This window comes from Heterodontus francisci, chromosome 32 (assembly GCF_036365525.1).
Source record: "Heterodontus francisci isolate sHetFra1 chromosome 32, sHetFra1.hap1, whole genome shotgun sequence".
Classification (NCBI taxonomy): Eukaryota; Metazoa; Chordata; class Chondrichthyes; order Heterodontiformes; family Heterodontidae; genus Heterodontus; species Heterodontus francisci.
In genome coordinates, this window is record NC_090402.1 from 322432 (window position 1) to 394520 (window position 72089).

General features: G+C 47.1%; 1 long non-coding RNA gene across 1 annotated transcript; it reads left to right on the forward strand.

Annotated features, from left to right (window-relative positions):
• The first annotated feature begins 12606 nt into the window (after positions 1-12606).
• LOC137347396 (uncharacterized) lies at positions 12607-42960 on the forward strand. The gene is made up of 3 exons (XR_010968953.1): positions 12607-12674; positions 14154-14237; positions 42436-42960. It is a non-coding gene; the product is annotated as an uncharacterized lncRNA (long non-coding RNA).
• The last annotated feature ends 29129 nt before the right edge of the window (positions 42961-72089 follow it).

Sequence of the window (72089 nt, forward strand, 5' to 3'; positions counted from 1 at the left end):
GCACAGTGTGAACTGGAATGTATGAACTGGAATGTGTGAACTGGCACAGTGTGAACTGGAATGAATGAACTGGCACAGTGTGAACTGGAATGTATGAACTGGAATGTGTGAACTGGCACAGTGTGAACTGGAATGTATGAACTGGAATGTGTGAACTGGCACAGTGTGAACTGTAATGTATGAACTGGAATGTGTGAACTGGCACAGTGTGAACTGGAATGTATGAACTGACACAGTGTGAACTGGAATGTATGAACTGGAATGTGCGAACTGGCACAGTGTGAACTGGAATGTATGAACTGGCACAGTGTGAACTGGAATGTATGAACTGGAATGTGTGAACTGGCACAGTGTGAACTGGAATGTATGAACTGGCACAGTGTGAACTGGCACAGTGTGAACTGGAATGTATGAACTGGCACAGTGTGAACTGGAATGTATGAACTGGAATGTATGAACTGGCATAGTGTGAACTGGAATGTGTGAACTGGCACAGTGTGAACTGGAATGTATGAACTGGAATGTGTGAACTGGCACAGTGTGAACTGGAATGTATGAACTGGCACAGTGTGAACTGGAATGTATGAACTGGCACAGTGTGAACTGGAATGTGTGAACTGGAATGTATGAACTGGAATGTGTGAACTGGCACAATGTGAACTGGAATGTATTAACTGGAATGTGTGAACTGGCACAGTGTGAACTGGAATGTATGCACTGGCACAGTGTGAACTGTATTGTATGAACAGGCACAGTGTGAACTGGAATGTATGAACTGGCACAGTGTGAACTGGATTGTATGAATTGGAATGTGTGAGCTGGCACAGTGTGAACTGGATTGTATGAACAGGCACAGTGTGAACTGGAATGTATGAACTGGAATGTGTGAACGGGCACAGTGTGAACTGGATTGTATGAACAGGCACAGTGTGAACTGGAATGTATGAACTGGCACAGTGTGAACTGGAATGTATGAACTGGAATGTGTGAACTGGCACAGTGTGAACTGGAATGTGTGAACTGGCACAGTGTGAACGGGAATGTATGAACTGGAATGTATGAACTGGCACAGTGTGAACTGGATTGTATGAACAGGCACAGTGTGAACTGGAATGTATGAACTGGCACAGTGTGAACTGGAATGTATGAACTGGAATGTGTGAGCTGGCACAGTGTGAACTGGATTGTATGAACAGGCACAGTGTGAACTGGAATGTATGAACTGGAATTTGTGAACTGGCACAGTATGAACTGGATTGTATGAACAGGCACAGTGTGAACTGGAATGTATGAACTGGAAGGTGTGAACTGGCACAGTGTGAACTGGAATGTATGAACTGGCACAGTGTGAACTGGAATGTATGAACTGGCACAGTGTGAACTGGAATGTATGAACTGGAATGTGTGAACTGGCACAGTGTGAACTGGATTGTATGAACAGGCACAGTGTGAACTGGAATGTATGAACTGGAATGTGTGAGCTGGCACAGTGTGAACTGGAATGTATGAACTGAATTGTGTGAACTGGCACAGTGTGAACTGGATTGTATGAACAGGCACAGTGTGAACTGGAATGTATGAACTGGAATGTGTGAGCTGGCACAGTGTGAACTGGATTGCATGAACAGGCACAGTGTGAACTGCAATGTGTGAACTGGCACAGTGTGAACTGGAATGTATGAACTGGAATGTGTGAACTGGCACAGTATGAACTGGATTGTATGAACAGGCACAGTGTGAACTGGAATGTATGAACTGGCACAGTGTGAACTGGAATGTATGAACTGGAATGTGTGAACTGGCAAAGTGTGAACTGGAATGTATGAACTGGCACAGTGTGAACTGGCACAGTGTGAACTGGAATGTATGAACTGGCACAGTGTGAACTGGAATGTATCAACTGGAATGTATGAACTGGCATAGTGTGAACTGGAATGTGTGAACTGGCACAGTGTGAACTGGAATGTATGAACTGGAATGTGTGAACTGGCACAGTGTGAACTGGAATGTATGAACTGGAACAGTGTGAACTGGAATGTATGAACTGGCACAGTGTGAACTGGAATGTGTGAACTGGAATGTATGAACTGGAATGTGTGAACTGGCACAATGTGAACTGGAATGTATTAACTGGAATGTGTGAACTGGCACAGTGTGAACTGGAATGTATGAACTGGCACAGTGTGAACTGGAATGTATGAACTGGAATGTGTGAACTGGCACAGTGTGAACTGGAATGTATGAACTGGAACAGTGTGAACTGGAATGTATGAACTGGCACAGTGTGAACTGGATTGTATGAACTGGAATGTATGAACTGGAATGTATGAACTGGCACAGTGTGAACTGGAATGTGTGAACTGGAATGTATGAACTGGCACAGTGTGAACTGGATCGTATGAACTGGAATGTGTGAACTGGAATGTATGAACTGGCAAAGTGTGAACTGGAATGTATGAACTGGAATGTGTGAACTGGCACAGTGTGAACTGGAATGTATGAACTGGCACAGTGTGAATTGGAATGTATGAACTGGAATGTGTGAACTGGAATGTATGAACTGGCAAAGTGTGAACTGGAATGTGTGAACTGGCACAGTGTGAACTGGATTGTATGAACTGGCACAGTGTGAACTGGAATGTATGAACTGGCACAGTGTGAACTGGAATGTATGAACTGGAATGTGTGAACTGGCACAGTGTGAACTGGAATGTATGAACTGGCACAGTGTGAACTGGAATGTATGAACTGGAATGTGTGAACTGGACTGTGTGAACTGGAATGTATGAATTGGAATGTATGAACTGGAATGTGTGAACTGGCACAGTGTGAACTGGATTGTATGAACTGGCACAGTGTGAACTGGAATGTATGAACTGGCACAGTGTGAACTGGAATGTATGAACTGGAATGTGTGAACTGGCACAGTGTGAACTGGAATGTATGAACTGGCACAGTGTGAACTGGAATGTATGAACTGGAATGTGTGAACTGGACTGTGTGAACTGGAATGTATGAATTGGAATGTATGAACTGGAATGTGTGAACTGGCACAGTGTGAACTGGATTGTATGAACTGGCACAGTGTGAACTGGAATGTATGAACTGGCACAGTGTGAACTGAAATGTATGAACTGCAATGTGTGAACTGGCACAGTGTGAATTGGAATGTATGAACTGGATTGTATGAACTGGCACAGTGTGAACTGGAATGTATAAACTGGCACAGTGTGAACTGGAATGTATGAACTGGATTGTATGAACTGGCACAGTGTGAACTGGAATGTATAAACTGGCACAGTGTGAACTGGAATGTATGAACTGGAATGTGTGAACTGGCACAGTGTGAACTGGAATGTATGAACTGGCACAGTGTGAACTGGAATGTATGAACTGGAATGTGTGAACTGGCACAGTGTGAACTGGAATGTGTGAGCTGGCACAGTGTTAACTGGAATGTATGAACTGGCACAGTGTGAACTGGAATGTATGAACTGGAATGTGTGAATGGGCACAGTGTGAACTGGATTGTATGAACAGGCACAGTGTGAACTGCAATGTGTGAACTGGCACAGTGTGAACTGGAATGTATAAACAGGCACAGTGTGAACTGGAATGTATGAACTGGAATGTGTGAACTGGCACAGTGTGAACTGGAATGTATGAACTGGAATGTGTGAGCTGGCCCAGTGTGAACTGGATTGTATGAACAGGCACAGTGTGAACTGGAATGTATGAACTGGCACAGTGTGAACTGGAATGTATGAACTGGAATGTGTGAACTGGCACAGTGTGAACTGGAATGTATGCACTGGCACAGTGTGAACTGGATTGTATGAACAGGCACAGTGTGAACTGGAATGTATGAACTGGCACAGTGTGAACTGGAATGTCGGAACTGGAATGTGTGAGCTGGCACAGTGTGAACTGGATTGTATGAACAGGCACAGTGTGAACTGGAATGTATGAACTGGCACAGTGTGAACTGGAATGTATGAACTGGAATGTGTGAGCTGGCACAGTGTGAACTGGATTGTATGAACAGGCACAGTGTGAACTGGAATGTATTAACTGGAATGTGTGAACTGGCACAGTGTGAACTGGATTGTATGAACAGGCACAGTGTGAACTGGAATGTATGAACTGGCACAGTGTGAACTGGAATGTATGAACTGGAATGTGTGAACTGGCACAGTGTGAACTGGAATGTATGCACTGGCACAGTGTGAACTGTATTGTATGAACAGGCACAGTGTGAACTGGAATGTATGAACTGGCACAGTGTGAACTGGATTGTATGAATTGGAATGTGTGAGCTGGCACAGTGTGAACTGGATTGTATGAACAGGCACAGTGTGAACTGGAATGTATGAACTGACACAGTGTGAACTGGAATGTATGAACTGGAATGTGCGAACTGGCACAGTGTGAACTGGAATATATGAACTGGCACAGTGTGAACTGGAATGTATGAACTGGAATGTGTGAACTGGCACAGTGTGAACTGGAATGTATGAACTGGCACAGTGTGAACTGGCACAGTGTGAACTGCAATGTATGAACTGGCACAGTGTGAACTGGAATGTATGAACTGGAATGTATGAACTGGCATAGTGTGAACTGGAATGTATGAACTGGCACAATGTGAACTGGAATGTATGAACTGGCACAGTGTGAACTGGAATGTATGAACTGGAATGTGTGAACTGGCACAGTGTGAACTGGAATGTATGAACTGGCACAGTGTGAACTGGCACAGTGTGAACTGGAATGTATGAACTGGCACAGTGTGAACTGGAATGTATGAACTGGAATGTATGAACTGGCATAGTGTGAACTGGAATGTATGAACTGGCACAATGTGAACTGGAATGTATGAACTGGAATGTGTGAACTGGCACAGTGTGAACTGGAATGAATGAACTGGCACAGTGTGAACTGGAATGTATGAACTGGAATGTGTGAACTGGCACAGTGTGAACTGGAATGTATGAACTGGAATGTGTGAACTGGCACAGTGTGAACTGTAATGTATGAACTGGAATGTGTGAACTGGCACAGTGTGAACTGGAATGTATGAACTGACACAGTGTGAACTGGAATGTATGAACTGGAATGTGCGAACTGGCACAGTGTGAACTGGAATGTATGAACTGGCACAGTGTGAACTGGAATGTATGAACTGGAATGTGTGAACTGGCACAGTGTGAACTGGAATGTATGAACTGGCACAGTGTGAACTGGCACAGTGTGAACTGGAATGTATGAACTGGCACAGTGTGAACTGGAATGTATGAACTGGAATGTATGAACTGGCATAGTGTGAACTGGAATGTATGAACTGGCACAATGTGAACTGGAATGAATGAACTGGCACAGTGTGAACTGGAATGTATGAACTGGAATGTGTGAACTGGCACAGTGTGAACTGGAATGTATGAACTGGAATGTGTGAACTGGCACAGTGTGAACTGGAATGAATGAACTGGCACAGTGTGAACTGGAATGTATGAACTGGAATGTGTGAACTGGCACAGTGTGAACTGGAATGTATGAACTGGAATGTGTGAACTGGCACAGTGTGAACTGTAATGTATGAACTGGAATGTGTGAACTGGCACAGTGTGAACTGGAATGTATGAACTGACACAGTGTGAACTGGAATGTATGAACTGGAATGTGCGAACTGGCACAGTGTGAACTGGAATGTATGAACTGGCACAGTGTGAACTGGAATGTATGAACTGGAATGTGTGAACTGGCACAGTGTGAACTGGAATGTATGAACTGGCACAGTGTGAACTGGCACAGTGTGAACTGGAATGTATGAACTGGCACAGTGTGAACTGGAATGTATGAACTGGAATGTATGAACTGGCATAGTGTGAACTGGAATGTGTGAACTGGCACAGTGTGAACTGGAATGTATGAACTGGAATGTGTGAACTGGCACAGTGTGAACTGGAATGTATGAACTGGCACAGTGTGAACTGGAATGTATGAACTGGCACAGTGTGAACTGGAATGTGTGAACTGGAATGTATGAACTGGAATGTGTGAACTGGCACAATGTGAACTGGAATGTATTAACTGGAATGTGTGAACTGGCACAGTGTGAACTGGAATGTATGCACTGGCACAGTGTGAACTGTATTGTATGAACAGGCACAGTGTGAACTGGAATGTATGAACTGGCACAGTGTGAACTGGATTGTATGAATTGGAATGTGTGAGCTGGCACAGTGTGAACTGGATTGTATGAACAGGCACAGTGTGAACTGGAATGTATGAACTGGAATGTGTGAACGGGCACAGTGTGAACTGGATTGTATGAACAGGCACAGTGTGAACTGGAATGTATGAACTGGCACAGTGTGAACTGGAATGTATGAACTGGAATGTGTGAACTGGCACAGTGTGAACTGGAATGTGTGAACTGGCACAGTGTGAACTGGAATGTATGAACTGGAATGTATGAACTGGCACAGTGTGAACTGGATTGTATGAACAGGCACAGTGTGAACTGGAATGTATGAACTGGCACAGTGTGAACTGGAATGTATGAACTGGAATGTGTGAGCTGGCACAGTGTGAACTGGATTGTATGAACAGGCACAGTGTGAACTGGAATGTATGAACTGGAATTTGTGAACTGGCACAGTATGAACTGGATTGTATGAACAGGCACAGTGTGAACTGGAATGTATGAACTGGAAGGTGTGAACTGGCACAGTGTGAACTGGAATGTATGAACTGGCACAGTGTGAACTGGAATGTATGAACTGGAATGTGTGAACTGGCACAGTGTGAACTGGATTGTATGAACAGGCACAGTGTGAACTGGAATGTATGAACTGGAATGTGTGAGCTGGCACAGTGTGAACTGGAATGTATGAACTGGAATGTGTGAACTGGCACAGTGTGAACTGGATTGTATGAACAGGCACAGTGTGAACTGGAATGTATGAACTGGAATGTGTGAGCTGGCACAGTGTGAACTGGATTGCATGAACAGGCACAGTGTGAACTGCAATGTGTGAACTGGCACAGTGTGAACTGGAATGTATGAACTGGAATGTGTGAACTGGCACAGTATGAACTGGATTGTATGAACAGGCACAGTGTGAACTGGAATGTATGAACTGGCACAGTGTGAACTGGAATGTATGAACTGGAATGTGTGAACTGGCACAGTGTGAACTGGATTGTATGAACAGGCACAGTGTGAACTGGAATGTATGAACTGGAATGTGTGAGCTGGCACAGTGTGAACTGGGTTGCATGAACAGGCACAGTGTGAACTGGAATGTGTGAACTGGCACAGTGTGAACTGGAATGTATGAACTGGAATGTGTGAACTGGCACAGTATGAACTGGATTGTATGAACAGGCACAGTGTGAACTGGAATGTATGAACTGGAATGTGTGAGCTGGCACAGTGTGAACTGGATTGTATGAACAGGTACAGTGTGAACTGGAATGTATGAACTGGCACAGTGTGAACTGGAATGTATGAACTGGAATGTATGAACTGGCACAGTGTGAACTGGAATGTATGAACTGGAATGTATGAACTGGCACAGTGTGAACTGGAATGTATGAACTGGAATGTATGAACTGGCACAGTGTGAACTGGAATGTATGAACTGGAATGTGTGAACTGGCACAGTGTGAAGTGGATTGTATGAACAGGCACAGTGTGAACTGGAATGTATGAACTGGAATGTGTGAACGGGCACAGTGTGAACTGGATTGTATGAACAGGCACAGTGTGAACTGGAATGTATGAACTGGCACAGTGTGAACTGGAATGTATGAACTGGAATGTGTGAACTGGCACAGTGTGAACTGGAATGTATGAACTGGAATGTATGAACTGGCACAGTGTGAACTGGATTGTATGAACAGGCACAGTGTGATCCGGAATGTATGAACTGGCACAGTGTGAACTGGAATGTCGGAACTGGAATGTGTGAGCTGGCACAGTGTGAACTGGATTGTATGAACAGGCACAGTGTGATCCGGAATGTATGAACTGGCACAGTGTGAACTGGAATGTATGAACTGGAATGTGTGAGCTGGCACAGTGTGAACTGGATTGTATGAACAGGCACAGTGTGAACTGGAATGTATTAACTGGAATGTGTGAACTGGCACAGTGTGAACTGGATTGTATGAACAGGCACAGTGTGAACTGGAATGTATGAACTGGCACAGTGTGATCTGGAATGTATGAACTGGAATGTGTGAACTGGCACAGTGTGAACTGGAATGTATGAACTGGCACAGTGTGAACTGTATTGTATGAACAGGCAGAGTGTGAACTGGAATGTATGAACTGGCACAGTGTGAACTGGAATGTATGAATTGGAATGTGTGAGCTGGCACAGTGTGAACTGGAATGTATGAACAGGCACAGTGTGAACTGGAATGTATGAACTGGAATGTGTGAACTGGCACAGTGTGAACTGGATTGTATGAACAGGCACAGTGTGAACTGGAATGTATGAACTGGCACAGTGTGAACTGGAATGTATGAACTGGCACAGTGTGAACTGGAATGTATGAACTGGAATGTGTGAACTGGCACAGTGTGAACTGGAATGTATGAACTGGAATGTGTGAACTGGCACAGTGTGAACTGGATTGTATGAACAGGCACAGTGTGAACTGGAATGTATGAACTGGAATGTGTGAACTGGCACAGTGTGAACTGGATTGTATGAACAGGCACAGTGTGAACTGGAATGTATGAACTGGCACAGTGTGAACTGGAATGTATGAACTGGAATGTGTGAACTGGCACAGTGTGAACTGGAATGTATGAACTGGAATGTGTGAACTGGCACAGTGTGAACTGGAATGTATGAACTGGAATGTATGAACTGGCACAGTGTGAACTGGATTGTATGAACAGGCACAGTGTGAACTGGAATGTATGAACTGGCACAGTGTGAACTGGAATGTATGAACTGGAATGTGTGAGCTGGCACAGTGTGAACTGGATTGTATGAACAGGCACAGTGTGAACTGGAATGTATGAACTGGAATGTGTGAACTGGCACAGTGTGAACTGGAATGTATGAACTGGCACAGTGTGAACTGGAATGTATGAACTGGAATGTGTGAACTGGCACAGTATGAACTGGATTGTATGAACAGGCACAGTGTGAACTGGAATGTATGAACTGGAATGTGTGAACTGGCACAGTGTGAACTGGAATGTATGAACTGGCACAGTGTGAACTGGAATGTATGAACTGGAATGTATGAACTGGCACAGTGTGAACTGGAATGTATGAACTGGAATGTATGAACTGGCACAGTGTGAACTGGAATGTATGAACTGGAATGTGTGAACTGGCACAGTATGAACTGGATTGTATGAACAGGCACAGTGTGAACTGGAATGTATGAACTGGAATGTGTGAACTGGCACAGTGTGAACTGGAATGTATGAACTGGCACAGTGTGAACTGGAATGTATGAACTGGAATGTATGAACTGGCACAGTGTGAACTGGAATGTATGAACTGGAATGTATGAACTGGCACAGTGTGAACTGGAATGTATGAACTGGAATGTGTGAACTGGCACAGTGTGAACTGGATTGTATGAACAGGCACAGTGTGAACTGGAATGTATGAACTGGAATGTGTGAGCTGGCACAGTGTGATCTGGATTGTATGAACAGGCACAGTGTGAACTGGAATGTGTGAACTGGCACAGTGTGAACTGGAATGTATGAACTGGCACAGTGTGAACTGGAATGTATGAACTGGAATGTGTGAACTGGCACAGTGTGAACTGGATTGTATGAACAGGCACAGTGTGAACTGGATTTGATAAGGTTCCCCATGGCAGGCTGATGGAGAAAGTGAAGGCGCCTAGGGTCCAAGGTGTACTAGCTAGATGGATAAAGAACTGGCTGGGCAACTGGAATGTGTGAACTGGAATGTATGAACTGGCACAGTGTGAACTGGAATGTATGAACAGGCACAGTGTGAACTGGAATGTATGAACTGGAATGTGTGAGCTGGCACAGTGTGAACTGGATTGTATGAACAGGCACAGTGTGAACTGGAATGTATGAACTGGCACAGTGTGAACTGGAATGTATGAACTGGAATGTGTGAACTGGCACATTGTGAACTGGAATGTGTGCACAGGCACAGTGTGAACTGGAATGTGTGAACTGGATTGTATGAACTGGCACAGTGTGAACTGGAATGTTTGAACTGGATTGTATGAACTGGCACAGTGTGAACTGGAATATGTGAGCTGGAATGTGTGAACTGTCACTGTGTGAACTGGAACTGATTCAACGATTCACTCCATGTGTGTCCCTGACCCCCACCCCATGCAGAGCACACAGCACTGTAGCCTAACAATGGCCTCCACTCCCCTCTCTTCCCCTATGCAGTGCTGGTCATTGCTGCCTACCCATCGCGGCACTGAAGCCTTACCGTGGTGCCCCAGTTTTCAATATTCGGAGATCCAATGTCACATGAGGGACACCCATTGTCGACTTACTCCCAAGCCCCCCACTGTATCACGATGAATTCAATGCTTATATATTAAAAGAAATGTTCTACAATTTATATTACACTTCTTTTATGTTGGGGCGCCTGCGCCATCTTGGTGTTTTCCCGCCATTGACTAAATCTGGAACCGACATCACAACACCAGATTTCCAGGTGGACACTTCTAACGCCAGGTAATTACCGGCCAATGAGTCTAACATCAGTGGTTGGAAAACTATTGGAAAAAATTCTGAGGGACAAGATTAATCTCCACTTGGAGAGGCAGGGATTAATCAGGGATAGTCAGCATGGCTTTGTCAGGGGGAGATCGTGTCTAACTAACTTGATTGAATTTTTCGAGGAGGTGACTAGATGTGTGGATGAGGGTAAAGCAGTAGATGTAGTATACATGAATTTCAGTAAGGCTTCTGATAAGGTCCCACATGGGAGATTGGTCAAGAAGGTAAGAGCCCATGGGATCCAGGGCAATTTGACAAATTGGATCCAAAATTGGCTTAGTGGCAGGAGGCAGAGGGTAATGGTCGAGGGTTGTTTTTGCGAGTGGAAGCCTGTGACCAGTGGTGTACCACAGGGATCGGTGCTGGGACCCTTGCTGTTTGTCATGTACATTAATGATTTAGATGTGAATATAGGAGGTATGATAAGTAAGTTTTCAGATGACATGAAAATTGGTGGTTTTGTAAATAGTGAGGAGGAAAGCCTTAGATTACAGGACGATATAGATGGGCTGGTAAGATGGGCAGGGCAGTGGCAAATGGAATTTAATCCTGAGAAGTGTGAGGTAATGCATTTTGGGAGGACTAACAAGGCAAGGGAATATACAATGGATGGTAGGACCATAGGAAGTACAGAGGGTCAGAGGGACCTTGGTGTACTTGTCCATAGATCACTGAAGGCAGCAGCACAGGTAGATAAGGTGGTTAGGAAGGCATATGGGGTACTTTCCTTTATTAGCCAAGGCATAGATTATAAGAGCAGGGAGGTTATGATGGAGCTGTATAAAATGCTAGTTAGGCCACAGCTGGAGTACTGTGTACAGTTCTGGTCACCACACTATAGGAAGGATGTGATTGCACTGGAGAGGGTGCAGAGGAGATTCACCAGGATGTTGCCTGGGCTGGAGCATTTCAGCTATGAAGAGACTGGATAGGCTAGGGTTGTTTTCCTTGGAGCAGAGAAGGCTGAGGGGGGGACATGATTGAGGTGTACAAGATTATGAGGGGCATTGATAGGTTAGATAGGAAGAAACTTTTTTCCCTTCGCGGAGGGGTCAATAACCAGGGGGCATAGCTTTAGGGTAAGGGGTAGGAGGTTTAGAGGGGATTTGAGGAAAAAAATTTCACCCAGCTGGTGGTTGGAATCTGGAACGCACTGTCTGAAGGGGTGGTAGAGGCAGGAACCCTCACAACATTTAAGAAGTATTTAGATGAGCACTTGAAACACCATAGCATACAAGGCTACGGGCCAAGTGCAGGAATATAGGATTTGAATAGTTGGGTGCTGGATGGCCAGCACAGACACGATGGGCTGAAGGGCCTGTTTCTGTGCTGTAAACTCTATGACTCTATGACCATTCTCCATCCCACACACCTCCATTCCCACTCCAAGGGGCCACACTAAATTCAGCCCCATGTGTGTATTTGACTGTATGTGAGAGAGTGTGTGAGTGGGTGTTTGTATGAATGGGTCTGATTGTGAGTGTGTGTGAACATGTATGAATGAGAGTGTGTGCATATTTTTGAGAATTTAATTAAAACAGGTTAACAAATTACCAGTAAACAGGGGAAGTAAAGGGTAAAGTTTATTAAAGAAAATTATGTGGATTGAAAATTGTCCCATGAAAAGAAATTGTTCCACAGCGGAAAGGCGCTGCGGTGAAAGTGTTGAATATAAATATACCAGCTCGATGTTTGCTGTGAGACACAGATTAGCAGCGGCAGGATGACTGTTTGTTACAAGAACTCTTTATCAAACCCAACAGGTAACGGAATTCCGGCTCGGATTGTCGGCCAGTTCTGATTTATAAACCCATTGTCACCGGATGAAAAGCATAAAAATCAGCGGCTGGAACTAGTGGGAGCAGAGCCGAACTCCGAGAACAGCACAGGTCCCGAATCTAACTGGTCACCCGTGAGTATGGAAACATTTTCAACTTTGTCTCTTAATTGGCGTACTTTTTGGCCGCAATAAATATTTAATATGATAAAACTCAAATCCTCGGAATTCCCAGCATGAGTCCAATTGGTCCCTCCGATCCCACCTAATATCTAGAATGGTTACAGCACAGAAAGAGGCCATTCAGCCCGTCGTGTCTGTGCCAGTTCTCTGAAGGAGCAATTTGCCCAGTGCCATTCCCCTGCCTTCCCCCCTTGCCCTGCATATTCTTCCGTTTCAGATAATAATCCTTTTTGAATGCCTCACTGAACCTGCCTCTACCACACCCTCAGGCAGTGCATTCCAGATCCTAACCACTCACTGTGTGAAAAGGCTTTTGCTGGTGTCTCCATTGTTTCTTTTGCCAATTACCTTAAATCTGTGCCCTTTCATTCTCCATCCTTTCAGAAGTGGGAACAGTTTCTCTCTCTCTACTCTGTCCAGTCCCCTCATGATTTTGAATACCTCTATCAAATCTCCTCTCAACCTTCTCTTCTCCAAGGAAAACAGTCCCAATTTCTTCAATCTATCTACGTAACTGAAGTTCCTCATCCCTGGAACTATTCTCCTGAATCTTTTCTGCAGCCTCTCTAATACCTTCACATCTTTCCTAAAAATGTATTGTCCAGAACTGGACACAATACTCCAGTTGAGGCTGAACTAGTGTCTTATACAAGTTCAACATAACTTCCTTTCTCTTGTACTCTATGCCCCTATTAATAAAGCCCAGGATACAGTTTGCTTTATTAACTGCGCACTCAACCTGTCCTGCTACCTTCAATGATTTATACACATATACACCCAGGTCCGTCTGCTCCTGCACCTCCTTTAGAATTGTACCCTTTATTTTATATTGTCTCTCCATGTTCTTTCTACCAAAATTAATCATTTCATACTTCTCTGCATTAAATTTCATCAACCACTCGTCCACCCATTCCACCAACCTGTCTACGTCCTTTTGAAGTTCTACACTATCCTCTTCACAACTCACAGTACTTCCAAGTTTGTATCGTTCGCAAATTTTGAATTGTGCTCTGCACACCAAGGTCCAGGTCATTAACATACAACAGGAAGAGCAAGAATCTCCCCACCAACCCCTAGGGAACTCCACTATAAACCTTCCTCCAGTCCGAAAAACAACCATTAACCACTACTCTCTGTTTCCCGTCACTCAGCTAATTTTGTATCCATGTTGCTACTGTCCATTTTATTGTTTGAATTTGTACAGACTGGGGACTTGTTGCATAAATAATAGATTTCTTTAAATCGGATTCACAAGCTGGAACTTAATTTATAAATACAGAGTAAAAATGTTTCCTGTTTGAAATCTAGTGGTGGAGGTGATGTAGAAAAGATTCAATAGTTTTCGAGGGACTGTAACGTGGGGCGGTGACTGTTGTTAAACAGCTCCGGGTACAGCCCAAATTCCACTCATCAACCTTTGCTTTTTTGCAGAGTGGGGATGGAAGGAACGAATGGAGATGGTTTAGTGAGCGGAATTCACACGTGGAGCCAAAGAGGCCGAGATGGACCTGGCAGGTAATCATGTGAATTGCGTGTGGAACATGACATGTTTTATCAGACTTTTATGTTTTATCAGAGTTCGGGAACATTGAGGTCGGTTCCTGGGGCTCGGGGATAAGTCTGGAACTTTTAATACAAGTTGAAGGAGCCTTAAATTCCTGTTTAGTTAAGGAATAGGGCAGAAACAGTGCATTTAGCATTCATCTTAAAAATTTAAATTTCAGCAAGTTAATAAGTAGCGGCGTCATTGCGCCGATCGATCTAACTATGGCGGAGTGGAGAGTTTAATGTGCGGGCTAATTAATCCGGATCAACAACAGGATATGAGAAATAAGATATCCATTTAGAAATAAAGAAGAATCTGAATGTATAGTTTCTGCACACGCTGCAGTGTTTAGAAGTGGCCAGGACGATATTGTGGCTTTTTCTGACAGAATGTCCACGCATCAGCATTTTCTCGGGTCGTTTTGAATCCGCTTTTGTTGGATCCGGACTTTGTTGAAAAATCTGAGAAGAAATTAAAATCTCAGAGTCACAGACAAACAGAGAAAGAGAGAGAGACCCGCATTACGAGCGGAGCTGCAAGCTAGAGCAAAATCTGTGCGAATTTTCACAGCAGGTAAGAGACAGAGGCTAAATTCCTCAGTTAGTGGAGAAAAATGTGGGAGAATGAAGTTAAAACATTTCCGAAATCGCACAGGACACTTTCCCTTAATTCCGTTAGTGGCGAACAACTGTTTTTTTTATTGAAAGAAGGATTTCTCCTATCGGGTGATTTTATTCTTGTGGGTTTAGTTCTGGATTTTTTAGAGACTGTCCATTTCGGATCTCACACGGGATGTGTGAAACAAATTTCTTCCCGATCAGTTCTCCAGGTCAAATTTAATTCAAAATTGGAATTGCTTCAACTACAAAAATGATTACTTCCATTAATCTAACAATTGAAGTGAAGCCGATGAACATAAAAATCAATTCAGTCAAAACTTTTAAAGCACAAAACAACTTATACTTATATAGCGTCTTTAACGTAATGAAACGTCCCAAGGCACTTTACAGGAGAATTATAAAACAAAGAATGGCACTGAGCCACAAAAGGAGATATTTGGTCAAAGAGGTAGATCTTAAAGAATGTCTCAAAGAAGGGAAGCGATGTGGAGAGGTGTAGGGAGGGAATTCCAGAAGGGAAGCGATGTGGAGAGGTGTAGGGAGGGAATTCCAGAAGGGAAGCGCTGTGGAGAGGTGTAGGGAGGGAATTCCAGAAGGGAAGCGCTGTGGAGAGGTGTAGGGATTGAATTCCAGAAGGGAAGCGATGTGGAGAGGTGTAGGGAGGGAATTCCAGAAGGGAAGCAATGTGGAGAGGTGTAGGGAGGGAATTCCAGAAGGGAAGCAATGTGGAGAGGTGTAGGGAGGGAATTCCAGAAGGGAAGCAATGTGGAGAGGTGTAGGGAGGGAATTCCAGAAGGGAAGCAATGTGGAGAGGTGTAGGGAGGGAATTCCAGAAGGGAAGCGATGTGGAGAGGTGTAGGGAGGGAATTCCAGAACTTGAAGAAGGGAAGCGATGTGGAGAAGTGTAGGGAGGGAATTCCAGAAGGGAAGCGATGTGGAGAGGTGTAGGGAGGGAATTCCAGAAACTGAAGAAGGGAAGCGATGTGGAGAAGTGTAGGGAGGGAATTCCAGAAGGGAAGCGATGTGGAGAGGTGTCGGGAGGGAATTCCAGAAACTGAAGAAGGGAAGCGATGTGGAGAAGTGTAGGGAGGGAATTCCAGAAGGGAAGCGATGTGGAGAGGTGTAGGGAGGGAATTCCAGAAGGGAAGCAATGTGGAGAGGTGTAGGGAGGGAATTCCAGAAGGGAAGCGATGTGGAGAGGTGTAGGGAGGGAATTCCAGAAGGGAAGCGATGTGGAAAAGTGTAGGGAGGGAATTCCAGAAGGGAAGCGATGTGGAGAGGTGTAGGGAGGGAATTCCAGAAGGGAAGCGATGTGGAGAGGTGTAGGGAGGGAATTCCAGAACTTGAAGAAGGGAAGCGATGTGGAGAGGTGTAGGGAGGGAATTCCAGAAGGGAAGCAATGTGGAGAGGTGTAGGGAGGGAATTCCAGAAGGGAAGCGATGTGGAGAGGTGTAGGGAGGGAATTCCAGAAGGGAACCGATGTGGAGAGGTGTAGGGAGGGAATTCCAGAAGGGAAGCGATGTGGAGAGATGTAGGGAGGGAATTCCAGAACTTGAAGAAGGGAAGCGATGTGGAGAGGTGTAGGGAGGGAATTCTAGAAGGGAAGCGATGTGGAGAGGTGTAGGGAGGGAATTCCAGAAGGGAAGCAATGTGGAGAGGTGTAGGGAGGGAATTCCAGAAGGGAAGCGGTGTGGAGAGCTGTAGGGAGGGAATTCCAGAAGGGAAGCGGTGTGGAGAGGTGTAGGGAGGGAATTCCAGAACTTGGGGCAGAGGCAACTGAAGACATGGTCACCAATGGAGTGATTAAAATCGGGGATGCATTAACGGCCAGAATTAGAGGAGTGCAGATATCTTGGAGGGTTATGGCGCTCGAGGAGATTACAGAGATAGGGAGGGATGAGACCATGGATGGATTTGAAAAGAAAGATGAGAATTTTAAAATCAAGACATTGTAGGTCAGCGAGCATAGGGGTGATAGGGGAATGGGACTTGGTGCGAGTTAAGACACTGGCAGCAGAGTTTTGGATGACCTCAAGTTTACGAAGAGTGGAATATGGGAGGCCAGCCAGGAGTGCGTTGGAAAAGTCTAGAGGTAACGAAGGCATGAATGAGGGTAACAGCAGCGGATGAACTGAGACAGGAATGAAGTCAGGCGACGTTATGTAGGTGGAAATAGACAATCTTAGTGATGGCACGAATATGAGTTTAGAAGCTCATCTCGGGGTCAAATGTGATACCAAGGTTGCGAAAAGACTGGCTTAATCTCATTGCTGTTGCCAGGGAGAGGGATGGAGTTGGTAGCTAGGGAACAGAGTTTGGAGCATGGACTGAAAACAATGGCTCAGTCTTCCCAATATTTAATTGGAGGACATTTATGCTCATGTACTAGATGTTGGATAAGCAGTCTGATAATTTAGCAACAGTGGAGGAGTTGAGAGAGGTTCTAGTGAGATAGAACTGAATACAGTTCATCAGTATACATGTGAAAACTAACACTGTGCGTTTGGATGATGTCACCAAGGGGGCAGCATGTAGATAAGAAATAGGAGGGGCCAAGGATAAATCCTTGGTGGCCACCAGAGATAACAGTGCAGGAGCAGGAAGAGAAGCCATTGCAGGTGATTCTCTGGCTCCGATTAGTTAGATAAGAATGGACTCAGGTGAGTGCAGTCCCACCCAGCTGGACAACAGTGGAGAGGTGATGGAGGAGGATGGTGTGGTCAACCGTGTCAAAGGCTGCAGACAGGTCGAGAAGGATGAGGAGGAAAGTTTACCTTTGTCACACACATGGGATGTCACTTGTGACTTTAATAAGAGCTGTTTTGGTCCTGTGGCAGGGATGGAAACCTGATTGGAGGGATTCAAACAAGGAGTTCCGGAAAAGTTGGGAACAGATTTGGCAGGTGACAGGACTCTGGAGAGGAAGGTACTTGCTGATCATGTGAGACGCTCTATCCACAATCAGTTGCAATATTCTGGGGAGTATTTAGGGTTCGCGCCCAATTGATGGGCTGTCATTGGTCCAATTGTGGAATTGGCTATAAAGTAATTCAAGACAAGTTGGTTTGGAAACAGTCATGAAATAAATAAATTGAATACATTTTGTGGAGTGTTTAAACACCCTGAGCAGGGAGGTTAGAGGCTGATGGGCTAACAATAGGAATACTTGGAGGGTTGTTTGTGAAATCAGCATCTATTAGTTCCATAATAATAAAAGCAAAATACTGCGGATGCTGGAAATCTGAAATAAAAACAAGAAATGCTGGAACCACTCAGCAGGTCTGGCAGCATCTGTGGAAAGAGAAGCAGAGTTAACGTTTCGGGTCAGTGACCCTTCTTCAGAACTGACAAATATTAAAAATGTCACAGTTTATAAGCAAGTGAGGTGGGGGTGAGGCAAGAGATAACAAAGGAGAAGGTGTAGATTGGACAAGGCCACATAGCTGACTAAAAGGTCATGGAGCAAAGGCAAACAATGTGTTAATGGTGTGTTGAAAGACAAAGCATTAGTACAGAAGAGGTGTTAATGGACTGAATATTGAACAGCAGCAAGTGCAAACATGAAAAAAAAACAGTGGGTAAGCAAACTGAACAAACTAAGATGAAATGAAATAAATGCAAAAAAAAGGTTGTAAAAAATGTAAAAAAGAAAAAAAGAAGAAAAAACAACTAAAAATGAAAGTAAAATGGGGGCTGTCATGCTCTGAAATTATTGAACTCAATGTTCAGTCCGGCAGGCTGTAGTGTGCCTAATCGGTAGATGAGATGTTGTTCCTCGAGCTTGCGTTGATGTTCACTGGAACACTGCAGCAATCCCAGGACAGAGATGTGAGCATGAGAGAAGGGGGGAGTGTTGAAATGGCCAGCAACCGGAAGCTTGGGATCCTGCTTGCGGACCGAGCGCATTCTATTAGTTCCATATTCATTTGAAAAAATTAAGACTAAATGTAATCAAGCTAAGCAGTTGTTTCTTTATTCTGAGGTTGCAAATACTAGAAGTCAAATGGGAACTGACTTCTCTGATTAAGGTAATATTAGTATGAAGCTGAACCATACAGAAATATCCCAGCTCTGATTCAAAATTCTGTTCTGAGTTGTTCACAATAGGACACCAGTAGGAGACTACAATTAGCTCCTGGCTGGAGAGAAAAATGTCTTGAGTTCTGCTTCTGATCACTAGCCAATAGCCTCTGCTAGAAAATATTTGCTTAGGATATTGGGTGAGGACAGGTCCTTACTCTGCTATATCATTCCCCAATAATTAAATAGATGTGTTACCATTCACTGTCTGACCTGGCAGGACCCCAGTGAGGAGTTGAGGTGTCCAGGAGAGGAGAATAACTGGCCATTTTTTTTTTGAAAAGGCTTTACAAATGAACTTTGCTCCATATTATCACAATGATTAAAATATGAAGCTTATTCCAAATAAATTATTAAGCTCTTTACAACACAGCAACATTTTACAGAAATCAATCATGATTGAACCAAAGTCCTGACAATGACTCCCTACATTGTACATCAAATCCATTTTGTACCAATAGTTTAGTAATGTATTTACACAGTTAACGTTGTGTGGTAGTTTTACAATCAAGATGAAGATTAGCCAAAAAAAACTTGCTTTTGTTAGAAATAAAAGAGAGAATGCTGGAAACAGCAGACAGAACACATATACACATAACTCCCTCCTATCCTATACCCTTCCCTACCTGTGTAACTTCCTCCCGCCCCACAACATCTCCATATCTGTGCAGCCTCCTCCTGCCCTACACCCCTCCCTATCTATGTAACCTCCTTCCATCCTCCAACATCTCCCCACCAGTGTAACCTCCTCCCATCCTACACCCCTCCCTATCTGTGTAACCTCCTCCTGCCCAACAACCCCCCCATCTGTAATTTCCTCCAGCCCTATGACCCTCTAAAAACTCTGCGTTGCTCCAACTTTGACCTCTTGCTCTTCCCTGATTTCCTTCATTCCACCATTGGTGGGCATGCCTTCAACTGCTGAGGCTCTAAGCTCTGTAATACCCTCCCTACACCTCTCCTCCTTAAAACCTACCTCACCTGTCCTAATATACTCTCTATGGCTTAGTGTCAAAACTTGTTTGATAATGCTCCTGTGAAGTGCCTTGATATGTTTTACTACATAAAAGGCACTATATACATATTTTTTATTCTTTCATGGGATGTGGGCAACACTGACAGGTCAGCATTTGTTGCCCACCCCTTTTTGCCCTGGAACTGAGTGGCTTCCTAGGCCATTTCAGAGGGCAATTGAGAGTCAACCACATTCCTATGGGACTGGAGTCACATGTGGGCCAGACCAGGTAAGGACGGCTGATTTCCTTCCCTAAAAGACAAATGATGATAGTTTCATGGCTCCATTACTGAGACTAGCTTTCAATTCCAGATTTTTTAATTAGTTGATTTTTAAAATTAATTAATTGAATTTAAATTCCGTCAGCTGCTATGGAGAAATTTAAACCCATGTCCCCAGGACATTAGCCTGGGGCTGTAGATGACTAGTCCCATGATATTGCCACTACACCATCGTCTCACCAAATACATATACAAGCTGTTGTTGTTGGCATTTGCACCATGTAGCCTAGAATCAGGGGTGGTGTAGTGGTAATGTCACTAGACTAGGAACCCAGAGCTATAGGCTAATGCTCTGGGGGCATGGGGTTGAATCCCACCATGGCAGCTGGTGAAATCTGAATTCAATTAATAAATCTGGAATTAAAATCTAGTTTAATGATAACCATGAAACTATGGTCAATTGTTGTAAAATCTGCTGTCCTTACCTGGTCTGGCCTATATGTGACTCCAAACCCACAGCAATGTGGTTGACTCTTAAATGTCCTAGGAAGGACAATTAGGGGTGGGTAATAAATGCTGGCCTAACCAGTGAGGCCCATGTCGCACAAATCAATAAAAGACAAAGATCAGGGTTAGACTGGTTTGGGTTAGAGCCAGAACAAAAAAACTGGGCAATCTCTTCAAACAAAGGATGACATTTAGTTTTGAGGATGTGATGAAAGAAATGTTTTATTTAAGTAGAGAAGAACAAAGAACAAAGAACAAAGAAAATTACAGCACAGGAAACAGGCCCTTCGGCCCTCCAAGCCTGCGCCGATCCAGATCCTCTATCCACACATGACGCCTATTTTCTAAGGGTCTGTATCTCTACTTCCTGCCCATTCATGTATCTGTCTAGATACATCTTAAAAGACGCTATCGTACCCGCGTCTACCACCTCCGCTGGCAACGCGTTCCAGGCACCCACCATCCTCTGCGTAAAGAACTTTCCACGCATATTCCCCCTAAACTTTTCCCCTTTCACTTTGAACTCATGACCCCTAGTAATTGAATCCCCCACTCTGGGAAAAAGCTTCTTGCTATCCAACCTGTCTATACCTCTCATGATTTTGTACACCTCAATCAGGTCCCCCCTCAACCTCCGTCTTTCTAATGAAAATAATCCTAATCTACTCAACCTCTCTTCATAGCTAGCGCCCTCCATACCAGGCAACATCCTGGTGAAACTCCTCTGCATCCTCTCCAAAGCATCCACATCCTTTTAGTAATGTGGCGACCAGAACTGCACGCAGTATTCCAAATGTGGCCGAACCAAAGTCCTATACAACTGTAACATGACCTGCCAACTCTTGTACTCAATACCCCGTCCGATGAAGGAAAGCATGCTGTATGCCTTCTTGACCACTCTATTGACCTGCGTTGCCACCGTCAGGGAACAATGGACCTGAACACCCAAATCTCTCTGTACATCAATTGTCCCCAGAGATTGTCCTGTGTAGATTTGGTCAGTAGGACAAAACTCACTTTTTCACGGCATTGTGCTGATCCTGATCTGGTCCTTAATTAGATGTCCAAACATTTACAGGTTCAATGGATGGTAATTTTGGGAATAAACTTGGGCTCTGGTTTTCCCAGCTCAGCCTATTTGATCAGATGCAAATCTGGGGCCTTCCTGGTTTGTAAAGTTCTGAGTTGTACCACAGTTTTTCACTGAGCCACTCAGAGCACCTTAACTAGGGGTTATCACCTGATAAAGTTACCTTCATTGGCAGTCGATAACCCTTCAATGTGGATAGTTATGTTACACAGAGCAAACCCACCAGCTCTACAATGTGTACTAAAAAAGGTTATTAATTTGTAGGAATTCACAGTGAAAATAAGGATTCCATTGATAGCTATAAAACCCATCGTTATCGTAACCCTCAAATTATATTCCCATTTTAAAATCTCTCGAAAGAGTTCTGTATTTAAACTCTCTCAATCTTTTGAACAGAAATCCAGCCTTTATCATTCCCAGATATCTATTGCATATATAAACCGCCTGGACCTTTAGATTAAATAACAGGGCTGTCATTTATTATGCTGAACAGTGTTGTAGACATCATTCTTTAGTGTTTTAAATCAAATGACTGTTTGTTTGACATTTGACTCATTGGGTATTATATTCCAAACTTGGATTTTGTGCAGTTAATTAGGAATATTTATTAGTACTACACTTGTAGAAAGCAGTAGCTTAATTAAAATAATGAATATGAGGCAGGCGAGGATCTTCTGTGAGAGATGTGAGGAAATGTTAGAGTGATGGGCTCAGTGAAGGATAAGTTAACAATAAGTTAAGGATAACAGGTGAATTCTCATGAATCAGGAAATGGCAAATGTGTTTCAGCTTGGCTTGGCTTATAAATCATTAACATTTCCAGAGATCATTAAACATGCATTGTGAAGAAATAGAACATAAATTTAATAATAGAGACTCTAGTGTAATGGAAACCTCATTCAAGTTACAACATGAGGTATAGCAATTCCTAGGAACTCATGGGCTGCGATTTACTGGACAATTTCCCCATCTTGTGGACTTATGCTGTAATTACTACTTCTTCACTCATTACAGTTTATAGAGCTGGTGAAATAAATTCTTGATGGGGACTGTAATGTTGACTCTTACAATTCGTTTTCTTTTTAAAATGAGGGATTTTTTATTGCTGGTTAATGGATCCCTTTCAATTTTAGCCACCTGAAAGATCTGCACTCAGCACTTGGAGTAGGAGTAAGCCATTCAGCCCCTCGAGCCTGCTTCACCATTCAAGAAGATTATGGCTGTACTTCTACCTCAGCTGCACATTCCCTATCCTCATATCCTTTGATTCCTTTAGTGTAAAAAAAACCTGTCAATATACTCAAGGACTGAGCATCCACAGCCCTCTCTAAGGTAGAGAATTCCAAAGGTTCACAACCCTTCGAGTAAGGAGATTTCTCCTCATTTCAGTCCTAAATGGGTGACCCCTTATTCAGAGTTCAAGATTCCCCAGCCAGGGCAGACATCCGCCAAGCATCAAGCCCCTTAAGAATTCTATATGTTTCAATGAAATTACCTCTCATTCGCCTAAACTCCATAAAATATAGGCCAATTGTACTCAACTTTTCCTCCTATGACAGACCTCTCATCTCAGCATTCAATCTACTGAACCTTTGTTGCATCCCTCTAAGGCAAGTATATCCTTCCTTAGGTAAGGAGAACAAAATTGTACACAGTACTCCAGATGTGGTCTTACCAAGGCTTCATATGATTGCAGTGAGGCCTCTTTACTCTTATGCTCCAATCAGCTTGTGATAAAAGCTAACATACCATTCACTTTTCTAATTGCTTGCTGTAACCGCATGTTAACTTTCTATGGTTCATGTACAAGGACATTCAGGTCCTTCCGAATACCAACATTTCTCAGTCTCTCACCATTTAAGAAATATTCTGTTTTTCTATTATTACCAATGTGGATAACTTCACACTTTCCCACATTATACTCTATTTGCCATCTTCTTGCCTACCACCCTGTTTAAATCCTTTTGTAGCCTCTTTGCATCCTCCTCACAGCATACTTTCCCACCAAGCTTTGTATCGTCAGCAACTTAATAAGTTGCACTCAGTCCCCTAATCTAAGTTATTAATACAGATTGTAAATAGCTGAGACTCTAGCATTGATCCTAGTTACAGCCTGCCAACCCAAAAATGTCCTGTTTATTCCTACTGTTTTCTGTCCATTAACCAATCCTCAATCCATGCTAATATATTGCTCCCAATCCCATGAGCCCAAATTTTGGGTAATAACCTCTTGTGTGGTATCTTATCAAATGCTTTTTAAAAATCTAAATACACTACATCCACTAGTTCCTCCTTATTGATTCCACTAGTTACATGCTCAAAAACTCTAACAGATTTGTCAAATATGATTTCCCTTTCATAAATCCATGTTGACTCTGCCCAACTATATTATGATTTTCTAAGTGCCTTTGTTACCATGTCCCTGATAATAGATTCTAGCATTTTCCCCACTACTGATGTCAGGCTAACTGGCGTATAGTTCCCTGTTTTCTCCTTCCTGCCTTCCTTGAACAGAAGTGTTACATTTACTACCTTCCAATCCACAGTGTGACTGTCTACAATCTAAAGAATTCTGCGAGATCAAACCCAATGCATCCACCATCTCTGTAACCACCTCTTTTAAACTCTTAGGATGTAGGCCATCAAGTCCAGCATATTTGTTGGTCTTTAGTCCCATTAATTTCTCCAGTACTATATCTTTACTAATACTAATATTCTTACATCCCTCACTTTCACTGGACCCTTGGTTCTCTATTACTTCTGGAATGTTTCTTGTATCTTCTACCATGAAGATAGATACAAAGTTTTCATTTATTATCTCTGCCATTTCCTTATTCCTCTTATAATTTCTCCAGTTTCTCTCTCGAAGGGACCATATTTACTCTTGATAATCTTTTCCTTTTTGCATACCTATAGAAGCTTTTACAATCTGTGTTATGTCTCCATCTAGTTTACTCTCATTCTATTTTCTCTTTATCAGTTTCTTTGTCATCCATTACTGAACTTTAAAATCCTCTCAGTCCTCAGGTTTGCTACTTTTTGATAACATTATAAGCCCTTTCCTTTAATCTAATACTATATTTAACTTCTCTTGTTAGCCACTTTTCCTCTGGGATTTTTATTCCTTAAGGGAATGTATAATCATTGCAAATTATGAATTAATTCTTTAAAATGCTTGCCCTTGCCTATCTACTGTCATATCTTTTAATCTAGTTTCCCAATCTACCTTCGTCTGCTGTCCTTCAAACAAACATAGTTTGCTTCGTTCAGATTTAAGACCCTAGTTTTGGACTTAACTAAATCACCCTCAAGCCTAAGCAGCATGATTAAGGAGGTTACAGATGTGCCCTAAAATAGATATACAGTTAGTGATGGGGTGTGGTGGGGAGGGGTTCAGGATGGAGGAGGAGTTGGAAAGGGATTGATGGGCTGAATGGCCTTTTCCTTCTGGATTTTCTTGTGTTTAAAGTTGTTCACAGGAGGCAGGTATTTCTCTGAATGGAGGATCTCACAAAATCGATGGATAGAGGAAGGATGGAAATGACACCGCCAGATGTGTTCAGCTTCTACAGTTGGAGCTGATGCTGATTCTAGAAGTTCAGAATGGTGGACCATGTTTATCATCAGAACATGCTGATATGATGGCATATTTGTTATCAAATTGGGGAAACAATTTATCTTTTTACTTCTAGCTATGAGTTTTACCTCATTGAACTACAATTACCAAGGTCCAATACACAATTGCATTCATTATCTTAAGTGCAGCAATAATTGCACTTAGTTACTACTCATTACAATTCATTACAATTCATTACAACTCATTACAATAATTGCACTTAGTTACTGCTCAACCATTACAATTCTAATTGCCTCTTCTTGAACTGTATAGCAAAACATTTTCAGAAATTGTCAAGCAGCCTAAATACAATTTGTTGCAATGGAAGAGGTGGACAAGAAGAAGACTGAAGTTTGATCAAATAAACAGGGCTAGAAATAAGTTCAGGCCCATTTTTGGGCAGATAACCAGTGGTTCAGAACCCAAGCAGGAGACTTGAGACCAGCCCTAAAGTGGGCTATGGGCCTTAGTAACATTGTGGAGCTGATGGGACCTTGCATCTTCACAGGCAAATGTTTCCATTTTAAAGAGAGGCCCTTTGTCTCATTGTCAATGATCCCAAGGAGAGGATTGAGATTCCATGGAGTTTGGGGGTTCATTCCTGGCTCCACAGGAATGTTTTTAATAACTTACTTTATTTACCTTTTGGTGTCAGTCGCTGAGCTGGGCAGGCTGATTCCTGTAATTATTGCTCGAAATGAAATGTAAACACCTTGCTTACGTATGCAAGGGCCCTAATATCTGTTTTAGGTGCAGCCAGGGATGCCTGAAAAATGGGCTGGCCCAATATTGGGTTGGATGTCTTTCAGGTGTCCTTTTGGGCGTGAGATATCTGTCTCCGAAATTCGCCCTCTTTACACCTAGTAACAGGCATAAAATGGCCACAATGAGATCCACTTTCTAAGTCATAGTCCTTTAGGGGACATCCTCAACAAGCAGGCAAGGATGTTGGTGGAATCACGAGAGTGCTGGTAAAAACCAAATCAGATTTGTTCATGTTGTGCTGTACAAAATTGTGACTTTTCCAGCCCTTGATGTTGGACAGTAAGTCAGATAGTATTAGAGGCATGATGGTGGCAGTAGATAAGTAGATTTAGGTTTTCAGTTGTATACATGTGTAGGATGACTCCTTACTTACAAATGATATCACTGAGAATTATGACATAGATCATGAATAGGTGGTAAGCAAAGTTGGAGCCTTGGGCACAACAGTGGTAACAAAAAGGGCATGGAAGCAACAACTTTCTGAGATCTGCTGATTTATGCTGAGACAGGTAGGAACAAGACAGAGGTTCCTTGCAGGTGGGCTGTATAGAAGCTGCAGAGGAGAATGTGAAGGCAGCAGAAAAGTCAAGTGTGATGAGGAAGGACCATAAAATATAATCTCATTCGCATGGGCTATCATTAACCAGTCAAAATGCTGATCAATTATGTGAAAAATATTGACAAGGAGAAGACAGCATTCAACTCCCAAGATAGCCTAGGCTGGATCTCCCATACTTAGGCCCCATGATACCACAATAGAAAGTGATGGGAATAACCAGGGAAGATGCTGATAACTATGATTCAGGTAAGATGATGATTCTGGGAAGTTATTTTAACATTAAACACGACATTCTGTTTATGTGCAATTTAAGATGATAACACAGTGCAATGCATAACAACTCCTTATAATGTTTGCTACATAGAATTTACAGCACAGAAAGATGTCATTCAGCCTAACCAGTCTATGCTCGATATAAACTTTCTCCCTCTCATCTTCATTTAACCCTATCAGCATAATCTTCTATCACTTTCTCCCTCATGTGTTTATCCAGTTGCACTTAAATGCACCTATGCAATTTACCTTAAGTACTCCTTGTGGTAGTGAGTTCCACTTTCTGGGTAAAGAGGTTTCTCCTGAAATCCCTTCTGAATTTATTAGTGAGTATCTTACATTTATGGCCGTAGTTTTGAATTCTCCCACAAGTGGAAACATCTTCTCCATGTCTACCCTATCGAGCCCCTATTGTCCAGTGGAAAGAGCCCCAGCCTGTCCGACCTTGCCTGATGGCTATACTCTTTCAGTTGTGGTATCAGCCTTACAAATCTTTTACCACCCTCTTCAGTGATTCTAAATCCTTTTTGTAATATGGGGACCAGAACTGTGCACAGAAACATTGAAAATAGGAGCAGGTGTAGGCCATTCGGCTCTTCGAGCCTGCTCTGCCATTCATTATGATCATGGCTGATCATCCAACTCGATAGCCTGTTCCCGCTTTCGCCCCCATATCCTTTGATCCCTTTAGACCCAAGAGCTATATCTACTCCTTCTTGAAAACATTCAATGTTTTGGCCTCAACTGCTTTCTGTGGTAGCGAATTCCACAGGCTCACCACTCTCTGGGTGAAGAAATTTCTCCTCATCTCAGTCCTGAAAGGTTTACCCCGTATCCTGAGACTATGACCCCTGGTTCTGGACTCCCCCACCATCGGGAACATCCTTCCTGCATCTACCCTGTCAAGTCCTGTTAGAATTTTATAGGTTTCTATGAGATCGCCCCTCACTCTTCTGAACTCCAGCGAATATAATCCTAACCGACTCAATCTCTCCTCATACGTCAGTCCCGCTATCCCAGGAATCAGTCTGGTAAACCTTCGCTGCACTCTCTCTATAGCAAGAACATCCTTCCTCAGATAAGGAGACCAAAACTGCACACAATATTGCAGATGTGGCCTCACCAAGGCTTTGTATAATTGCAGCAAGACATCCCTGCTCCTGTACTCAAATCCTCTCGCTACGAAGGCCAACATACCATTTGCCTTTTTTACCGCCTGTTGCAACTGCATGCTCACCTTCAGCGACTGGTGTACAAGAACACCCAGGTCTTGTTGCATATTCCCCTCTCTCAGTTTATATCCATTCAGATAATAATCTGCCTTCCTGTTTTTGCTACCAAAGTGGATAACCTCACATTTATCCACATTATACTGCATCTGGCATGCATTAATCCACTCACTCAACCTGTCCAAATCACCCTGAAGCCTCTCTGCATCCTCCTCACAACTCACCCTCCGACCCAGTTTTGTGTCATCTGCAAATTTGGAGATATTACATTTAGTTCTCGCATCTAAATCATTCATTTATGTTATGAATAGCTGGGGTCCTCGCACCGATCCCTGTGGTACCCCACGAGTCACTGCCTGCCATTGGAAAAAGACCCATTTATTCCACACTTTGTTTCTTGTCCGCCAACCAATTTTCTATCCATCGCAATACACTACCCCCAATCCCATGCGCTTTAATTTTACATGCTAATCTCTTATGTGGGACTTTGTCGAAAGCCTTCTGAAAGTCCAAATAAACCACATCCACTGGCTCCCCCTCATCAACTCTATTCGTAACTTCCTCGAAGAATTCTCGTAGATTTGTCAAGCATGATTTCCCTTTCATAAATTCATGCTGTCTCTGCCCAATTCTATCACTGTTCTCTAAGTGCTCTGCTATAAAATCTTTGATAATGGACTCTAGAATTTTCCCCACCACTGACGTCAGGCTGACTGGTCTATAAAGAGATACAGCACTGAAACAGGCCCTTTGGCCCACTGAGTCTTCGCCAACCAACAGCCACCCATTTATACTAATCCTACATTAACTCCATATTCCCTACCACATCCCCACCTTCCCTCAATTATCCTACCACCTACCTACACTCAGGGCAATTTACAATGGCCAATTTACCTAGCAACCTACAAGTCTTTAGCTGTGTGAGGAAACTGGAGCACCTGGCGGAAACCCACACGGTCACAAGGAGAACTTGCAAACTTTGCACAGGCAGTACCCAGAACTGGAGTTGTGAGACTGCAGTGCTAACCATTGTGCCACCCTGCTATAATTCCCTGCTTTCTCTCTACCTCCCTTTTTAAATAGTGGGGTTACATTAGCTACCCTCCAATCTGTAGGAGGTAAAAGGGGTGGAGGAGTTGCATTACTGGTCAAAGAGGATATCACAGCTGTGCTGAAGGAGGGCACTATGGAGGACTCGAGCAGTGAGGCAATATGGACAGAACTCAGAAATAGGAAGGGTGCGGTAACAATGTTGGGGCTGTACTACAGGCCTCCCAACAGCGAGTGTGAGATAGAGGTACAAATATGTAAACAGATTATGGAAAGATGTAGGAGCAACAGGGTGGTGGTGATAGGAGATTTTAATTTTCCCAACATTGACTGGGATTCGCTTAGTGTTAGAGGTCCAGATGGAGCAGAATTTGTAAGGAGCATCCAGGAGGGTTTTCTAGAGCAGTATGTAAATAGTCCAACTCGGGAAGGGGCCATACTGGACCTGGTGTTGGGGAATGAGCCCGGCCAGGTTGTTGAAGTTTCAGTAGGGGACTACTTTGGGAATAGTGATCACAATTCCGTAACCTTTAAAATACTCATGGACAAAGACGAGAGTGGTCCTAAAGGAAGAGTGCTAAATTGGGGGAAGGCCAACTATACCAAAATTCGGCAGGAGCTGGGAAATGCAGATTGGGAGCAGCTGTTTGAAGGTAAATCCACATGTGATATGTGGGAGGCTTTTAAAGAGAGGTTGATTAGCGTGCAGGAGAGACATGTTCCTGTGAAAATGAGGGATAGAAATGGCAAGATTAGGGAACCATGGATGACAGGTGAAATTGTGAGACTAGCTAAGAGGAAAAAGGAAGCATACATAAGGTCTAGGCGGCTGATGAAAGACGAAGCTTTGAAAGAATATCGGGAATGTAGGACCAATCTGAAACGAGGAATTAAGAGGGCTAAAAGGGGTCATGAAATATCTTTAGCAAACAGGGTTAAGGAAAATCCCAAAGCCTTTTATTCATATATAAGGAGAAAGAGGGTAACTCGAGAAAGGATTGGCCCACTAAAGGACAAAGGAGGAATGTTATGCTTGGACTCAGAGAAAATGGGTGAGATTCTAAACGAGTACTTTGCATCGGTATTCACCGAGGAGAGGGACATGACGGATGTTGAGGTTAGGGACAGATGTTTGATTACTCTAGGTCAAGTCGGCATAAGGAGGGAGGAAGTGTTGGGTATTCTAAAGGGCATTAAGGTGGACAAGTCCCCAGGTCCGGATGGGATCTATCCCAGGTTACTGAGGGAAGCGAGAGAGGAAATAGCTGGGGCCTTAACAGATATCTTTGCAGCATCCTTAAACACGGGTGAGGTCCCGGAGGACTGGAGAATTGCTAATGTTGTCCCCTTGTTTAAGAAGGGTAGCAGGGATAATCCAGGTAATTATAGACCGGTGAGCCTGACGTCAGTGGTAGGGAAGCTGCTGGAGAAGATACTGAGGGATAGGATCTATTCCCATTTGGAAGAAAATGGGCTCATCAGTGATAGGCAACATGGTTTTGTGCAGGGAAGGTCATGTCTTACCAACTTAATAGAATTCTTTGAGGAAGTGACAAAGTTGATTGATGAGGGAAGGGCTGTCGATGTCATATACATGGACTTCAGTAAAGCGTTTGATAAGGTTCCCCATGGCAGGCTGATGGAGAAAGTGAAGGCGCTTGGGGTCCAAGGTGTACTAGCTAGATGGATAAAGAACTGGCTGGGCAACAGGAGACAGAGAGTAGCAGTAGAAGGGAGTTTCTCAAAATGGAGACGTGTGACCAGTGGTGTTCCACAGGGATCCGTGCTGGGACCACTGTTGTTTGTGATATACATAAATGATTTGGAGGAAAGTATAGGTGGACTGATTAGCAAGTTTGCAGACGACACTAAGATTGGTGGAGTAGCAGATAGTGAAGGGGACTGTCAGAGAATACAGCAGAATATAGATAGATTGGAGAGTTGGGCAGAGAAATGGCAGATGGAGTTCAATCAGGGCAAATGCGAGGTGATGCATTTTGGAAGATCCAATTCAAGAGTGAACTATACAGTAAATGGAAAAGTCCTGGGGAAAATTGATGTCCAGAGAGATTTGGGTGTTCAGGTCCACTGTTCCCTGAAGGTGGCAACGCAGGTAAATAGAGTGGTCAAGAAGGCATACGGCATGCTTTCCTTCATCGGACGGGGCATTGAGTACAAGAGTTGGCAGGTCATGTTACAGTTGTATAGGACTTTGGTTCGGCCACATTTGGAATACTGCGTGCAGTTCTGGTCGCCACATTATCAAAAGGATGTGGATGCTTTGGAGAGGGTGCAGAGGAGGTTCACCAGGATGTTGCCTGGTATGGAGGGCGCTAGCTATGAAGAGAGGTTGAGTAGATTAGGATTATTTTCATTAGAAAGACGGAGGTTGAGGGGGGACCTGATTGAGGTGTACAAAATCATGAGAGGTATAGACAGGGTGGATAGCAAGAGGCTTTTTCCCAGAGTGGGGGTTTCAATTACTAGAGGACACGAGTTCAAAGTGAAAGGGGAAAAGTTTAGGGGGGATATGCGTGGAAAGTTCTTTACGCAGAGGGTGATGGGCACCTGGAACGCATTGCCAGCGGAGGTGGTAGATGCGGGCACGATGGAGTCTTTTAAGATGTATCTAGACAGATACATGAATGGGCAGGAAGAAAAGAGATACAGAACCTTAGAAAATAGGCGACATGTTTAGAGAGAGGATCTGGATCGGCGCAGGCTTGGAGGGCCGAAGGGCCTGTTCCTGTGCTGTAATTATCTTTGTTCTTTGTTCTTTGTTTGTCTATAGAATCTTGGAAGATGACCACCAATGCATCCATTATTTCTAGGGCCACTTCCTTAAGTACTCTGGGATGTAGATTATCAGGCCCTGGGGATTTATCAGCCTTCAATCCCATCAATTTCCCAACACCAGTACTCTACTAATACTGATTTCTTTCAGTTCCTCTCTCACTAAGCTCTGTGTTCCCCAACATTTCTTAGTACTCTAAGTGTGGTCTAACCAATGTTCTTGAACGTAACTGCTTTTGAATTCTATGCCTCTAGAAATGAACTCTAGTGCTTTGTTTAATCGTAAGAAATAGGAGCAGGAGTAGGCCATTCGGCCCCTCCAGCCTGCTCCGCCATTCAATAAGATCATGGCTGATCTGATTATGGCCTTAACTCCACTTTCCTGCCTGCCACCCATAACCCTTGACTCCCTTGTAGATCAAATATCTGTCTAATTCAGCCTTGAATAAATTCAATGAACCAGCCTCCACCACTGCGGAAAAGAATTCCAAACACTAACAACTCACCGAGAGAAGAAATTCCTCCTCATCTCTGTCCTAAATGGGAAACCCCTTAATTTGAAACTATGCCCCCTAGTTCTAGATTCCCCACGAGGGGAAACATCCTCTCAGCATCGACCCTGTCAAGCCCCCTCACAATCTTATATGTCTCACTAATGCCCTGTACAGATGTAGTAAGACTTCCCTACTTTTATACTTCATCCTCCTTGCAATAAATGCTAACATTCCATTTACCTTCCTAATTACTTGCTGTAAAAGCCCATCTGGTTCACTAATGTCCTTTAGGGAAGGAAATCTTCTGTCCTTACCTGGTTTGCCCTGCATGTGACTCCAGACCCACAGCAATGTGGTTGACTCTTCAATGCCCTCTGAAATGGCCTAGCAAGCCATTCAGTTCAAGGGTAATTAGGGATGGGCAACAAATGCAGGCCTGCCAGTGATGTCCACATCCCATGAAAGAATAAAAAAGAAACCTGCATTTTGCAATTCATGTACAAGGATACCCAGATCGCTCTGTACTGCAGCATTCTGCAGTCTCTCTCCATGTAAATAATATTCTGTTTTTCTATTCCTCCTGCCAAAGTGAACAACCTCACGTTTCCCCACATTATACTCCATCTGCCAAATTTTGCCCATTCACTTAACCTATCTATATTTCTTTGCAGACACTTTGTGTCCTCACAACTTGCTTTGCTGCTTATCTTTGTATCGTCTTCAAATTTGGCTACAATACAGTCAATCCCTTCATCCAAGTCAATAATATAGATGGTAAATAGTTGAGGCTCCGGCACTGATCCCTGTGGCACTCCACTAGTTACAGTTTGCCAACCTGAAAATGATGCATTTATCCCGACTATCTGTTTCCTGTTAGTCAGCCAATCCTCTATCCATACTAATATATCACCGCCAACACCATGCGCTCTTCTCTTGTGTAGCAACCTTTTATGTGGCACCTTATTGAATGCCTTTTGGAAATCCAAGCATCCACTGGTTCCCCTTTATCCTCCCTGCTTGTTACATCCTCAAAGAACTCTAATAATCTTGTCAAACACAATTTTCCTTTCATAAAACCATGTTGACTCTGTCTGCATGGATAGTGATTTTCTAAATGTCCAGCAACTACTCCCTTAATAATGGATTCTAGCATTTGCCCAATGACAGATGTTAGGCTAACTGGCCTATAGTTTCCTTCTTTCTGTTGCCCTCCCTTTCTTGAACAGAGGTGTTACATTTGTGGTTTTCCAATCCACTGGGACCTTTCTAGAATCTAGGGAATTTTGGAAGATTACAACCAATGCATGCACTATCTCTGCAGCCAATTCCTTTAAGACCCGAGGATGCAGGCCATCAGGTCCAGGGGACTTGTCAGCCTTAGTCCCATTAATATTCTCATTACTTTCTCTCCAGTGATAGTGATTGTTTTAAGTTCCTCCCCTCTTTTTGCCTCCTGTTTTCTTACTATTCTTGGGATGCTTTTTGTCTCTACTGCTATGAAGACAGATACAAAATACTTGTTCAAAGCCTCTGTCATTTTGTCACTTCCCATTATTAATCCCCCAGTCTCATCCTTTAAGGGACCAATGCTGACTTTAGCTACTCTCTTTCTTTGTATATATTTGTAGAGGCTTTTACTGTCTGTTTTTATATTTCTTGCTAGTTTTCTCCCATAGTCCAATTTTATTATTTTTTTGTCATCCTTTGCTAATTTCTAAAATTTTCCTAATCTTCTTCCTACCATTAATCTTCACAGCATTGTTCGCCTTTACTTTCAATTTGATACCATCCTTAACTTCCTTAGTTAGCCATGGATGGTGCATCCTTCTGGTACAGTCTTTCTTCCTCAATGGAATATATCTTTGTTGAGAGTTATAAAATAACTCCCTAAATATCTGCCACTGCTTCTCTACCGTCATACCTTTAATCTATTTTCCAACTCTACTTCAGCCAAATCTGTCTTCATACCCTTGTGATTGCCTTTAAGTTTAAGACGCTAGTTTCAGACCTACATTTCTCACCCTCAAACTGAATGTGAAATTCTATCATGTTATGATCACTCTTGCCCAGATAATCCTTTATTATGAGGTCTTTAATTAATTCTGTCTCACTGCACAATACCAGGTCCAAAATAGCCTGGTCCCTTGTAGGTTCTATAACATTTTGTTCTAAGAAACTGTCCCGAATACACTCATCTTCCAGGCTATCTTTGCCAATTTGATTTGTCCAATCGATGTGAAGATTAAAATCACCCATGATTATTGCCATACTGTTCTTGAAAACCCCTATTATTTCTTGACGTCTGTCCTACTTTGCAGCCACTGTTAGGGGCCCTATACACTACTCCCACCAGTGACTTCTTTCCTTTGTTATTTATCTCCACCCAAACTGATTCTACATCTTGATCTTCTGAACCAAGATCCTTTCTCACTATTGTACGGATCTCATCCTTTATTAACAGAGGTACCCCACCTCCTTTTCCTTTCCTCCTGTCCTTCCGAAATGTCAAATACCCTTGAATATTCAGTTCCTAGCCTTGGTCACCTTGCAACCATGTCTCTGTAATGGGTATCATAACATACTCATTTATTTTATTTGTGCTTTCAACTCATAATCTTGTTATGAATGCTGCACACATTCATATAAAGAGCCTTTAATTCTGTCTTCCTACCCTTTTTGCCTACTCTGACCTTATTTGCTGGTGTACTCTTATGTTTGTATGCTCTGTCCCTTCCTGTCACACTCTGGTTCTTACAAACCATTTCATTACCTTGCACTGTTTCCTTGTCCTTCTTCTTTAACTTTCCAAGTCTCTCCTCGTGAACCTTCACTGCCCCCCCACCAATATTTAGTTTAAAGCCCCCTCTGTAGCCCTAGTTATACGATTTGCCAGGATACTGGTCCCAGCGCAGTCCAGGTGAAGGTTGTCCCAATGGTACAGCTCCCTCTTTCCCCAGTACTGGTGCCAGTACCCCAGGATTCGAGACCCACTTCTCCCACACCAATCTTTGAGCATTTAACTTTCTAATCTTATTTACCTTATGCCAATTTGCTGGTGGCTCAGGTAGTACTCTAGAGATTATTGGGCTAGATCTCAACAGCTCGCCACTGATCTCAGCAGTGAGCTCAAAAAATGGTGGCCCACCCGTGCAGCCCACACACCAAAGAGTTGCAGTGATCTTAAGCGCGGCAGCTCATTTAAATAGCTGGGGCAGGCTGTCCCCACCCAATCGCGTGGTGGGGGCGGGCTGTCCCCACCCAATCGCGTGGTGGGGGCGGGCTGTCCCCACCCAATTTCGTGATGGGGGCGGGCTGTCCCCACCCAATCTCGTGAAGGGGGCGGGCTCTCCGTCCCCGGCAATGGCATCAGCTGCCTGTACGCAGGAGCTGCTGCCATTTTTAAAGGGTAGCCAACCCTACTACCTAATTTAAATTTTTAAAGACAGACCCCCCCCAAAAGTTAAATAAATACATTTCTAACACCCCTTTCCCAAGCCCCCCCCGAGAACAATCTCATTAAATATTTGCTCTTACATTTAACATCTGATCTTTACCCTGCCGCATACTGCACAAAGTTTACAGTTCAACCTTTCCCACCATCCCCTACACCCATTACGTTTATTTGACCCCATTCCACACCCCCGCCCCTGCCCCACACTGAAAATCTTACCTTCTCCCCCCCTCCCCACCAGTGTGGCGCCACCTCTCCCCAGGTGAGGATTTGAAGGCACAGCAGTGCGGGCCGCCGTGCCAAAGATGGTGGTGGGCCCTCGAGATCACAGGTAAGTGTACGTTAATTCATTCATTTTATTGATTTGAATATTTTAATTGTGGTCACATCACCCAGCAGCGGGGGGGGGGGGGGGCCGCCATGGAGCGTCGCCGCCACTGGGAGGATCAGGCCAGGACCTCACGGCGTCAAGGTTCATGGTGGACCTCTTCCAGAGCCATCTTCAGGACCCCCACCACAGAACCCGAAGCCTGGGGAAAACAAGATCCAGCCCATTATCTTTGCGGTTCTGCTTTTTAATTTATCCCCCAGCTGCTTCTTTTCCTTCAGCAGAACCTCTGTCTTAGTCCTACCTATGTCGCTGGTACCCACATGGACCTCAACAACTGGATCCTTCCCACCCTACTTCAAGTTCCTCTCCAGCCCTGAGGAGATGTCCTTAACCTGGTAGCAGGCAGGCAACACAGCCTTCGAGACTCACACTGTTGGCTGCTGAGAACCATATCTATCCCCAAAGTATACTGTTCCCTACTACAACTACATTCCGTTTTACTCCCCCCACTTGAATGGCCCTCCCCACCATGGTGCTGTGGTCAGTTTGCTAATCCTCCCTGCAGTCCCTGCTCTCATCCACTCAAACTGCAAGAACTGCGAATCTGTTGGCCAATTGCAAGGGCTGAGGCTCCTCCAGTGCTACCTTCTGGATCCCCTTACCTGCCTCTCTTGCAGTCATACCCTCCTGTCCCAGAGAACAGACCAAATCTGAATTACCTAGCCTAAGGGATGTGACTGCTTCCTGCAACAAAGTGTCCAGTTAACTTTCCCCCTCCCTTATGCATCGCAGTATTCGAAGCTCGGACTCCAGCTCATCAACTCTGAGCCGAAGTTCCTCAAGCTGTAGACACTTACTGCAGATGTGGTCGCAGTGGATCACACTGGTGTCCACTAGCTCCCATATGCTACAATAATTATCTGTAGTTGTATCATTTGGTTTAACTAGTTAAGCTAAAAATTTAATGCAATATTTATATCTCCCCAGTACTAGTTAAACTACTGCCCCCATTTAAAGAGAAAAAAAACTTAAAACTCACCAACTGCTCACCTGCCCGTTCACTTAATTAATGTTTCCAGGCTTCAGCTCTCTCTCACTGTTGGCCTCCAGCTCCCTTTCTCAGACCACTCTTTTTTTTGTAAAAGGTCAGAACAGCACCTCCTCCCTCACTGCATCGAATTCCCACACTTTCCAAATTTCCAAGCTCACACACTGGGCTGAATTTTACCGACCGCTTGATGTCGCAGGTTGTGGCGGGGGGTGCCAGTAAAATTCTGAGGGGAGAGGCCGGCCTCAACCTGCGACGTCGAGAAGGGCCCGCCACCTATTACCGGCGGTGGGGGGACCTCGGTGCAGCCTCCCACCCCACCTCCGTCGCCTGATGGTGGGCCCTTCATATGCATATGCAAATTACATTAAATGAGATGCAAATAAATTTACCTGCAGGCAGCGGCCGTCACACGCCGATTTTACAGCCGCCATTCATGCTTCGCGCACCTTCGGAGCACCGAACAGAGTTCCAAGATGAGAACCTGGTGGAGAGGGAGGGAGGAATAAAATTTTCAGGGCTGAAGGGGTGAGGGAGCAGGGAAAACACTGTTTATTGGTCGTGTGAATGGTGGGAAGGGTTTAGAGGCCAAATGTTAGAAGATTAGGGGGAACGTTCAGGAAGAGAATAAAGTATTTTTTGACAATAAGTGCCACTTAAATGGCCATTGGGGGTTTGGGGAAGGGCCACCAAATCTTTATCAATTGTTAATAAAAAATCTCGAATTATGTACCTGTAAAACTTAAAATTAATTCTCAGGGCTTAAAGCCCTTTAAAAATGGTGCCAGCGCCTGAATGGTGGCACCAGACGCCATTGCTGGGGACGCGACAGCTGCCCTTACACGTCATCAGGGACAGCCGCTCTGTCCCCTCTATTTAAATAAGCTCCCACCGTAATATCGCATGGTCTCCTCGCTGGCACTTCCGTGTCGGAAGGCCGCCAAGTTGAAAGTGTGCTGCCGCAGAGCGCAGCGTGCGGTTAAAATTCAGCCCTCTGTCTTGAGTTGCCCTCAGTCAGAAGCTGCTACCTTCATGCCTACTTACAGCGTCACCTTAAGGAACACAGTGGTTCAAGGAGAAGACCCACAAGGACAATTGGGATGCACAATACATTCAGCCTTGCCCACATCACAAGAACAAACTGTTTTTAAAGTGTTGGCCCACTTGATTGCTGGCTTTAGAATACTGGCTTTGGGTTCTGATCTGAGTAAGAGGGCCTGGGAAATACTGGTCTTGAGGGCTGGCATAGGCCAAGTCCAGAAATTTTCACAAACATCTGCAAATGACCAAGATTATCCTGGAGTGCACAGTTACAATGAAATGGTAATAATGTAGTTTGGGAGACAAATGGAAAGCTAATGCACTTTCACACGGCAAATGTGCAGCATCTGCCCAAAGACTTCCTGTCAGCGGATTTGGATTCATCGGTGCATGGGTTGTAGTTCTGATGACGGTTAGTGGTACAGAGTTCAGGAGCAGTGCTTGAAGAGACCAAACCGAATCTTCTCAAAGAACAAAGAACAAAGAACAAAGAAAATTACAGCACAGGAACAGGCCCTTCGGCCCTCCAAGCCTGCGCCGATCCAGATCCTCTATCTAAACATGTCGCCTATTTTCTAAGGGTCTGTATCTCTTTGCTTCCTGCCCATTCATGTATCTGTCTAGATACATCTTAAAAGACGCTATCGTGCCCGCGTCTACCACCTCCGCTGGCAACGCGTTCCAGGCACCCACCACCCTCTGTGTAAAGAACTTTCCACGCATATCCCCCCTAAACTTTTCCCCTCTCACTTTGAACTCATGACCCCTAGTAATTGAATCCCCCACTCTGGGAAAAAACTTCTTGCTATCCACCCTGTCTATACCTCTCATGATTTTGTACACCTCAATCAGGTGCCCCCTCAACCTCCGTCTTTCTAATGAAAATAATCCTAATCTACTCAACCTCTCTTCATAGCTAGCGCCCTCCATACCAGGCAACATCCTGGTGAACCTCCTCTGCACCCTCTCCAAAGCATCTACATCCTTTTGGTAATGTGGCGACCAGAACTGTACGCAGTATTCCAAATGTGGCCGAACCAAAGTCTTATACAACTGTAACATGACCTGCCAACTCTTGTACTCAATACCCCGTCCGATGAAGGAAAGCATGCCGTATGCCTTCTTGACCACTCTATTGACCTGCGTTGCCACCTTCAGGGAACAGTGGACCTGAACACCCAAATCTCTCTGCACATCAATTTTCCCCAGGACTTTTCCATTCTCCTGGGGGTGTTTGAAAAACTTCGGCCGTTACATTATTTAAGGCCAAAATCTGTCACACCTGAGAAAAGATAAGGAAATGTATGTTGGTGACAGTACATTATTACTTTTGGTACGCGCTGTGACACTTCAAACTCGTACCGTGAGTAATAATGCACAGTGGCCGACACTTTCACCGCAGATTCTTCATCTCTGTGCAAAACTAGATAGAGGATTGTGGCTGTGTCTGAATGGGAATCACACTGTAGATTTTACCTTTGCAACAACCATGAGCTGTTTGTTACATTTAGCAAACAGACCTGAAAATACACAAGGAAAGAGAATGATTTCTGCATGATTATTAGAACTCACTTCCTCATTGGAGCAAGATTCTTCACTAAATAAATAACATGAGCGTGACAAAAATGGAGAATTTTATCTATTTTTCTTTGCTTTTGTGTTCATTTGTAATTGGTTCCTTTGCAAAATGAAAGGTGCACATTTATTATAAAAGCCAAGGTATGTTTTCAATGTACTCACAACAAAAACTTGTATTTATATCGCATCTTTAACATAGTAAAACATTCAAGGCTCTTCACAGTTGCATTATCAAACAAAATTTGCCACTAAGCCACAAGGGGAGATTGTGCCAGGTAACGAACATTTTGGTCAGGTTTTATGGAACATCTTAAAGGATGAGAGAGAGGCCGAAAGCTTTAGGGATGGAATCCCAGAGCTTAGGGCCTTGGCAGCTGAAAGCATGACTGCCAACGATAGAACAGTGGAAATCCAGGGTGCTCGAGAAGACTGAATTGGAGGAGCACAGAGATCTCAGAGGATTGTAGGGCTGGAAGAGGTGACGGAGATAGGGAGGGTCAAGGCCATGCAGAATTTGAAAGCAAGGATGAGAATTTTAAAATCAAGGCATTTGCTTAACCAGGAGCCAATGTAGGTCAGTGAGCACAGGGTTAATAGACAACCAGGATTCGATGAGAGTTGGGAAATGGGCAGCAGAGTTCCGGATGACCTTAAGTTTGTAGGGTGGTTCAAGGAGGCCAGGATTGTGTTGGAATAGTCAAGTCTAGAGGTAACACAGGTAATGGAGGCAGGTTTCAGCAGCAGATGAGCAGAGGCGGGGTCAGGCAATGGTCCAGTGGTGGAAATAGGCGGCCAATGGTTATGACACCAAGATTGTGAACAGTTTAGTTCATCCTCAGAGTGTTGCCAGGGAGTGGGATGGAGTCAGTGTCTAAAGAATGGAGCTTGTGGTTGGGACCAAAGACAACAGCTTCAGTCTTGCCAATAGTTAGAGCAAATTTCTACTTATCCAGTACTGGATGTCTGAAAAGCAATCTGACAATTTAGAGGCAGTGGAGGGGTTGAGACAGGTGGTGGTGAGGTAGAGCTGGGTGTCATCAGCGCATGTATGGAAATTGATGCTGTGTTTTCAGATGTAGGTGAGGGACAGCATGTAGATGGGAAATATGAGGGGATCAGGGATAGATCCTTGGGGGTCACTAGAGGTAACTGTGCAGGAATAGGAAGAGAAGCCATTGCAGGGGATTCTCCGGCTACAACTGATGCATAAGAATGGAACAAGACGAATGCAGTTCCACCTAGTTGGACAACAGTGGAGAGGCATTGAAGGAAGATGGTGTGATCAGCCATGTCAAAGACAGAAGACAGGTCGAGAAGGATGAGGAGGGATAATTTACCTTTGTCACAGTCACATTGGAAGTCATTTTTTAACTTTGATAAGAGCTGTTTTGGTCCTGTGGCGAGGCAGAAACCTGACTGGAGGGATTGAAACATGGAGTTCCGAGAAAAATCAGCAGGAGTTTGGGAGGCGACAACACGTTCAAGGACTTTGGAGAGGAAGGGAAGGTTCGAGATGGGACGGTAGTTTGCAAGGACCGAATTGTTATGGGGTTTTCTTTGTGGAGGGGGTGATGACGTAAAATTGAAGGAGAGGGGGAAGGAAGCTGAGAAAAGAGAATACTTAACAATATCAACCAACATGGGGACCATGAGGGGAGCTGGGTGGTCAGCAGTTTAGTGAGATAAGTTCAAGGGAGCAGGAGGTGGGTCTCACGGACAAGATGAGCTTGGAGAGGACATGGGGGAGATAGGAGAGAAACTACAGAATGGTTCATTTTCAAGGCTCGGACAGCAGGGGGATGGTTAGAGAAGTTTGGTCCAGTGGGGAGGGAAGCAGCAGTGGCAGTTGATCAGATGGTCTCAATTTTCGTGATAGTGTCATCCACGACGCTGTTTGAAAGTTAAGTATCATCGAAAGTGGGAAGTAAACAGACGCATTTTAAATAACATACACATTTGTTTTATCCATTTAATATTTGGATTTAGTCTCACATTTAGCCAGGTTTTTAGGTGGCTATAGATCAAGTGCACACCTAAGTAACAAAGATCCTTATCTATGGCAAAGCACAACGGTCACCAGCTTCATAAGACTGTAAATCTCTGAAAACACCATTTTCTTTGCACTTGGAGGAGGAGATGGGGGAGAGGAGTATAAGAAGACTGTTTGCAGTCGAGAAAAGAAGCTGGAAGTTATCTTTTCGTTCAAGGGTAATGCTGGAATAGTGAGCAGTTTTGGCAGAGGAGAGCAGGACCCGATAGTGTTTTATGTGATCCAGCCAGATCTGGCAGTGAATGTCTGACAACAGAACTCTGCAATGAATCAGTGCTCTTAATATGTTGTTTATTAACTGCAAAGTTACTGATGCTGATCTCTTATCCTAACCACCTCCTGTTGTCTATTTGCAGAGATTCCCATCTATGAAATCTACCAAACTGGCCACTGTTACCTTCTTTGTCTGGCTTGCAATTCATAATACTTTGTATCCCACCACAGGACAACCTGCTGAGAATTACCTAAAGAGGAAAATGGTAAGATAAAGGAGTGTGGCTTAAAAAATTCTTCAAAAATCTTGACTTCTAGGGCTGAATTATACGGCCCCCGAGCATCGGGGATCATGGCAGAGGGAGAAGCCGGAAAATACCTCCAGCAGAGGCCCGCCACGGGCCTCGATGCCGGGAAGGCCTGGCCCGATATTGCTGACGGTGGCGAGGCCTAGTGGTGGACCCCCGCTGCTCGGCGACAGGAGCCAAATTTACATATTTAAATAAATTTAACTTAATGAATTAATTACCTGCTTGCCTCCGCCTTCCATCCCACTCCGATATTGGTACCAGTGGCCAGCACTCACATGCCTTCAGATACCCACCCGGGAATCCTAGGCGGGACACTGGTGGGGAGGGGTGATCAGTTATGTTTTTCAGTGCCGAGAGGTGGGGGGAGTGGCATCAGAGTGATTTGATTGGTGTAGGTGATGGTGGGAAGGGGTAAAGATTAAAGTTTGTGAACTTTGCGGGGGAAAGGTTAGATGCACAAGTTAAATATTTTGTGGGGGGAGAGGGCAAGGAATTAAATCTATGGTTGTTGGGGGGGTGGTAGGAGAGGGACTAGATCACCTAATTAAATTTTTAAAACCCATTTCCCTTTAAAGATTGAAATATAATGATAGTGCCCGAAGTCCGGCGCAGTGGTTAGCACCGCAGCCTCACAGCTCCAGCGACCTGGGTACAATTCTGGATACTGCCTGTGCAGAGTTTGCAAGTTCTCCCTGTGACCACGTAGGTTTTCGCCGGGTGCTCTGGTTTCCTCCCACAGCCAAAGACTTGCAGGTTGATAGGTAAATTGGCCATTATAAATTGACCCTAGTATAGGTAGGTGGTAGGGGAATATAGGAACATGTGAGGATGTGGTAGGAATATGGGATTAGTGTCGGATTAGTATAAATGGGTGGTTGATAGTCAGCACAGACTTGGTGGGCCGAAGGGCCTGTTTCAGTGCTGTATCTCTAAATAAATAAGAAATAAAATCGTGTCAGTGCATGCGCAAAGGCTTCTGACGCCATTGCCAGGGACAGACCGCCCGCCCCCTCCACGACATTGGGGTGGGTGGTCCGCCCCGGCCATTTAAATGAGTCGCCGCGCTAAATATTGCAGCAGCTCTGCGATGTGCAGTCCGTACGGTCAGACTGCCATTTCTGAAGTTTCGACCCTAGTTATTTCAGTTCAGGCCTTGAAGGAGCTGGTGAATACCAAATTCACTCACAGACCCGTACAGGCACAATGGGTCAAATGGCCTAATTCTGTGGTGAGTCATTCTATGATCCTATGATAACCCTTTTCTCACCAAAGTATGTTCAAAGTTACAAGAAATTATTGAAATTTCACCACTTTGAGACAGATTTTATAAGTAAAACTGCTGAAGTTTATATTTCTATTTAAAGTTTCTGCTAATTTTGGAATTACCGACCGAACATTAACACTCTCCGCCTTCTCCTTCTCTAAGTCTCACCTTAAAATCCACCTGTTTGGTTTGGCATCTATTTATTTCTCTGTGAAGTGCCTTGAAACATTTTTTATGTTAAATGCAAACATTTGTTACACAGAAACATAGAAAATAGGAGCAGGAGTAGGTCATTCGGCCCTTCGAGCGTGCTCCGCCATTCATTATGATCATGGCTGATCATCCAACTCAGTAACCTGTTCCTGCTTTCCCCCATACCCTTTGATCCCTTTCGCCCCAACACCTATATCTAACTCCTTCTTGAAAACATACAATGTTTTGGTCTCAACTGCTTTCTGTGGTCGCGAATTCCACAGGCTCATCACTCTCTGGGTGAAGAAATTTCTCCTCATCTCAGTCCTGAAAGGTTTAACCTGTATCCTTAGACTATGACCCCTGGTTCTGGACTCTCCCACCATCAGGAACATCCTTCCTGCATCTACCCTGTCAAGTCCTGTTAGAATTTTAACAGTTTCTATGAGATCCCCCCTCACTCTTCTGAACTCCAGCGAATATAATCCTAAACGACTCAATCTCTCCTCATACTTCAGTCCCGTCATCCCAGGAATCAGTCTGATAAGCCTTTGCTGCACTCCCTCTATACCAAGAACATCCTTCCTCAGGTAAGGAGACCAAAACTGCACCCAATATTTCAGGTGTGGCCTCACCAAGGCCCTGTATAATTGCAGCAAGACATCCCTGCTCCTGTACTCAAATCCTCTCGCTATGAAGGCCAACATACCATTTGCCCTTTTTACCGCCTGTTGCACCTGCATGCTTACCTTCAGCGACTGGTGTACGAGAACACCCACATCTCGTTGCATATTCCCCTCACTCAGTTTATACCGTTCAGACAATAATCTGCCTTCCTGTTTTTGCTACCAAAGTGGATAATCTCACATTTATCCACATTATACTGCATCTTCCATGCATTTGCCCACTCACTCAACTTGTCCAAATCACCCTGAAGCTTCTCTGCATCCTCCTCACAACTCACCCTCCCACCCAGTTTTGTGTCATCTGCAAATTTGGAGATATTACATTTTGTTCCCTCATCTAAATCATTAATATATATTGTGAATAGCTGGGGACCTAGCACCAATCCCTGCGGTACCCCACTAGTCACTGCCTGCCATTCGAAAAAAGACCAATTTATTCCTGCTCTTTGCTTCCTGTCTGCCAACCAATTTTCTATCATCGCAATACACTACCCCCAATCCCATGCACTTGAATTTTACATGCTAATCTCTTATGTGGGACTTTGTCGAAAGCCTTCTGAAAGTCCAAATAAACCACATCCACATCATCAACTCTACTAGTTACATCCTTGAAGAATTCTAGTAGATTTGTCAAGCATGATTTCCCTCTCGTAAATCCATGCTGACTCTGTCCGATTCTACCACTGTTCTCTAAGTGCTCTGCTATAAAATCTTTATTTATTTATTTAGATATACAGCACTGAAACAGGCCCTTCGGCCCACCGAGTCTGTGCTGACCAACAACCACCCATTTATACTAACCCTATAGTAATCCCATATTCCCTACCACCTACCTACACTAGGGGCAATTTACAATGGCCAATTTACCTATCACCTGCAAGTCTTTGGCTGTGGGAGGAAACCGGAGCACCTGCGAAAACCCACACAGTCACAGGGAGGACTTGCAAACTCTGCACAGGCAGTACCCAGAATTGAACCCGGGTCCCTAGAGCTGTGAGGCTGCGGTGCTAACTACTGCGCCACTGTGCTTTGATGATGGTCTCTCGAATTTTCCCCACCGACGTCAGGCTGACTGGTCTATTATTCCCTGCTTTCTCTCTACCTCCCTTTTTAAATAGTGGGGTTACTATTGCTACCCTCCAATCTGTAGGAACTGTTCCAGAGTCTATAAAATCTTTGAAGATGACCACCAATGCATCCACTATTTCTCAGGCCACTTCCTTAAGTACTCTGCGATGAGATTATCAGGCCCTGGGGATTTATCAGCCTTCAATTCCATCAATTTCCCCAACACCATTTCTCTCCTAATACTGATTTCCATCAGTTCCTCCCTCTCACTAAACACTGTGTTCCCCAACATTTCTGGTATGTTATTTGTGTCCACCTTTGTGAAGACAGAACCAAAGTATGCATTTAGTTGGTCAGCCATTTCTTTGTTCCCAATAATAAATTCCCCTGTTTCTGACTGTTTCTGATTGTCTTCACCAGTCTTTTTCTCTTCACATACCTATAGAAACTTTTACAGTCAGTTTTTATGTTCCCCGAAAGTTTGCTCTCGTACTCTATTTTCCTCTTCTTAATCAATCCCTTGGTCCTTCTTTGCTAAATTATAAACTGTTCCCAATCCTCAGGTCTGTTGTTTTTTCTGGTGAATTTGTATGCCTCTTCCTTGGATCTAATGCTATTTCTAATTTTCCTTGTAATCCATGGTTTGGCTACCTTTCCCGTTTAACTTTTGCAGCAGACACGAATAAACAATTGTTGGCAGTTCATCCATGTGCTCTTTGAATGTTTGCCATTGCCTTTCCATCGTCATCCCTTTAAGTAACGTTTCCCAATCGATCATAGTCAACTCACGCCTCATACCTTTGTCATTTCCTTTATTAAGATTCAGGACCCTAGTCTCAGAATCAACCACATCACCCTCCATCTTGCTGAAGAATTCTACCATATTATGGTCGCTCATCCGCAAGGGGTCTCGCACAACTAGATTGTCAATTATTCCTCTTTCTATGCACAGTACCCAGTCTAGTTTGGCCTGTTCTCTAGTTGGTTCCTCAACATATTGGTCCAGAAAACCACTTGTATACACCCATGAATTCCTCCTCTACGGTATTGTGACTAATTTGATTTGCCCAATCTATATGCAGATGAAAATCACCCATAATTGCAGATGTTCCTTTATTGCATGTTGGTGTTTATATTTTAGAATAAACATGATTGTTTGTTTAGAAGCTGAGAGTTCAGGCTCCTTGTGATCAGTCAGAAAGGTTCAGAGTTACTATTTACAGTGGACTTAACAGCAACATAAAGGGTTCATTATTACCCCAATTACACTATTATACTACCCATATTACTTTGTGTATCTTGATTCATACACTGACCATGAGGAAAGTAGCTGGGGAGTGAATTGTGGCAGCAAGATCTGCATTTTACAAGTTTTAAAAAGAAATTCAGAAGCATTTTGCAATGGCAGGAGCAATAATGAGAGCCCTCACCAGTGTGTCTTGCAGCTTTGGGTTTGGATGTTGCATCTCATCGCCATCTCATCTTCATCTCCATCTCCATCTTCATCTTCATCTTCATCTCAACTTCATCTTCATCATCATCTCATCTTCATCTTCATCTCAACTTCATCTCCATCTTCATCTTCATCCCAACTTCATCTCCATCTCCATCTTCATCTCATCTTCATCTCATCTTCATCTCCATCACCATCTTCATCTCCATCTTCATCTTCATCTCCATCTCCATCTTCATCTTCATCTTCATCTTCATCTCAACTTCATCTCAACTTCATCTCCATCTCCATCTTCATCTCAACTTCATCTCCCTCCAAAACAGGTATACCATTTTGGATACTGCTGAGGGAGATGGCTCACCAGGGGAAGGCAGCAGTAGCCAGGTTCATGGCACCGTGGCTGGCTCTGCTGTTCGGAAGGGCGGAAAAAAGTGTGGAAGGGCTATAGTCGTAGGGGATTCGATTGTAAGGGGAGTAGATAGGCGGTTCTGTGGTCGAAAACGAGACTCCCGAATGGTATGTTGCCTCCCAGGTGCACGGGTCAGGGATGTCTCAGATCGGCTGCAGAACGTTCTGAAGGGGGAGGGTGAACAGCCAGTTGTCGTTGTGCACATAGGCACCAATGATATAGGTAAAAAACGGGATGAGGTCCTACAAGCAGAATTTAGGGAGCTAGGAGCCAAGTTAAAAAGTAGGACCTCAGAGGTAGTAATCTCAGGATTGCTACCAGTGCCACGCGATAGTCAGAGTAGAAATGAAAGAATAGTCAGGATGAATGCGTGGCTTGAGAGATGGTGCAGGAGGGAGGGGTTCAGATTTTTGGGACATTGGGACCGGTTCTGGGGGAGGTGGGACTATTACAAATTGGATGGTCTACACCTGGGCCGGACTGGAACCAATGTCCTTGGGGGTGCTTTTGCTAACGATGTTGGGGAGGGTTTAAACTAATGTGGCAGGGGGATGGGAACCAAATGAGGAGGTCAGTGGACAGTAAGGAGATAGTAACTAAAGCCTGTAAGGAACTAGATAATGAAGTCAGCGTGACAAAGGGAAAGAGTAGGCAGGGAGCAGATGATGAAAGCAAAGGGACTGGTGGTCTGAGGTGCATTTGTTTTAATGCAAGAAGTGTAGTAGGTAAGGCAGATGAACTTAGGGCTTGGATTAGTACCTGGGAGTATGATGTTCTTGCTATTACTGAGATTTGGTTGAGGGAAGGGCATGATTGGCAACTAAATATCCCAGGATATCGATGCTTCAGGCGGGATAGAGAGGGAGGTAAAAGGGGTGGAGGAGTTGCATTACTGGTCAAAGAGGATATCACAGCTGTGCTGAAGGAGGGCACTATGGAGGACTCGAGCAGTGAGGCAATATGGGCAGAACTCAGAAATAGGAAGGGTGCGGTAACAATGTTGGGGCTGTACTACAGGCCTCCCAACAGCGAGCGTGAGATAGAGGTACAAATATGTAAACAGATTATGGAAAGATGTAGGAGCAACAGGGTGGTGGTGATAGGAGATTTTAATTTTCCCAACGTTGACTGGGATTCGCTTAGTGTTAGAGGTCTAGATGGAGCAGAGTTTGTAAGGAGCATCCAGGAGGGTTTTCTAGAGCAGTATGTAAATAGTCCAACTCGGGAAGGGGCCATACTGGACCTGGTGTTGGGGAATGAGCCCGGCCAGGTGGTTGAAGTTTTAGTAGGGGACTACTTTGGGAATAGTGATCACAATTCCGTAAGTTTTAGAATACTCATGGACAAAGACGAGAGTGGTCCTAAAGGAAGAGTGCTAAATTGGGGGAAGGCCAACTATACTAAAATTTGGCAAGAGCTGGGGAATGTAGATTGGGAGCAGCTGTTTGAAGGTAAATCCACATTTGATATGTGGGAGGCCTTTAAAGAGAGGTTGATTAGCGTGCAGGAGAGACATGTTCCTGTGAAAAGGAGGGATAGAAATGGCAAGATTAGGGAACCATGGATGACAGGTGAAATTGTGAGACTAGCTAAGAGGAAAAAGGAAGCATACATAAGGTCTAGGAGGCTGAAGAAAGACGAAGCTTTGAAAGAATATCGGGAATGTAGGACCAATCTGAAACGAGGAATTAAGAGGGCTAAAAGGGGTCATGAAATATCTTTAGCAAACAGGGTTAAGGAAAATCCCAAAGCCTTTTATTCATATATAAGGAGCAAGAGAGTAACTCGAGAAAGGATTGGCCCACTCAAGGACAAAGGAGGAAAGTTATGCGTGGAGTCAGAGAAAATGGGTGAGATTTTAAACGAGTACTTTGCATCGGTATTCACCGAGGAGAGGGACATGACGGAGGTTGAGGTTAGGGACAGATGTTTGATTATTCTAGGTCAAGTCGGCATAAGGAGGGAGGAAGTGTTGGGTATTCTAAAAGGCATTAAGGTGGACAAGTTCCCAGGTCCGGATGGGATCTATCCCAGGTTACTGAGGGAAGCGAGAGAGGAAATAGCTGGGGCCTTAACAGATATCTTTGCAGCATCCTTAAACACAAGTGAGGTCCCGGAGGACTGGAGAATTGCTAATGTTGTCCCCTTGTTTAAGAAGGGTAGCAGGGATAATCCAGGTAATTATAGACCCGTGAGCCTGACGTCAGTGGTAGGGAAGCTGCTGGAGAAGATACTGAGGGATAGGATCTATTCCCATTTGGAAGAAAACGGGCTTATCAGTGATAGGTAACATGGTTTTGTGCAGGGAAGTTCATGTCTTACCAACTTAATAGAATTCTTTGAGGAAGTGACAAAGTTGATTGATGAGGGAAGGGCTGTAGATGTCATATACATGGACTTCAGTAAGGCGTTTGATAAGGTTCCCCATGGTAGGCTGATGGAGAAAGTGAAGTCGCATGGGGTCCAGGGTGTACTAGCTAGATGGATAAAGAACTGGCTGGGCAACAGGAGACAGAGAGTAGTAGTGGAAGGGAGTTTCTTAAAATGGAGAAGTGTGACCAGTGGTGTTCCACAGGGATCCGTGCTGGGACCACTGTTGTTTGTGATATACATAAATGATTTGGAGGAAAGTATAGGTGGTCTGATTAGCAAGTTTGCAGACGACACTAAGATTGGTGGAGTAGCAGATAGTGAAGGGGACTGTCAGAGAATACAGCAGAATATAGATAGATTGGAGAGTTGGGCAGAGAAATGGCAGATGGAGTTCAATCAGGGCAAATGCGAGGTGATGCATTTTGGAAGATCCAATTCAAGAGTGAACATTTCCCGGCGGAGCAGCAGGAGAAGGTAGCGACTCTTCGGTGGGTAAGTGAAGGCACCAGGAGCTGTGTTTTGAAAGTTGTACTTACTGTTTTCCTTGTGTTCAAGTTACTTTTGGCGCGGGAGGAACCGGAAGCTGGACGGCAGCAAGGACTCCTGGGTAGGTATTTTCTTTAAAGGTGCGGAGCAGAGTTAACCCGAGACACTACACATGTAGTGTCTCCCACCCATCCTACTCCTCTAACCTAATAATAAGACCCTTTTTACCGTCCTCCTCTAACCAAAAAGGACTGAACAGGTAAGCTATTTCACTGTTTTTGTTAATATCTATATTTGTACTTAATTAAGGGGTAATTGAGTAAAAGAAATGGCAGCCAGGGGAGTGCAGTGCTCCTCCTGCAGTATGTTCGAGGTGAGGGGAACCTCCGGTGACCCTGCCGACTTCACCTGCTGGAAGTGCATCCGTCTCCAGCTCCTATCAGACCGTGTTAGGGAACTGGAGCTGGAGCTGGATGAACTGAGGATCATTCGGGAAGCTGAGGGGGTGATAGATAGAAGCTACAGGGATGTCGTTACTCCACAAAACAAAGGCAGCTGGGTAACAGTTAGAGGTGGGAAGAGGTCAGTGCAGGGATCTCCTGTGGTCGTTCCCCTCAACAACAAGTATACAGTTTTAGATACTGATGGGGGGGACGGCCTATCGGGGGCAGGCTGCAGTGAACGGGCCTCTGGCACGGGGTCCTGCACTGTGGCTCAGAAGGGAAGGAGGGAGAACGGGAGAGCACTAGTCATCGGGGACTCGATGGTGAGGAGTACCGACAGGCGGTTCTGTGGGCGCAAGCGAGACGCACGGATGGTTTGTTGCCTCCCTGGTGCCAGGGTCCGTGATGTTTGTGATCGCGTCTTCAGGATCCTTAAAGGGGAGGGGGAGCAGCCAGAGGTCGTGGTGCACATTGGCACCAACGACGTAGGAAGGAAGGGTGGCACAGATGTTAGAAGTGAGTTTAGGGAGTTAGGCTGGAAGCTGAAAGCTCGGACGGACAGAGTTGTTATCTCTGGTTTGTTGCCGGCGCCACGTGATAGTGAGGCTAGGAATAGGGAGAGAGCACAGCTGAACACGTGGCTGCAGGAATGGTGTAGGAGGGAGGGCTTCCATTTCTTGGATAATTGGACTGCATTCTGGGGAAGATGGGACCTGTTCAAACAGGACGGGCTGCATCTGAACCAGAGGGGCACCAATATCCTGGGAGGGAGGTTTGCTAGTACTGTTCGGGAGGGTTTAAACTAGTTTGGGAGGGGGATGGGAACCGGACTTGTAGTCCAGGGACCAGTGGGTCCACTCAGAAAGACAAAGAGTGTAGTGAGGTATTGGGGAAGGTAGCACTGTCGCAGAGGACAGATGGGCACGGAGAAGGGTTAAAGTGCGTATACTTCAACGCAAGAAGCATCAGGAATAAGGTGAGTGAATTGAAGGCGTGGATGGGCACTTGGGACTACGATGTTGTGGCCATCACTGAAACGTGGATAGGTGAGGGGGAGGAATGGTTCTTGGAGGTACCTGGTTATAGATGTTTTCATAAGATTAGGAATGGTGGTAAAAGAGGTGGGGGGGTGGCATTGTTAGTTAGAAATAGTGTAACAACTGCTGAAAGAATTTTCGAGGAGGATCTGCCGACTGAGGCACTGTGGGTTGAGGTCAGGAACAGGAAAGGAGCAGTCACCTTGATGGGAGTTTTCTATAGGCCCCCCAATAGCAGCAGGGAGGTGGAAGAGCAGATTGGGAAACAGATTTTGGAAAGGAGCAGAAGTCACAGGGTAGTAATTATGGGGGATTTCAACTTCCCAAATATTGATTGGCAACTCTTTAGATCGAATAGTTTGGATGGGGTAGTGTTTGTGCAGTATGTCCAGGAAGCTTTTCTGACTCAGTATGTAGACTGCCCGACCAGAGGGGAGGCAATATTGGATTTGGTACTAGGTAATGAACCAGGGCAAGTGATAGAGCTGTTGGTGGGCGAGCACTTTGGAGATAGTGATCACAATTCTGTAGCATTCACTGTGGTAATGGAGAGGGATAGGTATGTGCAACAGGGCAAGGTTTACAATTGGGGGAAGGGTAGATATGATGCTGTCAGGCAGGAACTGAGGAGCATAAGTTGGGAGCATATGCTGGCAGGGAAGGGCACGGTCGAAATGTGGAACTTTTTCAAGGAGCAGATAGTAGGGGCCATTGATAAGCATGTCCCTGTCAGACAGGGAAGGGATGGTCATGTGAGGGAACCGTGGTTGACAAGAGAGGTTGAGAGTCTTGTTAGGAAGAAGAAGGATGCGTATATAAGGTTGAGGAAAAAGGGCACAGGCATAGCTCTGGAGGGATACAAGATGGCCAGGAAGGATCTGAAGAAAGGGATTAGGAGAGCTAAGAGAGGGCATGAAAAATGCTTGGCGGGTAGGATAAAAGAAAACCCCAAGGCCTTTTACGCGTATGTCAGAAATATGAGGATGACTAGGGGGACCGTAGGTCCGGTCAAGGACAATAGCGGGAGACTGTGTGTTGAGCCGGAAGAGATAAGTGAGGTTTTGAATGAGTACTTCTCTTCGGTATTTACGAATGAGAAGGGGTGTATTACTGAAGAGGACGGTGTGAAACAGACTGGTAAGCTCGAGGAAGTGCTCGTTAGGAGGGAAGATGTGTTGGGGTTTTTGAATAACTTGAAGATAGACAAGTCTCCCGGGCCTGACGGGGTATATCCAAGGATGTTATGGGAAGCAAGGGATGAAATTGCAGAGCCGCTGGCAATGATCTTTTCATCTTCTCTGTTGACGGGGGTGGTACCAGGTGATTGGAGGGTGGCAAATGTTGTGCCCCTGTTCAAGAAAGGGAATAGGAACAACCCTGGGAATTACAGGCCAGTTAGTCTTACTTCGGTGGTAGGCAAGTTGATGGAAAAGGTGCTGAGGGATAGGATTTCTGAGCATCTGGAAAGACACTGCTTGATTCGGGACAGTCAGCACGGTTTTGTGAGGGGTAGGTCTTGCCTCACAAGCCTGATTGAATTCTTTGAGCAGGTGACCAAGCAAGTGGATGAGGGTAAACCAGTGGATGTGGTGTACATGGATTTTAGTAAGGCATTTGATAAGGTCCCCCATGGTAGACTTATGGAGAAAGTCAGGAGGCATGGGATAGTGGGGAATGTGGCCAGTTGGATTAAGAATTGGCTAACTGATAGAAGGCAGAGAGTGGTCTTAGATGGTAAATACTCAGCCTGGAGCCCAGTTACCAGTGGCGTGCCACAGGGATCAGTTCTGGGTCCTCTCCTGTTTGTGATTTTTATTAACGACTTGGATGAGGAAGTCGAAGGGTGGGTCAGTAAATTTGCAGATGATACAAAGGTTGGTGGAGTTGTGGATACCGAGGAGGGCTATTGTCGTCTGCAAAGGGACTTGGATAGGTTGCAGTGCTGGGCTGAAAAGTGGCAGATGGAGTTTAACCCTGAAAAGTGTGAGGTCGTCCATTTTGGAAGGACAAACACGAATGCAAAATACTGGGTTAACGGTAGGGTTCTTGGGCATGTGGAGGAGCAGAGAGACCTTGGGGTCTATGTGCATAGATCGTTGAAAGTTGCAACTCAAGTGGATAGGGCTGTGAAGAAGGCATATGGGGTGTTAGCGTTCATTAGCAGAGGGATTGAATTTAAGAGCCGTGAGGTGATGATGCAGCTGTACAGGACCTTGGTAAGGCCTCATTTGGAGTACTGTGTGCAGTTCTGGTCGCCTCATTTTAGGAAGGATGTGGAAGCCTTGGAGAGGGTGCAGAGGAGATTTACCAGGATGTTGCCTGGAATGGAGAATAAGTCTTACGAGGAAAGGCTGAACATTCTAGGCCTCTTCTCATTAGAACGGAGAAGGATGAGGGGTGACATGATAGAGGTTTATAAGATGATCAGGGGAATAGATAGGGTAGACAGTCAGAAACTTTTTCCCCGGGTGGAGCAAAGCGTTACAAGGGGTCATAAATTTAAGGTGAAGGGTGGGAGATATAAGGGGGATGTCAGGGGAAGGTTCTTTACCCAGAGAGTGGTCGGGGCATGGAATGCCTTGCCTGGGGAAGTTGTTGAGTCAGAAACTTTAGGGACTTTCAAACGGCTTTTAGATAGGTATATGGATAAAGGAGAATGATGGGGTATAGATTAAATTGTCCTTGACAGAGGACAAAGGATCGGCACAACATCGTGGGCCGAAGGGCCTGTTCTGTGCTGTATTTTCTATGTTCTATGTTCTATGTTCTTAAATGGAAAAGTCCTGGGGAAAATTGATGTACAGAGAGATTTGGGTGTTCAGGACCATTGTTCCCTGAAGGTGGCAGCGCAGGTCAATAGAGTGGTCAAGAAGGCATACGGCATGCTTTCCTTCATCGGACGGGGTATTGAGTCCAAGAGTTGGCAGGTCATGTTACAGTTGTATAAGACTTTGGTTCGGCCACATTTGGAATACTGCGTGCAGTTCTGGTCGCCACATTACCAAAAGGATGTAGATGCTTTGGAGAGGGTGCAGAGGAGGTTCACCAGGATGTTGCCTGGTATGGAGGGCGCTAGCTATGAAGAGACGTTGAGTAGATTAGGATTATTTTCATTAGAAAGACGGAGGTTGAGGAGGGACCTGATTGAGGTATACAAAATCATGAGAGGTATAGACAGGGTTGATAGCAAGAAGCTTTTTCCCAGAGTGGGGGATTCAATTACTTGGGGTCATGAGTTCAAAGTGAAAGGGGAAAAGTTTAGGGGGGATATGCGTGGAAAGTTCTTTACGCAGAGGGTGGTGGGTGCCAGGAACGCGTTGCCAGCGGAGGTGGTAGACGCGGACACGATAGCGTCTTTTAAGACGTATCTAGACAGATACATGAATGGGCAGGAAGCAAAGAGATACAGACCCTTAGAAAATAGGCGTCATGTTTAGATAGAGGATCTGGATCGGCGCAGGCTTGGAGTGCCGAAGGGCCTGTTCCTGTGCTGTAATTTTCTTTGTTCTTTGTTCATCTCCATCGTCATCTCAACTTCATCTCCATCTCCATCTTCATCTCCATCTTCATCTCCATCTTCATCTCATCTTCATCTCCATCTCCATCTCATCTTCATCTCTATCTTCATCTCCATCTTCACCTTCATCTTCATCTCCATCTTCATCTCCATCTCACCTGCATCTCCATCTCCATCTTCACCTCAACCTCATCTCCATCTCCATATTCATCTCAATCTCCATCTTCTCTGCATCTCCATCTCCATCTTCATCTCAACTTCATCTCATCTTCATCTCCATCTTCATCTCATCTTCAGCTCCATCTTCATCTCCATCTCAACTTCATCTTTTCTTCATCGCCATCTTCATCTCATCTTCATCTTCATCTCATCTTCATCTTCATCTCCATCTTCATCTTCAGCTCAACTTCATCTCCATCTTCATCTTCCTCTCCATCTTCGTCTTCATCTCCATCTTCATCTCAAATTCATTTCCATCTCCATCTTCATCTCAACTTCATCTTCATCTCAACTTCATCTCCATCTTCATCTTCCTCTCCATCTTCGTCTTCATCTCCATCTTCATCGTAAATTCATTTCCATCTCCATCTTCATCTCATCTTCATCTTCATCTCAACGTCATCTCCATCTTCATCTCATCTTCATTTCCATCTTCATCTCAACTTCATCTCCATCTTCATCTCAACTTCATCTTTATCTCAACTTCATCTCCGTCTTCATCTCCATCTTCATCTTCATCTCATCTTTGGCCTCCTTGTCTCGACAGACGATGGGTAAGCGCCTGGAGGTGATCAATGGTTTGTGAAGCAGCGCCTGGAGTGGCTATATAAGCCAATTTTAGAGTGACAGACTCTTCCACAGATGCTGCAGATAAAATTGGTTGTGGGGGCTGTTACACAGTTGGCTCTCTCCTTGCGCTTCTGTCTTTTTTCCTGCCAACTGCTAAGTCTCTTTGACTCGCCAATCTTTAGCCTCGCTTTTATGGCAGTCCGCCAGCTCTGGTGATCACTGGCAACTGAGTCCCACGACTTGTCAATGTCATAGGACTTCATGTCGCGTTTGCAGACATCTTTAAAGCGGAGACATGGACGGCCGGTGGGTCTGATACCAGTGACCAGTCTGAGTGTATCAAGCCTGTGTCCTCAGTACCTTTGCTCTACGGCAGCAAGGCCTGGACAATGTATGTCAGCCAAGAGAGACGTCTCAATTCATTCCATCTTCGACGCCTCCAGAGAATCCTTGGCATCAGCTGGCAGGACCATATCTCCAATGCAGAAGTCCTCGAGGCGGCCAACATCCCCAGCATATACACCCGACTGAGCCAGCTGCGCTTGAGATGGCTTGACCATGTGAGCCGCATGGAAGATGGCAGGATCCCCAAGGACACATTGTGCAGCGAGATCGTCACTGGTGTTGCCTCAATTAACTGTAAACATGGGTACATACAGCTGTTAATGAATGTGTTGGACATAATATGGGAGAAACAAAAAATAGCAAATTTGTCAAATGGATTCTTCATACCTGACTTGACAAATGAAGCCTGTAGCCAAATTTCAGCTTTAAATTAGTTTTGGCATTTTATTGGTCAGTAAAACATTTATTGTGGAGAAATGCAAAATATTTAACAGCCCGTTTTCCATTTGTTAGATCCAGGCACAGATTGGGAGCACACTAGGGGCTGAATTTTGTTATCCGGCGGGTGTGCAAAATGGCAGGGGTCCCACCTGTGACAGTAGTGACCACGCCGCCGCGATTACACGGCAGGCTGCCATTTAACATGATGATGGCAGCCATTGCCCCCAAATCACATGGCAGGGGCAGCAATGGTGACACCATTCACAGTGTCACCTGATGCTGAAGCAGGTATTGGCATCATCTTTAAAAGGCTGCCAGCCCTGTATTTGCACTAGTGTGCTTATCATCAATATCTTCTTGAGGCTTCACTTCCGTATCGTTTAAAAAAATTTTGTTCTCTGCAAGCATCCGCCCATGGAGATGGAATGCTGGTCAGTAGACAGATTATGTTTCAATTATCAGTGGTATCCATTGCATATATTTGTCATTTTCAGTGTAGATAAAATCACATAGTGTTAACATTTTAACAAATTAATGATCAATTAAAAAATCAAAATAGAAAGTATTAGGTAATAAACAAAAAAACTTACCAGAAGAAAGATACATTCTTTCATATCACTGACTGCATTGGCTTCTTTATTTAAGATCTGTTATGAGAATTTATTTATATTCAAGACAATGCAGCATTGGAGCATTACTAAACTCTTCTCTCTCGAAGGAAGTGGAGAGCCCACAGACTAATATCACATCAGAGCATAGATGCAAACTCTAAGTCACAATGGACTCCAGCCCTCATCAGAGCATGTGATAAATTCAGTAGCCAGTGCAAAGTTATATAAAACAACCTTGGAATAGTCAGGGTTAGTGTTAATACAACTGGAATAAGAATGGAGGAAAAATGAGCAACAAGTAATGCATAGTGGTTCAAAAACAAGAAATGCTGGAAATCTGAAACAAAATCAAGAAATGCTGGAATCACTCAGCAGGTCTGGCAGCATCTGTGGAAAGAGAAGCAGAGTTAACGTTTCGGGTCAGTGACCCTTCTTCGGAACTGACAAATATTAGAAAAGTCGCAGATTATAAACAAGTGAGGTGGGGGTGGGGCAAGAGATAACAAAGGAGAAGGTGCAGATTGGACCAGGCCACATAGCTGACCAAAAGGTCACGGAGCAAAGGCAAACAATATGTTAATGGTGTGTTGAAAGACAAAGCATTAGTACAGATTAGGTGTGAATACACTGAATATTGAACAGCAGCAAGTGCAAACCTGAAGAAAAACAACCTGAAAAAAACAGTGGGTAAGCAAATTGAACAAACTAAGATGAAATGAAATAAATGCAAAAAAAGATTGTAAAAAATGTAAAAAGGAATGTAAAAAATGGAAGAAAAAATAACTAAAAATGAAAGTAAAATGGGGGGCTGTCATGCTCTGAAATTATTGAACTCAATGTTCAGTCCGGCAGGCTGTAGTGTGCCTAATCGGTAGATGAGATGCTGTTCCTCGAGCTTGCGTTGATGTTCACTGGAACACTGCAGCAATCCCAGGACAGAGATGTGAGCATGAGAGCAGGGGGGAGTGTTGAAATTGCAAGCAACCGGAAGCTCAGGGTCCTGCTTGCGGACTGAGCGGAGATGTTCCGCAAAGCGGTCACCCAGTCTGCGCTTGGTCTCCCCAATGTAGAGGAGACCACACTGTGAGCAGCGAATACAGTATACTACATTGAAAGAAGGAGTAACAGCAATGCAGAATACTGGGCTAATGGGAAGATTCTTGGTAGTGTAGATGAGCAGAGAGATCTTGATGTCCAGGTACATAAATCCCTGAAAGTTGCTACCCAGGTTACTAGGGCTGTTAAGAAGGCATATGGTGTGTTAGCTTTTATTAGTAGGGGGATCGAGTTTCGGAGCCACGAGGTCATGATGCAGCGATACAAAACTCTGGTGAGGCCGCACCTTGAGTATTGCGTGGAGTTCTGGTCACCGCATTATAGGAAGGATGTGGAAGCTTTGGAAAGGGTGCTATACCTCTCTGCCCACTCCTTTATCCTGCCACTGTCTCACCATGCTCTCCCCCTGGGCCCACTCCTTTATCCTGCCACTGTCTCACCGTGCTCTCCCCCTCATCCCACTCCTTTATCCTGCCACTGTCTCACTGTGCTCTCCCCCTCATTCCACCCCTTTATCCTGCCACTGTCTCACCGTGCTCTGCCCTTTGGCCCACTCCTTTATACTGCCACTGTCTCACAGTGCTCTGCCCCTCGGCCCACTCCTTTATCCTGCCACTGTCTCACTGTGCGAGACCCCTCTGCCCACTCCTTTATCCTGCCACTGTCTCACCGTGCTCTGCCCCTTGGCCCACTCCTTTATCCTGCCACTGTCTCACTGTGCTATACCCCTCTGCCCACTCGTTTATCTTGCCACTGTCTCACCATGCTCTACCCCTCGGCCCACTCCTTTATCCTGCCACTGCATCACCGTGCTCTCCCCTCGGCCCACTCCTTTATCCTGCCACTGTCTCACCGTGCTCTCCCCCTCGGCCCACTCCTTTATCCTGCCACTGTCTCACCATGCTCTCCCCCTGGGCCCACTCCTTTATCCTGCCACTGTCTCACCGTGCTCTCGCCCTCATCCCACTCCTTTATCCTGCCACTGTCTCACTGTGCTCTCCCCCTCATTCCACCCCTTTATCCTGCCACTGTCTCACCGTGCTCTGCCCTTTGGCCCACTCCTTTATACTGCCACTGTCTCACAGTGCTCTGCCCCTCGGCCCACTCCTTTATCCTGCCACTGTCTCACTGTGCTATACCCCTCTGCCCACTCCTTTATCCTGCCACTGTCTCACCGTGCTCTGCCCCTTGGCCCACTCCTTTATCCTGCCACTGTCTGACTGTGCTATACCCCTCTGCCCACTCCTTTATCCTGCCACTGTCTCACCGTGCTCTACCCCTCGGCCCACTCCTTTATCCTGCCACTGCATCACCGTGCTCTCACCTCGGCCCACTCCTTTATCCTGCCACTGTCTCACCGTGCTCTACCCCTCGGCCCACTCCTTTATCCTGCCACTGTCTCACCGTGCTCTCCCCTCATCCCACTCCCTTATCCTGCCACTGTTATACCGTGCTCTCCCCCTCGGCCCACTCCTTTATCCTGCCACTGTCTCACCGTGCTCACCCCTGGGCCCACTCCTTTATCCTGCCACTGTCTCACCGTGCTCTCCCCCTCGGCCCACTCCTTTATCCTGCCACTGTCTCACCGTGCTCTCCCCCTCATCCCACTCCTTTATCCTGCCACTGTCTCACCGTGCTCTCCCCCTGGGCCCACTCCTTTATCCTGCCACTGTCTCACCGTGCTCTCCCCCTCATCCCACTCCTTTATCCTGCCACTGTCTCACCATGCTCTCCCCCTCGGCCCACTCCTTTATCCTACCACTGTCTCACCGTGTTCTGCCCCTCAGCCCACTCCTTTATCCTGCCACTGTCTCACCGTGCTCACCCCTGGGCCCACTCCTTTATCCTGCCACTGTCTCACCGTGCTGTCCCCCTCATCCCACTCCCTTATCCTGCCAATGTTATACCGTGCTCTGCCCCTCGGCCCACTCCTTTATCCTGCCACTGTCTCACCGTGCTCACCCCTGGGCCCGCTCCTTTATCCTGCCACTGTCTCACCGTGCTCTCCCCCTCGGCCCACTCCTTTATCCTGCCACTGTCTCACCGTGCTCTCCCCCTCATCCCACTCCTTTATCCTGCCACTGTCTCACCGTGCTCACCCCTGGGCCCACTCCTTTATCCTGCCACTGTCTCACCGTGCTCTCCCCCTCATCCCACTCCTTTATCCTGCCACTGTCTCACCATGCTCTCCCCCTCGGCCCACTCCTTTATCCTACCACTGTCTCACCGTGTTCTGCCCCTCAGCCCACTCCTTTATCCTGCCACTGTCTCACCGTGCTCACCCCTGGGCCCACTCCTTTATCCTGCCACTGTCTCACCGTGCTCTCCCCCTCGGCCCACTCCTTTATCCTGCCACTGTCTCACCGTGCTCTCCCCCTCATCCCACTCCTTTATCCTGCCACTGTCTCACCATGCTCTCCCCCTCGGCCCACTCCTTTATCCTACCACTGTCTCACCGTGTTCTGCCCCTCAGCCCACTCCTTTATCCTGCCACTGTCTCACCGTGCTCACCCCTGGGCCCACTCCTTTATCCTGCCACTGTCTCACCGTGTTCTGCCCCTCAGCCCACTCCTTTATCCTGCCACTGTCTCACCGTGCTCACCCCTGGGCCCACTCCTTTATCCTGCCACTGTCTCACCGTGTTCTGCCCCTTGGCCCACTCCTTTATCCTGCCACTGTCTCACCGTGCTCTCCCCCTGGGCCCACTCCTTTATCCTGCCACTGTCTCACCGTGCTCACCCCTGGGCCCACTCCTTTATCCTGCCACTGTTTCACCGTGCTCTCCCCCTCTTACCACTCCTTTACCCTGCCACTGTCTCACCGTGCTCTCCCCCTCATCCCACTCCTTTATCCTGCAACTGTCTCACCGTGCTCTCCCCCTCATCCCACTCCTTTATCCTGCCACTGTCTCACCGTGCTCTCCCCCTCGGCCCACTCCTTTATCCTGCCACTGTCGCACTGTGCTTTACCCCTCATCCCACTCTTTTATCCTGCCACTGTTGTACCGTGCTCTGCCCCTTGTCCCACTCCTTTATCCTGCCTCTGTCTCACCGTGCTCTCCCCCTCGGCCCACTCCTTTATCCTGCCACTGTCTCACTGTGCTCTCCCCCTCATTCCACCCCTTTATCCTGCCACTGTCTCACTGTGCTCTGCCCCTCGGCCCACTCTTTTATCCTGCCACTGTCTCACCGTGCTCTGCCCTTTGGCCCACTCCTTTATCCTGCCAGTGTCTGACAGTGCTATGCCCCTCGGCCCACTCCTTTATCCTGCCACTGTCTCACTGTGCTATACCCCTCTGCCCACTCCTTTATCCTGCCACTGTCTCACCGTGCTCTACCCCTCGGCCCACTCCTTTATCCTGCCACTGTATCACCGTGCTCTCCCCTCGGCCCACTCCTTTATCCTGCCACTGTCTCACCGTGCTCTACCCCTCGGCCCACTCCTTTATCCTGCCACTGTCTCACCGTGCTCTCCCCTCATCCCACTCCCTTATCCTGCCACTGTTATACCGTGCTCTGCCCCTCGGCCCACTCCTTTATCCTGCCACTGTCTCACCGTGCTCTCCCCCTGGGCCCACTCCTTTATCCTGCCACTGTCTCACCGTGCTGTCCCCCTCATCCCACTCCCTTATCCTGCCACTGTTATACCGTGCTCTGCCCCTCGGCCCACTCCTTTATCCTGCCACTGTCTCACCGTGCTCACCCCTGGGCCCACTCTTTTATCCTGCCACTGTCTCACCGTGCTCTCCCCCTCGGCCCACTCCTTTATCCTGCCACTGTCTCACCGTGCTCTCCCCGTCATCCCACTCCTTTATCCTGCCACTGTCGCACCGTGTTCTGCCCCTTGGCCCACTCTTTTATCCTGCCACTGTCTCACCGTGCTCTCCCCCTGGGCACACTCCTTTATCCTGCCACTGTCTCACCGTGCTCACCCCTGGGCCCACTCCTTTATCCTGCCACTGTCTCACCGTGCGCTCCCCCTCATCCCACTCCTTTATCCTGCCACTGTCTCACCATGCTCTCCCCCTCGGCCCACTCCTTTATCCTACCACTGTCTCACCATGTTCTGCCCCTCAGCCCACTCCTTTATCCTGCCACTGTCTCACCGTGCTCACCCCTGGGCCCACTCCTTTATCCTGCCACTGTCTCACCGTGCTGTCCCCCTCATCCCACTCCCTTATCCTGCCACTGTTATACCGTGCTCTGCCCCTCGGCCCACTCCTTTATCCTGCCACTGTCTCACCTTGCTCTCCCCCTCATCCCACTCCTTTATCCTGCCACTGTCTCACCGTGCTCTCCCCCTGGGCCCATTCCTTTATCCTGCCACTGTCCGTGCTCACCCCTGGGCCCACTCCTTTATCCTGCCACTGTTTCACCGTGCTCTACCCCTCTTACCACTCCTTTACCCTGCCACTGTCTCACCGTGCTCTCCCCCTCATCCCACTCCTTTAGCCTGCCACTGTCTCACCGTGCTCTCCCCCTCGGCCCACACCTTTATCCTACCACTGTCTCATCGTGTTCTGCCCCTTGGCCCACTCCTTTATCCTGCAACTGTCTCACCGTGCTCTCCCCCTCATCCCACTCCTTTATCCTGCCACTGTCTCACCGTGCTCTCCCCCTCGGCCCACTCCTTTATCCTGCCACTGTCTCACCGTGCTCTGCCCCTCATCCCACTCCTTTACCCTGCCACTGTCTCACCGTGTTCTGCCCCTTGGCCCATTCCTTTATCCTGCCACTGTCGCACTGTGCTTTACGCCTCATCCCACTCTTTTATCCTGCCACTGTTATACCGTGCTCTGCCCCTTGTCCCACTCCTTTATCCTGCCTCTGTCTCACCGTGCTCTCCCCCTCATCCCACTCCTTTATCCTGCCACTGTCTCACCGTGCTCTCCCCCTCATTCCACCCCTTTATCCTGCCACTGTCTCACTGTGCTCTGCCCCTCGGCCCACTCTTTTATCCTGCCACTGTCTCACCGTGCTCTGCCCTTTGGCCCACTCCTTTATCCTGCCACTGTCTCACCGTGCACTGCCCCTCGGCCCACTCCTTTATCCTGCCACTGTCTCACTTTGCTATACCCCTCTGCCCACTCCTTTATCCTGCCACTGTCTCACCGTGCTCTGCCATTTGGCCCACTCCTTTATCCTGCCACTGTCTCACTGCGCTATACCCCTCTGCCCACTCCTTTATCCTGCCACTGTCTCACCGTGCTCTGCCCCTCTGCCCACTCCTTTATCCTGCCACTGTCTCACCGTGCTCTCCCCTCGGCCCACTCCTTTATCCTGCCACTGTCTCACCGTGCTCTACCCCTCGGCCCACTCCTTTATCCTGCCACTGTCTCACCGTGCTCTCCCCTCATCCCACACCCTTATCCTGACACTGTTATACCGTGCTCTGCCCCTTGGCCCACTCCTTTATCCTGCCACTGTCTCACCGTGCTCTCCCCCTGGGCCCACTCCTTTATCCTGCCACTGTCTCACCGTGCTGTCCCCCTCATCCCACTCCCTTATCCTGCCACTGTTATACCGTGCTCTGCCCCTCAGCCCACTCCTTTATCCTGCCACTGTCTCACCGTGCTCACCCCTGGGCCCACTCCTTTATCCTGCCACTGTCTCACCGTGCTCTCCCCGTCATCCCACTCCTTTATCCTGCCACTGTCTCACCGTGCTCTCCCCCTTGGCCCACTCTTTTATCCTGCCACTGTCTCACCGTGCTCACCCCTGGGCCCACTCCTTTATCCTGCCACTGTCTCACCGTGCGCTCCCCCTCATCCCACTCCTTTATCCTGCCACTGTCTCACCATGCTCTCCCCCTCGGCCCACTCCTTTATCCTACCACTGTCTCACCGTGTTCTGCCCCTCAGCCCACTCCTTTATCCTGCCACTGTCTCACCGTGCTCACCCCTGGGCCCACTCCTTTATCCTGCCACTGTCTCACCGTGCTCTCCCCCTCGGCCCACTCCTTTATCCTGCCACTGTCTCACCGTGCTCTCCCCCTGGGCCCACTCCTTTATCCTGCCACTGTCTCACCGTGCTGTCCCCCTCATCCCACTCCCTTATCCTGCCACTGTTATACCGTGCTCTGCCCCTCGGCCCACTCCTTTATCCTGCCACTGTCTCACCGTGCTCTCCCCCTGGGCCCACTCCCTTATCCTGCCACTGTTATACCGTGCTCTGCCCCTCGGCCCACTCCTTTATCCTGCCACTGTCTCACCGTGCTCTCCCCCTGGGCCCACTCCTTTATCCTGCCACTGTCTCACCTTGCTCTCCCCCTCATCCCACTCCCTTATCCTGCCACTGTTATACCGTGCTCTGCCCCTCTGCCCACTCCTTTATCCTGCCACTGTCTCACCGTGCTCTCCACCTGGGCCCACTCCTTTATCATGCCACTGTCTCACCGTGCTCTCCCCTTATCCCACTCCCTTATCCTGCCACTGTTATACCGTGCTCTGCCCCTCGGCCCACTCCTTTATCCTGCCACTGTCTCACCGTGCTCTCCCCCTGGGCCCACTCCTTTATCCTGCCACTGTCTCACCGTGCTGTCCCCCTCATCCCACTCCCTTATCCTGCCACTGTTATACCGTGCTCTGCCCCTCGGCACACTCCTTTATCCTGCCACTGTCTCACCGTGCTCACCCCTGGGCTCACTCCTTTATCCTGCCACTGTCTCACCGTGCTCTCCCCCTCGGCCCACTCCTTTATCCTGCCACTGTCTCACCGTGCTCTCCCCCTCATCCCACTCCTTTATCTTGCCACTGTCTCACCGTGTTCTGCCCCTTGGCCCACTCCTTTATCCTGCCACTGTCTCACCGTGCTCTCCCCCTCATCCCACTCCTTTATCCTGCCACTGTCTCACCATGCTCTCCCCCTCGGCCCACTCCTTTATCCTACCACTGTCTCACCGTGTTCTGCCCCTCAGCCCACTCCTTTATCCTGCCACTGTCTCACCGTGCTCACCCCTGGGCCCACTCCTTTATCCTGCCACTGTCTCACCGTGCTCACCCCTGGGCCCACTCCTTTATCCTGCCACTGTCTCACCGTGCTCTCCCCCTCATCCCACTCCTTTATCCTGCCACTGTCTCACCATGCTCTCCCCCTCGGCCCACTCCTTTATCCTACCACTGTCTCACCGTGTTCTGCCCCTCAGCCCACTCCTTTATCCTGCCACTGTCTCACCGTGCTCACCCCTGGGCCCACTCCTTTATCCTGCCACTGTTTCACCGTGCTCTCCCCCTCTTACCACTCCTTTACCCTGCCACTGTCTCACCGAGCTCTCCCCCTCATCCCACTCCTTTATCCTGCCACTGTCTCACCATGCTCTCCCCCTCGGCCCACACCTTTATCCTACCACTGTCTCACCGTGTTCTGCACCTTGGCCCACTCCTTTATCCTGCCACTGTCTCACCGTGCTCTCCCCCTCGGCCCACTCCTTTATCCTGCCACTGTCTCACCGTGCTCTGCCCCTCATCCCACTCCTTTACCCTGCCACTGTCTCACCGTGTTCTGCCCCTTGGCCCATTCCTTTATCCTGCCACTGTCGCACTGTGCTTTACCCCTCATCCCACTCTTTTATCCTGCCACTGTTATACCGTGCTCTGCCCCTTGTCCCACTCCTTTATCCTGCCTCTGTCTCACCGTGCTCTCCCCCTCGGCCCACTCCTTTATCCTGCCACTGTCTCACCATGCTCTCCCCCTGGGCCCACTCCTTTATCCTGCCACTGTCTCACTGTGCTCTCCCCCTCATTCCACCCCTTTATCCTGCCACTGTCTCACTGTGCTCTGCCCCTCGGCCCACTCTTTTATCCTGCCACTGTCTGACAGTGCTCTGCCCTTTGGCCCACTCCTTTATCCTGCCACTGTCTGACAGTGCTCTGCCCCTCGGCCCACTCCTTTATCCTGCCACTGTCTCACTGTGCTCTCCCCCTCATTCCACCCCTTTATCCTGCCACTGTCTCACTGTGCTCTCCCCCTCATTCCACCCCTTTATCCTGCCACTGTCTCACCGTGCTCTGCCCTTTGGCCCACTCCTTTATCCTGCCACTGTCTGACAGTGCTCTGCCCCTCGGCCCACTCCTTTATCCTGCCACTGTCTCACTGTGCTATACCACTCTGCCCACTCCTTTATCCTGCCACTGTCTCACCGTGCTCTGCCATTTGGCCCACTCCTTTATCCTGCCACTGTCTCACTGTGCTATACCCCTCTGCCCACTCCTTTATCCTGCCACTGTCTCACCGTGCTCTGCCCCTTGGCCCACTCCTTTATCCTGCCACTCTCTCACTGTGCTATACCCCTCTGCCCACTCCTTTATCCTGCCACTGTCTCACCGTGCTCACCCCTGGGCCCACTCCTTTATCCTGCCACTGTCTCACCGTGCTCTCCCCCTCATCCCACTCCTTTATCCTGCCACTGTCTCACCATGCTCTCCCCCTCGGCCCACTCCTTTATCCTACCACTGCCTCACCGTGTTCTGCCCCTCAGCCCACTCCTTTATCCTGCCACTGTCTCACCGTGCTCACCCCTGGGCCCACTCCTTTATCCTGCCACTGTTTCACCGTGCTCTCCCCCTCTTACCACTCCTTTACCCTGCCACTGTCTCACCGAGCTCTCCCCCTCATCCCACTCCTTTATCCTGCCACTGTCTCACCATGCTCTCCCCCTCGGCCCACACCTTTATCCTACCACTGTCTCACCGTGTTCTGCACCTTGGCCCACTCCTTTATCCTGCCACTGTCTCACCGTGCTCTCCCCCTCGGCCCACTCCTTTATCCTGCCACTGTCTCACCGTGCTCTGCCCCTCATCCCACTCCTTTACCCTGCCACTGTCTCACCGTGTTCTGCCCCTTGGCCCATTCCTTTATCCTGCCACTGTCGCACTGTGCTTTACCCCTCATCCCACTCTTTTATCCTGCCACTGTTATACCGTGCTCTGCCCCTTGTCCCACTCCTTTATCCTGCCTCTGTCTCACCGTGCTCTCCCCCTCGGCCCACTCCTTTATCCTGCCACTGTCTCACCATGCTCTCCCCCTGGGCCCACTCCTTTATCCTGCCACTGTCTCACTGTGCTCTCCCCCTCATTCCACCCCTTTATCCTGCCACTGTCTCACTGTGCTCTGCCCTCGGCCCACTCTTTTATCCTGCCACTGTCTGACAGTGCTCTGCCCTTTGGCCCACTCCTTTATCCTGCCACTGTCTGACAGTGCTCTGCCCCTCGGCCCACTCCTTTATCCTGCCACTGTCTCACTGTGCTCTCCCCATCATTCCACCCCTTTATCCTGCCACTGTCTCACTGTGCTCTCCCCCTCATTCCACCCCTTTATCCTGCCACTGTCTCACCGTGCTCTGCCCTTTGGCCCACTCCTTTATCCTGCCACTGTCTGACAGTGCTCTGCCCCTCGGCCCACTCCTTTATCCTGCCACTGTCTCACTGTGCTATACCCCTCTGCCCACTCCTTTATCCTGCCACTGTCTCACCGTGCTCTGCCATTTGGCCCACTCCTTTATCCTGCCACTGTCTCACTGTGCTATACCCCTCTGCCCACTCCTTTATCCTGCCACTGTCTCACCGTGCTCTGCCCCTTGGCCCACTCCTTTATCCTGCCACTCTCTCACTGTGCTATACCCCTCTGCCCACTCCTTTATCCTGCCACTGTCTCACCGTGCTCTACCCCTCGGCCCACTCCTTTATCCTGCCACTGTATCACCGTGCTCTCCCCTCGGCCCACTCCTTTATCCTGCCACTGTCTCACCGTGCTCTACCCCTCGGCCCACTCCTTTATCCTGCCACTGTCTCACCGTGCTCTCCCCTCATCCCACACCCTTATCCTGCCACTGTTATACCGTGCTCTGCCCCTCGGCCCACTCCTTTATCCTGCCACTGTCTCACCGTGTTCTCCCCCTGGGCCCACTCCTTTATCCTGCCACTGTCTCACCGTGCTGTCCCCCTCATCCCACTCCCTTATCCTGCCACTGTTATACCGTGCTCTGCCCCTCGGCCCACTCCTTTATCCTGCCACTGTCTCACCGTGCTCACCCCTGGGCCCACTCCTTTATCCTGCCACTGTCTCACCGTGCTCTGCCCCTCGGCCCACTACTTTATCCTGCCACTGTCTCACGGTGCTATACCTCTCTGCCCACTCCTTTATCCTGCCACTGTCTCACCGTGCTCTCCCCCTCATCCCACTCCTTTATCCTGCCACTGTTATACCGTGCTCTGCCCCTCGGCCCACTCCTTTATCCTGCCACTGTCTCACCGTGCTCTCCCCCTGGGCCCACTCCTTTATCCTGCCACTGTCTCACCGTGCTCTCCACCTGGGCCCACTCCTTTATCCTGCCACTGTCTCACCGTGCTCTCCCCTCATCCCACTCCCTAATCCTGCCACTGTTATACCGTGCTCTGCCCCTCGGCACACTCCTTTATCCTGCCACTGTCTCAGCGTGCTCACCCCTGGGCTCACTCCTTTATCCTGCCACTGTCTCACCGTGCTCTCCCCCTCGGCCCACTCCTTTATCCTGCCACTGTCTCACCGTGTTCTGCCCCTTGGCCCACTCCTTTATCCTGCCACTGTCTCACCGTGCTCTCCCCCTCATCCCACTCCTTTATCCTGCCACTGTCTCACCATGCTCTCCCCCTCGGCCCACTCCTTTATCCTACCACTGTCTCACCGTGTTCTGCCCCTCAGCCCACTCCTTTATCCTGCCACTGTTTCACCGTGCTCTCCCCCTCTTACCACTCCTTTACCCTGCCACTGTCTCACCGAGCTCTCCCCCTCATCCCACTCCTTTATCCTGCCACAGTCTCACCGTGCTCTCCCCCTCGGCCCACACCTTTATCCTACCACTGTCTCACCGTGTTCTGCACCTTGGCCCACTCCTTTATCCTGCCACTGTCTCACCGTGCTCTCCCCCTCGGCCCACTCCTTTATCCTGCCACTGTCTCACCGTGCTCTGCCCCTCATCCCACTCCTTTACCCTGCCACTGTCTCACCGTGTTCTGCCCCTTGGCCCATTCCTTTATCCTGCCACTGTCGCACTGTGCTTTACCCCTCATCCCACTCTTTTATCCTGCCACTGTTATACCGTGCTCTGCCCCTTGTCCCACTCCTTTATCCTGCCTCTGTCTCACCGTGCTCTCCCCCTCGGCCCACTCCTTTATCCTGCCACTGTCTCACCATGCTCTCCCCCTGGGCCCACTCCTTTATCCTGCCACTGTCTCACTGTGCTCTCCCCCTCATTCCACCCCTTTATCCTGCCACTGTCTCACTGTGCTCTGCCCTCGGCCCACTCTTTTATCCTGCCACTGTCTGACAGTGCTCTGCCCTTTGGCCCACTCCTTTATCCTGCCACTGTCTGACAGTGCTCTGCCCCTCGGCCCACTCCTTTATCCTGCCACTGTCTCACTGTGCTCTCCCCATCATTCCACCCCTTTATCCTGCCACTGTCTCACTGTGCTCTCCCCCTCATTCCACCCCTTTATCCTGCCACTGTCTCACCGTGCTCTGCCCTTTGGCCCACTCCTTTATCCTGCCACTGTCTGACAGTGCTCTGCCCCTCGGCCCACTCCTTTATCCTGCCACTGTCTCACTGTGCTATACCCCTCTGCCCACTCCTTTATCCTGCCACTGTCTCACCGTGCTCTGCCATTTGGCCCACTCCTTTATCCTGCCACTGTCTCACTGTGCTATACCCCTCTGCCCACTCCTTTATCCTGCCACTGTCTCACCGTGCTCTGCCCCTTGGCCCACTCCTTTATCCTGCCACTCTCTCACTGTGCTATACCCCTCTGCCCACTCCTTTATCCTGCCACTGTCTCACCGTGCTCTACCCCTCGGCCCACTCCTTTATCCTGCCACTGTATCACCGTGCTCTCCCCTCGGCCCACTCCTTTATCCTGCCACTGTCTCACCGTGCTCTACCCCTCGGCCCACTCCTTTATCCTGCCACTGTCTCACCGTGCTCTCCCCTCATCCCACACCCTTATCCTGCCACTGTTATACCGTGCTCTGCCCCTCGGCCCACTCCTTTATCCTGCCACTGTCTCACCGTGTTCTCCCCCTGGGCCCACTCCTTTATCCTGCCACTGTCTCACCGTGCTGTCCCCCTCATCCCACTCCCTTATCCTGCCACTGTTATACCGTGCTCTGCCCCTCGGCCCACTCCTTTATCCTGCCACTGTCTCACCGTGCTCACCCCTGGGCCCACTCCTTTATCCTGCCACTGTCTCACCGTGCTCTGCCCCTCGGCCCACTACTTTATCCTGCCACTGTCTCACGGTGCTATACCTCTCTGCCCACTCCTTTATCCTGCCACTGTCTCACCGTGCTCTCCCCCTCATCCCACTCCTTTATCCTGCCACTGTTATACCGTGCTCTGCCCCTCGGCCCACTCCTTTATCCTGCCACTGTCTCACCGTGCTCTCCCCCTGGGCCCACTCCTTTATCCTGCCACTGTCTCACCGTGCTCTCCACCTGGGCCCACTCCTTTATCCTGCCACTGTCTCACCGTGCTCTCCCCTCATCCCACTCCCTAATCCTGCCACTGTTATACCGTGCTCTGCCCCTCGGCACACTCCTTTATCCTGCCACTGTCTCAGCGTGCTCACCCCTGGGCTCACTCCTTTATCCTGCCACTGTCTCACCGTGCTCTCCCCCTCGGCCCACTCCTTTATCCTGCCACTGTCTCACCGTGTTCTGCCCCTTGGCCCACTCCTTTATCCTGCCACTGTCTCACCGTGCTCTCCCCCTCATCCCACTCCTTTATCCTGCCACTGTCTCACCATGCTCTCCCCCTCGGCCCACTCCTTTATCCTACCACTGTCTCACCGTGTTCTGCCCCTCAGCCCACTCCTTTATCCTGCCACTGTTTCACCGTGCTCTCCCCCTCTTACCACTCCTTTACCCTGCCACTGTCTCACCGAGCTCTCCCCCTCATCCCACTCCTTTATCCTGCCACAGTCTCACCGTGCTCTCCCCCTCGGCCCACACCTTTATCCTACCACTGTCTCACCGTGTTCTGCCCCTTGGCCCACTCCTTTATCCTGCCACTCTCTCACCGTGCTCTCCCCCTCGGCCCACTCCTTTATCCTGCCACTGTCTCACCGTGCTCTGCCCCTCATCCCACTCCTTTACCCTGCCACTGTCTCACCGTGTTCTGCCCCTTGGCCCATTCCTTTATCCTGCCACTGTCGCACTGTGCTTTACCCCTCATCCCACTCTTTTATCCTGCCACTGTTATACCGTGCTCTGCCCCTTGTCCCACTCCTTTATCCTGCCTCTGTCTCACCGTGCTCTCCCCCTCATCCCACTCCTTTATCCTGCCACTGT